At 41.8% G+C, this 72089-nt stretch overlaps 1 protein-coding gene across 1 annotated transcript; it reads left to right on the forward strand.

The window, feature by feature from the left end:
* The first annotated feature begins 311 nt into the window (after positions 1–311).
* CLVS2 (clavesin 2) lies at positions 312–55740 on the forward strand. Its single transcript, XM_065402133.1, has 5 exons — positions 312–700; positions 11672–11846; positions 45481–45591; positions 50157–50377; positions 55653–55740. Exons 1-5 carry the CDS (start codon positions 312–314, stop codon positions 55738–55740), a joined length of 984 nt encoding a protein of 327 aa, XP_065258205.1.
* Positions 55741–72089: the final 16349 nt, after the last annotated feature.

Raw genomic sequence — 72089 nt, forward strand, 5'->3', positions numbered from 1 at the left:
GTTTGTGGCATGTTGTTATTGTTATACTGGCTTTTCTCTCTACAGTGACTGCAGCATCAGGCAATTGGGGTTCTGGGGGAAAGGTGATTTGGGGGGTAGAAGAGGGGTATCATAAGGGACAGGAGCAACAGGGTGCTGGGATAGGGGATATATTCTAAAGGAAGAGGAGCAGCAGGTCGTGGGGAGATTTGGGCAGGGGGTACATGCTCTAAGGGTGAGGAACAACTGCATCAGGCTTTTGGGGTTGTGTGGGGGTGCATCCTATAAGGTAGAGGAGCACAGTTAGCAGCGACAGAGGAGGGAGCAGCACTATGACTCATTTGCAGGCAGGTCTGTCCCCGGAGACGCTGGAGAAAGCCCGGCTGGAGCTGAATGAGAACCCGGATACCCTGCACCAGGACATCCAGGAGGTGCGGGACATGGTGATCACTCGGCCGGACATTGGCTTCCTCCGCACAGATGATGCCTTCATTCTGCGCTTCCTGAGAGCCAGGAAATTTCAGCACTTCGAGGCGTTCCGTCTGCTGGCCCAGTACTTTGAGTACCGGCAGCAGAACCTGGACATGTTCAAGAGCTTCAAGGCCACTGACCCCGGCATCAAGCAGGCGCTGAAGGACGGCTTCCCCGGCGGGCTGGCCAACCTTGACCACTATGGAAGGAAGATCCTGGTCCTGTTCGCTGCCAACTGGGACCAGAGCAGGTAAATACTGAGCCCAGACTCTAACACATGCCCCTTCCCACCTGGCTGAGACCCACTCACTCATTAACCCACCCACCCCCATTGGACTGCATGTCTTATGGTCCTAAATGCTCATGTTTCAGAGTTTCAGTCGGCCACCTGTCAGAATCAGGAAGGGACTCTTCCTCCCAGTGTATTCTGGGTTTTTTTGGGGTGGTGGTGGTGGTATCGTCTTCCTTGGAAGCATCAGGAGTAGCCACAGCTAGAGATGAGACTTTGGACAGGGTGGGCCAGGGCTGTGAGGTGGCACCAAGCATTCTCTCTCTCTCAGGTGCTTGGCTGACTGGTTCTTGCTCATGTGCTCAGGGTCTAACTGATCACCATATGTGGAATTTGGAAGGAATTTTCCCCCAGGGCAGATTGGTAGTGACATTGGCGGGCTTTCACCTTCTTCTGCAGTGTGTGGGTGCAGATCATTTGCCAAGATCATCTGGGTGTATCTTCCTTAATCATTTCCCTGCTATTGCAGGGGCTTGGGCACTGGTGCACCTAAGTCCCTCCTGTGGCACAGAACAGTCTGGTTTCCTTTGGGCTATAAAACTTTTGGTCTGATTTTCAGTAGTTGAATTTAGTATGTAGGTGCTGGGTGTTGTTGGTGGCCTGTGATATATAGAGAAGGCAGAGATGATCTGGTGGTCCCTTCTGGCCTTAAACTCAATGACTATGATTGAACCCTCCCCCCCACCATTGATGAAATCCAGTAGGTTACAGGATGATGGGCAGGACAATAGGACACAGCCTGCTTTACACACAGCAGGACTGGACTGCCAGTTTTATTTTGCCCTTCTTGGGAAAGCTCTGTCCACTGCCCTGTATATTCAGGGTGGGGGATAGAGACTCCTTTTCCCCTTATTGATGGATTGAGCAAAGGGCATACTCCTTGATTTACATTTCTCTGCCTCTTCCCCAGCTGAAATAATGATGCATTTAAAAGAGGCAAAACAGATAATTTGTCCAACTGGCCTGACAAATATTTATTACATCTTGTCTCAGCTCCTTTTGCTTAAGCACACAATACATCTCAAGCAATGAAAGAGAGGGCAGCTTGGTAGTGCTCATTTGCATCTCAGTAATACCCACAATGCGCTTCCAACTCAGGGCTAATTCCCATTTCTAAAGAGGAACTGAAAAGTCTGGGTGCACATGAAGTTCAGGCTCTGAGTACTTTTCCTCAGCCAGAGAAGGCAAGATAAGTTACTGAACCATCTAATTATGCATGTGTCAGATTGATGTTAAACACCTCTTCCCCTCACCTCTCCTACTCTGCATCACAGGTGACAGTCTCCTTGGTGAAATTATCAGTGAGGCAGGAGGGGTCTTTATACACGTTTTTTTTGCAGCAAGATTTCAAAACTGAATGACGCTACAAGGGCCCTAAAGCTGATTGTGGTCCGTTCTGGAGTGAAGATGGCTTAGTGAGCTCATACAAGTGCTGTGTATTATTATCAAGGCCTGGTATGTGAGCAACAGGAAACGTGTTCTGTGGGGAAAACATTGGTTTAAAAATGCATCACTGGGGATGCTGTACATAATTTCCTTCTGTTATGCGGGGGGAGGGGGGAACCACCTATAGCCTTCAAATTACAGGCAGTTTAAACATTCTTTAACTTTCAATACAGATCTATTCATGGATCCATTAGGTGTGAACTATTTACGGCCCACTCCTGCAAACTATACTCATGTGAGTAATCTTATTAAAATCACTAAGGTTACCCAAGAGAGGAAGGGTTGTGTGCAAGGGTTGCAGGATTAGGCACTGCCACAAAAATAATAATAATAATTACATCATTATAGCTCCTTACCCTGTAAAGACAAACTCAAGCCTTTTCTTAAATAAATAAGCTGGTAATGTCCTAAAAGAGAGATCAAAATGACAGGAATAACTGCAAGGATGTGACAAGTTAGGCATCGTGTTAAAATTGTACTTCTGCTATGATGAAATTCTCTCACAAATCCAGTCTGGCCTGTCTCAAGTATGATCAATTTTCTTCTTCGTAATTGCACTATGGTAAAATAAGTCTTATGTGGAAATATGCAGAGCACTAGTTCTTAGTCAAAGTACAAAAAATAGCACTTGTTAATCACTTGTTTTTAATGTGGCAAGAGTGGGTTCATTCACCTGTATTAATAGTGAGATGTTCTTATTTGATTTAAATTACATGAGATCAGCTGGGAGAATATTAAAAAGACAAAACATAATTACAATGTTATGGAAGTTTAACTGAACACATTATTTATATTACAGTCGTAGTGTGACTGAGGTACCCCAAATAGCTAGGTACCCCAACTGAGATGGGAATCCCACTTTCCTTGCCCCAAAGAGAGAGTTATTTGTCCACAGGGACAAGACAGGCAAAGGGAGGAGAACAAAGGTACAGAAAGGGGAATTGACTTGCTGAAGATCACACAGCAGGTCAGTGGCAGATCTGGGAATAAAACGTAGATCTCCTGACTCCCAGGTGAGTACCCCATCCAAGGGACCACACTGCCTCCCCACGAATGCAGCTGACCTGATATTCAGTTAATGCCTGATACTGAGGGGTGCTGTGCACCCGTCTCTTATATTGATTAAGCCCTTACTGCTTTAGCAGTACACAAACCAATGTGCTTTTTACTTATAACAAAACTCTTCAAAAGCTTCTGTTCTATCAATGAATTCCCTGCATACTTTCTTGACTAAGTTAACAGTGCGCTGCAAGCCAATAAATATAATTAATCATAGGTGTACAATTTATTATAGCCAACATATTAACAATTCCAACTAAAAAGTGACAATTGTTTTTTTTAAATGAATAACAGCTACAGAACAGATGATTTATATAGCATCAACAGTCTATCATTTATATAGTTCTAATTACCATCAGACCTATCAAAGGACTTAGGAAAAGGATGAAACAAAAAATTCCTATGAAAAAACAAACCCATGTGCCAACCAAGACATTACATTCACTAAATTAAAGCAGGGCCTGAAAACTGTACCAGATGCCCTACAGTCTGAAAGTCTAAACCAGAAGCTTATAAAAGATGGGGGAGGTTCTAATGCAAGGGCTAAGGGGAATGTTTCAGTGAGCAGTCCAACACCTCTCTCAGCAGATGGGTAGGGAAAAAATGATGGGGGTCCTACCAGGGGCTGTGACTGGATCGTACATGGGGGCTCAATCTTTCATATTAACTTCTGATTTGGAGGTATATGATTACATTTGGATAGTAGGTGTATAATTTATCTTTCTTATGCCTCCAGCTGGTTGCTGGAAGGGAGATTCTCTTCTCTTCTGCTCCCCCCCCCCACCCCCCCGGCGCATAGTCTTTTGACATTTGGGGGCAAGGATCTCTATTACCTTACCCCTTCTAATCAATTTTCTGGCTATTGCAATGGATGAGGGCTTATTTATTTATTTATTTTTATTTTTATTTTTTGGATCCTCATCCTGCACTACCATTTGGGTTTTTTTGGGGGATATCTTCCCAGATAACTATCACTAATGTTTGCTTCAACTACCACTCAGAGCTTTCCCAAGAAGGGCAGAATAAAATTGGCAGGGTTCCTGTCAGTTTCACAGCTGTCTGCAGGGTTCTGAATATCAGCAGTGAAATTGACCAGATTTGTTAATTTTACTCTGCTGTTGAATGGGGAATCTATAAGCAGAGTCAAAGGCACTGGAGCTGTCTGTTGCAGACTTAGGAACAAGACACTGCACTGTTTCACATTCAAAAGGTTGTTTTCAAAACCATACGTGTTAGAAACTTTTTTTAAATGACAGGTTAAATTCTGCAAACACTAATCGCTCATCCCACTTTGCAACTCCCTAGTCACCACAGATGAGTTGGCAAGTGGATTTTTCAAGCCATGAATTGAACCAAATGACAAAAGATGCAAATAAATAGTAATGCTACTTGGATATTAACGTCACTCTGTGTGAAATAATATTCTTTCAAATATGAATTATAATTAATGAAAACACTATAATAGAAGTTTGTTACTTCAGTTATTAATGGCAAATCCAGAAGATCAAAACTGTAAAATCTTTGGGGCAAATGCTATACTTTCCTATGTTCTGTACAACATCTAACACAGTAGGCTTTTTTATCCTGATTGAGGCTTCTGGGTGCTAACACAATAGACATAAACCAAAAGATTTTTTATCTTTAGCTGATTTTTATGAGCTCTCCTCTTTTCTTAGTACCCACACCTGTACCTGGATTGTCAAGAGTCAAGGGGATCTGAGGCATCTCTTGTAGTTGAGTTGTCATGCCAAAACCTTCTAAAAATGTTAACCAAGAATGGTAGATTAGATTCTGGATGATAGAGACTGCCAGAATGAAGTGATTTTTTTTTTTTTTTTTTTTGAGCAGTGACTGTACTACAGCTTCTTTAATAGAAGCCTTCACCAGCCAGGATGGACATGGTTTGAAAAGGTTGTGGTATGATATATTCCCAACACATCTAGTGCCTTAGGAAGCTACACTGACCTAAACTCAAGCGGAGACCCAGATTCCACTTTGCGTCCACAGAAGCAGACTGAATCCACACAAAATTTCCTCATAATGGTAGGGACTCATGTCAGCCAGAGAGCTAATATGACCTCTCAGAGGAACCAGACTGTCTGCTATTCAAAACAAATGGGAACTAGCTGATGCAAGATTTAACAGATGCTATGGTAAAGGCAAAGAAACTCTACTTTGCTTCCCACATAACCGTGGCATGAGATGTTAAAAACAACTGCCATAGGTGATTTGATTTGACGTGAGATTTCTGCCACCAGTGAGCTAGCGGTCTTCTCTCTAGCCTCAATTGTTGTGTGAGGATGAAGCCAGGGCACAGGTTGTTTGCTCCTCTTCCTCCTCCTCTCCACCCCACGTCCCCACCCCTGGCTGCTTGCAAAAAAAATGCCACATGCACCTAATTCTAAGCAAGGATTCACAGCTGAGCATCCCAAGTTAAGAGAGCCGCTTCCTTCCAGCCTGAATTTAGGTGCTGAATTCTGTGAGGGGGGGTGGGGCTTAGGACACACCCCTTTCCTCAGCATCTCCCATTGGCTAGTTTAGGCAAGGAGCTGCCTAGCTTGCTGGCTTTTTTGAATCACATTCTTAGGCACCTGTCTCTCCCCATTCATTGTATAGTAAGCCTGGGTGCCTAACTCAGGCCTTGTGTATCCCACTGATTTCCTAGGTGCCTAAAAATTGGACATTGTGATGCTTTTCGTGAATCTAGCCCACAGTATTCATTCAGTATTTCCAGCTTTGTTACTGATATGTTTTTCTAGGCTAAAAATATTATATAAACAGCTGTATAAATCATGGTTGTATAAATAGGAGGCATTAAATACAGTTAATAGTAAATTCTAGATTATATAAAAGAATTAGTTACACACGACTAGCTACAATATGTCATGTGAGAGGCTATATGAAAAAGTGTGACTGAAGTCAGCCACTAATAAAACAGGATTTATTTCTCCAGTAGTGGGGTGCAGGTCAGCTCTAGGTTACTGTAAAGCCATACATTATAGCAAATCAGACACAATGCACTTCGCTTGCCTGAAACCACTGTAGCAATTGTTTGAAAACTGGGGTCAGAGGAAAATAAAGCACTCAGTGTCCCCTCAATAAACAAACATCCTAAAAGCTCAAAGGCCTGGAGGTCAAAATGACACAAACTGCTGGAGTCTTTGGGTCTTGCTGTGAAGAATGGGCACATGCTACTTAGCATACACACTGAGCTGGCCAATGGCTGTAACTTATGCAGATAGATGGAATAAAATGATGGCTTCTTTCTTTCACGCTGTACAATGGCAGTAGTTAAAAACCAGCAACTGCAACAAATCTCATCCAGGAGCAGCGCCAGGGTTTTTGCTGCCCTAGGCGGTAGCACTCCTTCTCAGAGCATTCGGCGGCGGGGGTCCTTCCGCTCCGTGTCTTCGGGGCACTTCGGCGGCGGGTCCCGGAGCGAGTGAAGGACCCGCCGCTGAAGCGCCCCGAAGATGCGGAAGGACCCCCGTCGCCGAATTGCCGCCGAGGACGGCAAAATGCCTCCCCCAAATCCTGCTGCCCTAGGCGACCGCCTAGGGTCGCCTAGTGGAAGCGCTGGCCCTGATCTCATCTCATTCTGGCTATATGTTGTGCTAGTGCTTGCAGTTAATGCTACTTTTCATTTTTGCTTTGTGACATTTCTCTGCACATGGATCTCAGCAGTACAACCCAGGGGGTAGGATGGGCACCTAGTGAGGCTTTTATAAATCCAAGGAAATCAAAGAAATTTTATATAAAAAAATTGTAAAATTGGGTGTCTGCAGAACACTAAAATATAAGCCAAGACTCAAAATTCCCATTAGTTAGCTTCCCTTTTGCATCTCTTTATATAACACTTTTGATGTCAAATTTTTATATAAATAGAGCTTAATCAATTTAGACTAGTGCACCTGTTTTTGAACAATGCTTGACCAGTGTGGCACCAAAGTCAGGTTTTTTTTCATAGGATCTGGCTAGGAGGAAGCATTGATTGGGGCAATGACAAGAAAAGGAGAGAGTAGGCAAGCAATAGGGAGGGAAGGGAGAAAGAAGAAGAGAGAATCAAGAAAGAAAAGGAGAGGTCAGGAAAAAGACAACAACTAATAAGGGGAAAACATAAAACAGGAACGGGGTGGGGCTGTAAGGAATGAACGTGTGTGTGTATTTATCAATCAATCTGCAATGGAAAGAGGAGACTGAAGAAAGATTGGAATAAGGAGAGAGGATAAAAAGATGGTAAATTAAATTAGAGAGAAAGAAGGTCAAAAGAAATGTAATCCCATGATTTGACTAACAACAACAAAATAGTTATCCAGCTCTACCTTCTGTTACATTTCCTAGTAAGTCCCTGGAAAATGTTCCACAACACTAGGAAATATGTAAAGACAGAATGTTGTTGCGTGGGACTTGGATTAGTTTGTTGGCTACTGGGTATGTAGCCCGGTATCCATTTTTTTTTAAAAAAATTGCATTTCTCAGTGGCAAGTAATTTTCTACCAACCATACTCAAGTTCAGATGAGAATGGAGCACGTGTTATGGTTCATTGTATAGCAGGACAAGACTGTCACAAGCCTGTGAAGGGACTTCAGTTTCTATAGGTCTCACATATTGTGCAGAGTGGACTAGAGATGAGTCTTTATGCAAATAACTCTGCGCTATGTATCAACTGTAATATAGCTCCATTATTCGTATTTCATTTTATAGAGCTTTTCTGCTTTGACTTTAATACACAACTTGCAATTTGCAACACCTAAGATTTCCTCTATCATGTTGGGTTTAGATTTCTGGGTAGCCTCAGCATTTGCTCAAAGTAAAAGCTGCATTAAATGGCTTATAATCAGTGCTTAATTTGTAATAAAAGAGGTGCCGGGGCTCAAGCTGGGTGGCCAGAGAGCGGTGGCCACTGGCTGGGCACCCAGCTCTGTAGGCAATACCACCGCCAGCAGCAGCACAGAAGTATGGCATGGTATGGTGTATTGCCACCCTTACTTCTGCACTGCTGCTGGCAGGGGTGCTGCCTTCAGAGCTGGGTGGCTAGAGAGTGGCAGCTGCTGGCTGGTATGCCAGGGGTGCTGGGACTATGAACTGCCAAGCCTAGAGGTACCAGGGCTCAGCCGAATTAAGCACTGCCTATAATGTATTTTTCTTTCTTTTGTGGTTTTCAGCAATGTAGCTCACTTAAGTAATATAGCAAAATCAAGAAAGAAAGCCCAGTATAGATAATCAAAATGCCAGCGTAAGATAGCTTATCTTCTATTTTCACGCAATTTCCTTTCAAGGGTGGTTTTTTTGTTGTTTTTAACATGGACAGGTCCCTGAATGGTTCTAACTTGATTTATTTTATTTCATGGATAAATTGGGTGTCTTCTTCTGATAGCAAATGAAAGCATTTTCTGGTAGTTTAATCATTATTCTTTTTGTCTTCTTCATTGGAGGGAGAAATCCTTGCCTTTTTCAGCTGAGAACCATGAAATTATAAGTTTATTATAGGCCAAATTCTGAGACCCATACCCACCTTGAGTACCTCCTTAATGGGACTTTTTATGGAATAAGGTACTATAGAATGTGAGTAAGGGTTTCAGAATCTAGCCCTATAAAATCACAGCTCCTTCAACACTATGGGTGAAATCCTGGCTCCATTAAAGTCAATGGGAATTTTGTCATTGACTTCAGCGGGGTCAGGATTTCACTCTTTATGTTATGATAGCTTAAGGGTCTGATCCAGCAAACAATATATATGTGGCATTCTGGATCCCCGACAGGCTCGCTTTGTAACGGACTAATGTGTTCAGAAGAAATGTTGTCTGTCCCCTCGAATGAAAACAAAAAATCTCCGCAAACCCAGCTCAGCCCACTGGGGACTTGGGCAGCATCTTGGCGTTTAATGTAAATGAGCTCCCCACATTCAGGTGGGATTCTGTAAACCAAAGGAGTGCCTACCATTTTAAGGATGGCATAATCCCAATACATGGCCCCAATGGAAGAGAGAGAGGCCCTAGCCATCTTTAAATACCTTATGTACTACAGCTAGTCAGATAACGTTTTTGGTGAACATTTTTATGGACTATTTTCTCTTTCATCAAAATTTTGACTTTTCTGATAATCTCTAATACAAGTTAGTGTGCCTGTGGAAGAGTATGCTTGTGTCTCTTCCATTCCCCACCACTGGAAAGGAGTGCAGGGCACTCTGTCAAAGTGATGGAGCTCACATGCTCCCAAACAAGAGAGCTGCAGCTGCTTCTACAGTAGAAAAAAAGTGGGGGTGCTTTTAGTGCTCGTGTTAGCAACAGTGCAATATAGACTGTACTGGGTGTTTTCAAGACCACTTTGATTTGGGTGTCCTGCACTCCTTTCCAGTGGTGGGGTTAGGAGAGGACTACATAGGAGGATGCATGGTGGGGTTAGGAGAGGACTACATAGGAGGATGCATGATGTCTCAGATTAACATATACATATATTTATCTATCTGTCTGTCTATCTGACACACAGGATTTGATGACATGGTGGTAAAAACTTGGTGCTTGGTCTACTCTGGTTTATACTGGAGCTGAAGAATGCTCACAGAGTTTCCTGTCCACACACCTTACGTGGGAGAGACCTCTTTGAGCTGATGAGTCTTTTTCCCTCCAGTTGAGCTTTGGGATAGAGCTGACAGCTCAGGTTCCTTTTTTATTTTTAAATGTTTCCTCTTTGACTGAATGTCATATATGAAGTTAGGCTGGATGGAGTCTATCACACTGCTTCTGGAAAGTGGCCAGTTATGGGTGGCTGTGGAATGCTGAAAGCAGTCCTGCAAAGGGATCTGCTGTAGTCAGCTCCTATGGTCATGTAGAGCCCCACTGACTCCAATAGGACACATAGGGGTGTAAGAGTTCGTGTACAGCTGGTTGAAATGGCTTTGACCATTTTGCATCAAAAATGGAGTTTCAAAGACTGACTTTTTTTTCCATGGAAAATTTCACTTTATGGAAACTTTAAATCAAAAATAAAGAAAATTTTTGACAAAAATTGAAAAAATTCATCCTTTTGCAATCTTTCATTTGTAAATTAAAAGGCAATTCCACCTTTCCCCTTTTTAAAGTTTCCATTGTAAGTAAAGAAGGAGAAAGTAACAAAGTGAGAGAGAGAGAGAGAGAAATTGGGTTTTTCCCCAAGTTTCTCTTACTACCATGCCCGCTTTTTACCAGCAGGGGAAAAAGGGGAAAAGTTTTAACATATAATAGAGAGTGGGATTTATCTTGACAAATCAATGGGAAAGATTTCAAAATGAAATTTTTTAAAATAAAAAAAAATCATGAAAATAATGGAATGAAATGAAAAATGTTTAATTTCTTTCAATTTTTTTCATGAAACATGCTTCCCATTTCCCCCAGTTTGTTTTTTGGTTTGCTAGCAGATCTCTTTGCAGACCTGGGGCCTTTACCAGTAGTGTTCAGCTGGCAGAATAATTACAAAGGAAGAACCTTTTAGCAACCTACTCTGGAAAGTCCACAGTTTTTATAGGCCATACTAGGCTATGGCCAAATTTAGGTAGTGAGACCAGCATGGAATTATAATTTCTATTACATGTTTATTTATATAAATAAAAATATAAATGTTATATTTATATATATAAATTTATATTATATATAAATGTGTAAAATACATCATTATGTACTATTTCTATTTTTAGATGCAGCATGCACACATTATGCAATCTCTCTGTACTAAAATTTAATGTGGAACGTAGCAGATGAAAATGATCATCAGATTCTAAATTGAGTATTGAAACTGCCTTGCTAGGGGGTAAAAAGTACTCAGAAGGCGATTAATTAAATCTTAGTAGGCTGACATTGCCTTTAACCAGAGAAGTTCCAAGCAGTGGTGTGTTTCTTTTTTTGTTTTCATGAAGAGACTCTTTTGTTGTGCTTTGAAAATTCTACAGTGTACTGTATGGATCTGAGAGTAAACAATAACGAGAGAGAGAGAGAGGTGTTGAAATTCCCTTTTGTTAGCAGTTGAAGACTGGGGAGTTGTAATCTCTATCTTTGGAAAGTTATGCCAGGGAAAATTGGGTGCATATTTCTAGTGTTGGACTGTAATAGTCGTCCATGCAACTATGATCTTAAAACAATAGAAGTTGCACAGATCTTACAGTATATACATTTGATAAATGGGAAAATAATTAGGCAGCTCAGAAGGTTCACTTTCTATGGGAAAATTTACATTTGCTTTGGCAGTTTATATTTTTGCTGCTTATATTTGACAGCTAATTTTATCCGAGGATACCTATATGGCAAATATAAAATCAAAATCCATCCTTTGGTTTACATGTTTGATAAATAACATGAAAGGAAATGGTTAGAAGTTTTCTAACTCATGTTTTTGCATGCCCTCATCATTCCCTTCTGGTTAGCCTAACCCAGTTCACCCTCTATTATTGACAGGTACACACTGGTGGATATTTTGCGTGCCATACTTCTTTCTTTAGAAGCCATGATTGAAGATCCTGAACTTCAAGTGAATGGATTTGTTTTGATTATAGACTGGAGCAACTTCACCTTCAAGCAGGCCTCCAAACTCACACCAAGCATGCTGAGATTAGCCATAGAGGGCCTTCAGGTAAGGTTCCCTTTTTCACTCCTTACTCTATTTCCTTGGCTCCAGGTTGAAAACCTGCATATTCAAAGCAAACAGAAAAGGCACATTTGTTTAAAATAGGGACATTTTCACCTTTTGAGATAATTGGGTTGCCTCATCATTTGGGACAGGGCTAATGAACTATGGGCCTGCCCTGGCTCCCACAACAGGAGTTTTGTCATTGACTTCAATGGCAGTAGAATCACGCCCTAGTACTTGATCCTGCAAGGTGCAGGGCGCTTTGGTTTCACATCTGACTTCACTGGGACTGTGCCCCGGCTTAAAGTTAAGTAGGTGCTTAAGTATTTTCTGAATCAGGATCCAAAGTGCTCGGCATGTTGGAGGATTGAGACCCTATATATTTACTGTAATTTACAGCTGCTATAGTTGCTGATAATTTTAGAGCATTCTACCCAGAGACGTTGTGAAGGACACTACACAACTGCCAGTTGTTTTCTGTGGTCTTTAATGATTGTTAAAATGAAAAACTGTAATCTGTGAAATAATTGCTCACTTGAACGCAAGCAGTAATCGTTATGGAAAAATACCTATGACTCACCCCTGTGGCAGTGTGCTTTGCTTTTATAAGGCCATATATTCCTTCTTTGTTTTCCCCCCGATTTTAATTATTTAAACATTTTCATTACTTGTATAAAACAAAAGAACAACCTTAGCTTTGCATTTTACTCACTTGGATATTGCTAGCTTTGCAGGAATTGTGTAGTGCTGGGTCAAGTTTTGATATAATTCTTGAAGTGCCTTAACCGGTGCTCAGTCTACTACCACATAAGCGAATGGTTAGAACTAACACTGTGATCCTGATTCTCCCCTCACTTACTCTGGTGGAGCTCCATGGACTTGACTGGAATTACTCTGGATTTGCATCAGTATAAGTGAGAGGACAAGCAAGCCCCATATGTGAAACAGTGAGCTAAAATAAACAGTCTGTGTGTAAGCTGGGCTGCGAGGACAAAGAGCAAAGATGCAGGTTGGGTTGTTATGCTTTGAACAGAAATGGCATAAAGTGACCCTGTGGCACAAGGTATATGAGAGACTAAGAGCACTGTGTGTGTTTTATTTGTGTGGGGTTTTTTCTCTTGTTTTTGGAAAGTTTGGATTTAGTGTGTGATTTTTATTTTGCAATATCAATCAGCATTTGACTAAGGGCAGGTCTACACTTAAAACGCTGCAGCTGCAGTGCTTCAGTGAAGACACTACTATGTCGACGGGAGAACTTCTCCTGTCAGCGTCGTTAATTCACCTCCATGAGAGGTGGTAGCTGTGTTGACAGAAGTCCTCTGGTCAATAGCGCTGTCTATACTGGGGGCTTAGATCAGTATAACAACATTGCTCAGGGGTGTGGATTTTTCACACCCCTGAGCAACGTAGTTATATCGATTAAGTTGATAGTGTAGACCTGGCCACACTCTCGCCACTTAATTTTTGTGTGTATAATATAGAAATATGTCAAGCACTCAAAAGTTAGGAAGTGCCAGATTGAAGATTGCCCATGCCACCTTAATTCAGTCCCCTTGTGCATATGCATTATGAGACAGTCTTTCATTACATGATCATATACTGGTTTTGCACAGGTCCACTGCCTTATTCCTTAAACAGGTGGATGTCGCTCTCTGAATGAGTGGTTATTCAATATTCTGTTTTCTTCTCATTCACTGTGAGGCCCCATGACTTCATAGAATCGTAGACTTTAAGGTCAGAAGGGACCATTATGATCATCTAGTCCAGTGGTTCCCAAACTGGGGTTCGTGAACCCCTGGGGGTTCATAAAATGTTACAGGGGGTTCTTGGGAAAAAATTCCCTAATGGTGGACAGAGCTGTCCTTAGGGATCCCTGGCAGCACGGGGCCAGCAGCCTGGAGCCCCTGAACTTCCAAGAGCTAAGAAGATCAAAGCAAGGCCTATCTATCACACTGAGGAGATTTAAACTTCAAGACTCCTTATAAGAAATGGAAAGGGAGGTGGATTTTTTTTTTGCTCTTTTTAAAATTAAATAGGCAGCTAGTATTGTTTTTAAAATTATTATGAAGAACAAGTTTAAGCTTTGTTGTAACGTGCGTTGTTTGCCTGGACTGCTCAAGACCTGAATGCTTGTGTAGGAGGAACTCTTTGAGTTGGCTTCTTAAATACCTTCATGCTGTTTTACATCTGATACTCCTTGATGAAACATAGGAGCCTTGTCTTATAACAGGCTTATTCAAAGTGATACAAGCTACAAAAGTGAGATCTTGGAAGAGTGTTGCCGTTTTCATAATGTAATAAAAATATTGTAATGATAAATAATAATTAATAATAGTGTATAATAAGCATGTCAAAAACAAATTTTATATTTCCAAGATCACTGCTTTTATAATTTATACTCAGGTAAAGGAGAAAATCCCTGGAAATATTCATTTTTAGGAGGGGGTTCATGAGAATTGACATTTTAGTGAAAGGGGTTCACAGATTGTTAAAGTTTGGGAACCACTGATCTAGTCTGACCTCCTGCACAACGCAGGCCACAGAATCTCACCCACCCACTCCTGTATCAAAGCCCTAACCTATGTCTGAGCTATTGAAGTCCTCAAATCGTGGTTTAAAGACTTCAAGGTGCAGGGAATCCTCCAGCAAGTGACCCGTGCCCCACACTGCAGAGGAAGGCAAAAAAAACCCCCAGGGCCTCTGGGGTTTTGCCCTGGAGGAAAATTCTTTGACTTATTTACTGCACACTATTCAAACTTAGGGGCTTTTCCATGGCACTTATCACTATAGCATGAGTGCTTCACAAATATTAATGAATTTATCTGCACAAATCTTCACAAAAGGGGAGGGGATGAGAGGCAGGCATCATCCCCATTTTGCAGATGGGAAACAAAGGCAAAGAGAGATTAAAGTCAAAAGTTCCCATTAATTTTGGGTGCCCCATATAACATGCCTACGACCTGATTTTTCAGACGACTTAACATTTTAACATTTAACTGAATTCTGAGATTTTGTAACTTCTGAATGCTTGACTTTGCAACATTAATAATGTTTTTTTTAACATTTTGGAGGGTGAAATTTCCTAGGTTTTAAAAAATCAAACTGAAAAAAACCCAGAAGGTCCATCACATAGCATTATAAGGACACCCTTATCGGTCATCAACAAGATTGGAACCTTTAGATCTACCACATAGCTTCTTCTTTAAACACCTCTTCACTTTCTACACTTATGCTGCCACAAAGTCTAACTGGATTGTAACAGGATGGCTTGTCCTTGGGCTGGAGAGCCTGGGGCTAAGCTAGCCCTGGTTAGCCCCATCTAAGATGAATCAGGTGATTCAAATTTAAAAGGCAGCAGGAAGCAGCAAGGGGGTTGTGTGGTTGGGAGAAGTAGCTGGGATGGCTGGAGGCCTGACAGTAATCTCAGGAAACGACTTTGTGTTTGTTTTGGGACTTTTTAGTTCCGTTTTTGACAAAGTGTTGCCAGCCTGGTGAAGGGTAAATTAGTGTATTTTGGGCTGAGAAGGTGACTGAGTGAGTTCTTAAAGGGGCCCTGCTGAAGGGGAAATAGAGGTGGTGGTGGTGGTGGCCAAGGTGCTACATGGATCTAATACTGTGGACTCAAAGAAATACAATTTGGCTTGTTATCTAGCACTTTGCTGACTCCTGGCACATGTATATTATGGTGTTAATTAATTGCCTTCTGTGCACGGCTCTCTTGCCTTATCAGTGCTGTTATGTTGTGGTCATACCAGTTATAGACACAGTTGTATGCTTTAATACTTTTCCAGTGAGACCACAAAATTACTGATCTGAATGTCAGGTGCTGCTTATAGCCTATGTAGGCAATGAGCTTAGAATATGTTGCAATTCAATATCTTTAGTCAGTCAGGAGAAGCCATACCTTCTCAGTAACAAACTTTCAGTCTTGGTTTCCCTTTCTCACAGTATGTGGCCTGCTTGACATTTTTATTGATATATATTTCTATTTGTATGATTTTTCTTTCCTGTTAGGAAAAAAAAATGAGTACTTTGCACAATTGTGACCAGATGACCCAGTGAAATCTAGGAAGTCTGTGTTACAAAAATAGGCCAGCTTTAGTGTACCAGGTCTCTAACAGCAAATGAAGCAGCTATGCTACCGATTTGGTGGTGATACCCAGGTAGTAAGTTCCATTTGTCACCAACTTTTCCCCATCTGACCTATCCTCTGTGCAGCAACTCATTCCTCTGGCCTATTACTAATGCCCTATTACTATTGCTTCAGATTTCTGAGAAGCTTTCAGAGTGCCACCATTTTTTTTAGAGACAAGGTGGGTGAGGTAATATTTCTTGCTAGTCCAACTTCTGTTGGTGAGAGCGATGATTTCAAGCAACATGGCTCTTCTTCCGGTCTGGGAAAGGTACTAAGTGTCACAGCTAAATACAAGATCAAACAATTTAGCATAAGTAGTTAGCACATATTGTAAGGGACTATTTAAGATGAAGTGGCCTGTTAATAACCCTGTTTATAAAATAAAAAGGGGGGTTAGTGCGTTACAGATTGTTATAATAAGCCAGAAATCCAGTGTTTTTATAAAGATCATAATTTTTAGTATTTAGCAAAGTTATGAATTTAAGCCCCCAGGCTCGTCTTTTGAAAGTGTTGTGTGGGTTTCCTTTGAGGACCAGGTCTGCGTGACCAGAGACCAGAATACACCATCCTAGCCACTATGGATGTAGAATGGGGTGGGCAAACTTTTTGGGCTGAGGGCCACATCAGGGTTGTGCAACTGTATGGAGGGCCGGGTAGGGAAGGCTGTGCCTCCCCAAACAGCCTGGCCCCCGCCCCCTATCTGCCCCCTCCCACTTCCTGCCCCCTGACTGCCCCCCTCAGAATCCCCAACCCATCCAACTCCCCCTGCTCCTTGTCCCCTGACCACCCCCTCCTGGGACTCCCACCCCTGACAGCCCCCCCGGGACTCCCACCCCCTATCCAACCGCCCTCTGCTCCTCGTCCCCTGACCACCCTCTCCTGGGACCCCCTGCCCCTAACTGCCCCCCGATATCCCACCCCCTTATCCAACCCTCCCTGCTCCCTGTCCCGACTGCCCTTCCAACCCCTATCCACATCCCTGCCCCCTGACAGGCCCCCTGGGACTCCCACTCCCAACCCTCCCTGTTCCCCATCCCCTGACTGCCCCCCCGAACCTCTGCCCCATCCAACCGCCCCCTAGGACCCTCTGCTCCCCTACCCCCAGCTCCCTTACCAGGAGCAGAAGCTCGCAGCTGCGACACCCGGCCAGAGCCAGCTGCGCTCCCCATGCTGCCCAGCGGGAGCGGTGGGCCAGAGTGCTGCCCGCGCGGCAGCGTGGCTGCAGGGGAGGGAGGACAGCGGGAGAGGGGCTGGGGACTAGGCTCCCCGGCCGGGAGCTCAGAGGCCGGGCAGGATGGTCCCGCAGGCCGTAGTTTGCCCACGTCTGATGTAGAAGCTCTCTATGCGAACATTCCACACAAAGATGTACTACAAGCTGTCAGGAATAGCATCCCCGACACTATCACAGCAAACCTGGTGGCTGAACTTTGACTTTGTCCTCACCCACAACTATTTCAGCTTTGGGGACAATTTATACCTTCAAGTCAGCGGGACTGCTATGGGTACCCGCATGGCTCCACAGCATAGCAACATTTTTATGGCTGACTTAGGGGACAAGAGCTGAGGAAGCGTTGTTCTAACACCCACATAATTATTGGTGCATTCAGTGCATTGGATGAGGGACAACACATGTTGTGATAGGCGTGCATAGGACCCATGGATCTTGAAAGGTGTGTTAATCATTTTAGCAGTGGAGATATGTCTGCAGGTTTTGCTTCTGTTGTTCTGGCAGGGTCTGGTGCTGCTTTGAGTTAGTGTGTCCTAGTCTGTGGGGAGCTGCTTCTGATGATGATGATGATCATCATCAAAGTAAGTTCAGCAGCAAGCATGTGGTGAAATAAACATATTTAAAGGTTTGATAATGTGTTATATAGACAATATAAGATTTATGATTATCTTACCTATTCATTTCCTTGCTTTTAAGTGTTTGAGTTTTGTAAATGATGTCACTCAGCAGCCTTAATGTTTTTGTCAAATGAAGGTTTTGGCTTCTTAATTTCCCAGAATTTTTTTAAAACCTTTCACTTTTTTTTCTTAAACCCCCCTCCCCCCAACAAAACCCAAGGGAATAGAATGGAATGTGTCCGATTTGATAAAGGGGTGAGCTGTGTTGGCTATGATAGAGATCCTCGGGAACAACCCTTATCTTAGTCAAAGCATATTGGTACATGATTGGCATGTTCACTGTGTAGCTACCCCCTCACCCCCTTAAGCCCCCACCAAAAAGTGGGTATGCCCAGTGCCACCCTACATTCATTCTAAGTGTCAATAAAATAGCGTAGTAAATTAAGAATCAGAGCCAAGGCTAGAACCCACATTAGTTAGCTGCACAGTCAGTGTGTAACCCACAGGGCCTCCCAGCCAAGCTGTTGAACCTTTCTGATCCTTAATTAAAACATCTAAAACTGTAGTAGCTAATAACACTTTTCCATCTGTAGCTCTCAAAGTACTTGGCAAAGGTGGGTGAACATTGTCACAGCTGGCCTAACGAAGTGCAGACACTTGAACCAATTTGTATGAGAGGCAATAAGCTGAGTCTGCAATACCAACTTGGAGCTGAGTTTCCTAAGTAACTTGTCACAGCTTATCTACTGCCGGTTCCTTCATTGCACCATCCAGAAAACCTACCTAAGCACACTTCGCCTTAGGCTCTGGTGGCATTTGGGAGATGGGGTGAGGGGAATTGAAGAGGAAGCAGCATTTTACCTGGAGTTTCTTTTTTACTTATGAAAAGTAGTCTTGGCTTGTTGGAAGCCAATGAAACTATTCTGTTGCCATGGCTCTTCATCAGCTGTACTTCCAGAGAACAATGTCCATTTTTCAAACAATACCAATATTGGAAACATTTCATACTTGCACTTGAAAACTACCTCTACATTAGCCAATGTTAAGCTCTAACCATGTTTCACTTCTCTGGTTGAACAAATTAAAGCAGAGATTGCCTAGGCTGAATAATGGTAGCAAACAAATGGCCCTGATTAGGCCATCAAGTTCACCTTTCATTGAGGTGGATGGGGTGCTGCTGGTATTGGAAGAAGTCATCCTTACGGTTCAGACTCAGGGCTGGGAAACAAGAGCAGTGGGAGTATTCCTGGCTGTGCCACTGAATTCCCAGGTAACCTCTGCCAATTGAGCAAAGCACTTTAGCATGAGCTTCTGTCCATCCACTTTTGGCAAAGCATTTAAACATATTAAGTGCTGTGTGAATTAGGGTCTTGCTGTCTCACAGAGATCAAAACAATGTTCTAGATCATCCGGTTAACCTTCCTGCCAATACAGAATTATTTCCTGCATTATAGTTTCTATTGTCTTGATTTTAGAAGGCCCAAGTAGAGCTGGGGGAAAAAATGGGAAAGTGTCTCCAGAATAGCCAATAGACTAGTGTTTTGGGTACTCACCTGGGATGTGGGAGAACCAGAGTCAAGCTCCTGCTCTTTCTTATTCAGGGATTTTAACTTGGGCCTTTCTTGTCTAAGGTGAGTGTCCTAACCACTGAGCTATTGGCAATTCTGGGGCTTGCTTTCTCCCTGGCCAGAAATTCCGCCTTGGACCTGAGAAACCTACCAAACACCAGTTTTGTTGAAACTGGCACATTCCCATTAAATACTCTGGTTCTGACACACTGACATTTTCCAGTGAAAAAATATTTTCATCTGAAAATTCCTGACCAGCTGTCATCCTCAGCAATGGGTTTTCCATGTCCCTTGAGACCATTCCATGACTTAAGACATCTTATTGTTTCAATTTTTTTTCTGATATTCATCCTAATTTTTTCTCTTCCATAACTTCATCCCATTACTTCAATTTATACCCCCAAGTATTGCAGCACAAGTGATAGGGCTCAATGCAGGATTTGCTGGGTGAATTTCTATGGCCTGTGTTATGCAGGGGATTAGAATAGATGATCACCATGGTCCCTTTTGACACTATCCATGAATCTGAGAACCACCCTAAATGGTTCTTTACCATCTGTGGTGTTTAATATCTTTCAGATATTTCTAGACTGTTATGAAACCTCCCTACCGCCGCCCCTATTATCTGCAAGCTACATTGTTAGCTCTTTAAATCTTTCCTCATATAAGTACAGCTGCCTGATCACTTTCTGGGGCTCTTCTCTGAAACTCAGTCTAGTTTATTAATCTTTCTGGTACTGTGATGCCCAGCATCCAATTGTGACCATATCAGAGGTGAACTTTTATTACCCTTTTCTGTGACATGCTCTATTTGCATATGTAATCCTGTAATACCCAGCTGTATATTTCCCCCCCCCCCACAATCACTACTATTTGTCTTCACTCCTTGTTTACAGTCTCTTAGCAAGTAGTCAGCTCACATGAGTGATCCCGTCTAAGCCAATTTAAATTTGGCTACGAGCTACTACCGTACAGTAAATACTGCAATGTCATTTAACTAATGTTTGCAAAGTGCACTTGGGATCCTCTGATGGAAAGCATTATACAAGCACAAGATTTTATTGTTTGTCTGGAGATAGTTTCCCATCTGTCAAGGTTGTATCTTTGGAAGGATATAGAGGATTCAATACAATGCTGTAATTGGTGTAGCCTCATTGAAGTCCTGGATTCCAAGGCTAGAAGGGACTGTTATGATCATGTGTTCTACAGGAGATCAGATTACTGGCCATAGAACTTCCCCAAAATAATTCCCAGAGCAGAGCTTTGAGAAAAACATCCAATCTTGATTTAAAAATTGTCAATGATGGAGAATCCACCATAACCCTTGGTAAATTGTTCCAGTGGTTAATTAACCTCACTGGCAAAAATTTACACCTTGTTTCCTGTCTGAATTTGTCTAGCTGCAACTTCCGGACATTGATTCATGTTATAACTTTCTCTGCCAGATTGAAGAGACCATTATTAAATATTTTCCCCATGTAGATACTTAGACTGTAATCATGTCATCCCTTAACCTTCTTTTTGTTAGACTCAATGAGCTCAATCTATTTAGCTTATCACTATAAGGCAGGTTTTCTAATCCTTTATGTTTTCTCATGGCTCTTCTCTGAACCCTCTCCAATTTATCATCCTTCTTGAATTGTGGGCACCAGAACTGAACACAGTCCGGCAGCAGTCACCCCAGTCAATGGATTCATGGTGACTTACAGCAGTTGAGGAACTGGACCATAATCTTTAAAATAGAACTGCAAGCCTCGCATTTGCAACATGTAATGAAAACTGTAGGGACCCTATTGTTGTGGGAAATATGGTCTCTTCCTAAAATGTTCACACTTTGACTTGTGACGTAATACACCACCTGAATGTCTGGAAACCAATTTCCTCTCACTTCCTGCATAGATCCAAATATTTAATTAACAAACAGCTGTGACTCAGTATGAATATTGTTGCTATGTAGGGTAGGAAAAGTACCTTTTAAATTTTTTTCTGATATCTCCCATAACTTAAATAAAGGCCAGTGAGGCTTTGCCCATATTTCCCACCTTACATGTTTCAGTCCCAAAGTTGAATGTTTTGGAAAGCAAGGAGCATGTGAAAACAGGCTGCCAACTAATGGAGATTACTTTGCAGTGTTAGCTAGAGTTAGTGCTATCCAGATGTCTACAAGCATGTGTGTACATATATCAAATGAGTCTGCACTTGAAGCCACAGCACGGTGCATGAGATAGTATCCAATCTCCAAATATCAAGCAAGACTCCAAAAGAGCACCGCTGACAAGGATCTGAGGATTAAACGGAGCTATGACATGCACAAAATCTGCCCTTCAGACACCTACATGTGCCTTCCGGTGAAGTCAGTGAGATCTGTGTGCGTAAATCCAAGGGTAGAATTTGCAGTGTACTTCAGTCGATAAAATTGAATGCATCTCCACCATCTGGAATTGAGAATGATATGCATACCAGCATCTCGCTCAGAACACTTTTGGCACTCCAGTGATGGAGTAGAGCTAGTCACTTCATTGTGGCATATGTCAGAGCTAGCTTTCCTGCTGTAGTGCCTCCGCAGGTAAGGTTGCGTTCCACTTCTAAAGAGGGGATGCTTCTAACGCAGGGGTTCAATCTCTTTGTTTTGTGGGAATAATTCAGTATGTCTTCATCAAATTTATAACATCACCTGTGACAGGATTTTCAGGTAAATAATTACTTTGCCAAGTTAAAATGATTTAAAAGTTAGCCTCTTTAAAAAAGCTTGAGTCATTTTGGGGCACCTGTAGCCGGCAATTTGATACTAATGTTTTAAACTTGCCACCTTGTTAAAACTCACTGAAAACTGTGTTATGCTCCTCAGTCTTGAAAGGGGGCTCTCTGAGGGTATGTCTGCACTGCAGCCTGCTTCCTAGCATGGGTGGATTAACGCTTGCTAGCTCTAATTGAGCTAGTGTGCTAAAAATAGCAGCCTAGCTGGGGAATGCACTGGTGGTGTCGTGAGCAGCTGCTGAAGTATGTAGCTGGGGAATCTGGGTAGGTTTGTACTCAGGCAGCTAACCCGAGCTGCTGCCCGCAGAGCTGTAACTAGGCATTTTAGCACCCAGGTGAGCAAGCATATTTGCACCCCCTACTGGTTTTTTGTCATTTTTCCACCCCATTCAGAGGTGACGCGTAACTGTTGATAATGCGGGGACACCGTTTAAAGGTTCAGAGGGACCACCCCACAGAGGTTTTCAAACTGTGGGGTGTGCCCCCAAGAGGAGCAAGGTCGGACTGGGACATGCCCCTAGGGGAGCTCTGAAAGGGAGTGTCACCTCCACCTCCTGACTCACCTCAACGGGCCAACAGCCTGTCTGGGGTGTGCCCCCAAGAGGAGCAAGGTCGGACTGGGACATGCCCCTAGGGGAGCTCTGAAAGGGAGTGTCACCTCCACCTCCTGACTCACCTCAACGGGCCAACAGCCTGTCTGGGTTGTAGGGTGTAATAAAAAAATCGCGGGGGGGGAGGGGGGAGGGCACATGACCCACCTACCCAACCCCCACGTGTTGCCTCTGGCCCCATTTTTCTGTCCCCGCGGCTTTGTGTTCTGGGTGGCTTTTCCACTCGCCCTGCCCTGTTTATAGCTCTTGCTACCCCCTCTCACTCTGTCTACACTGGTATTTTTAGTGTGCTAGGTCAAGCAAAGCTAGTGCATGTGTCTACCTGTGCTGGAAAGCATGCTCCTGGCAGTGGTGTAGATACCCTTAGGGATATGGTAGAGGGGTCAGGAGCCTGGTGGCACATGAAAGGGAAGAAGAGAGTGCAGGGAACTAGGGGCAGAGTGGATGGACATGAACAGAGGGGAGCAGGGGGATTGTGGGACACGGAGGTGAGGTGTAGTGGAGGCTTGAAGGGATGGGGAAACAAGTGTCTTATCCAGCCAGTTAAATTATAAATGCTTGTACAATTTCATTTCATAATCAAAGAATCTGTTTCCAGTATATAATCACATGCATTGTACTACAATGTTAGTGATGTACCGTTTTTGTTTTTAGAATGAGTAGATACAAAAAATCAAGACCCAGTCTTGTGAAACCACACACTTACATATACTGGCAATATGACTAAATCAACCCATTGCATACCACCAAACTACTCCAGTTTTATTCATAAAAATATTTTTCTCTTCCACCAGTGCATCACACTGTGGCTCTAGCAGTGGTTCTCAACCAGAGGTCCGGGGCCCCCTGGCGGGGCACAAGCAGGTTTCGGGGGGCCACCAAGCAGGGCCAGCACTCTCTGGGGCCCAGGGTAGAAAGCCAAAACCCCACCGCATGGGGCTGAAGCCCAGGCCCCTGATCCCCGCCACCTGGAGCTGAAGCTGAAGCCTGAGCAATGTAGCTTCGCCCCTTTTGGCATGGGTCTCGAGGCAATTGCCCTGCTTGCTACCCCCTAATGCCAACTCTGGCTTTTATATGCAGAAAACCAGTTATTGTGGCACAGGTGGGCCGTGGGGTTTTTAGAGCATGTTTGCGGGGGTGGGAGAGGCTCAGAAAGAAAAAGTTCTATAAGCCAGGGGATCTCAACCTAATGACCCTGGGACTAGAGTCCTTTCAGAAACTTTACTGCATATGTAAGCACGATATGAAGCCAACTGTGTACGTCTACAGCATATTTCCATTACAGAACAGAGACAAAGTTAAGTGACAGTGACTGATGGGAGTGGGGAGGAGAATTATCTGGCAATGAGGAACTGGCTGAATCCCTTAACTGTTCACTTCCTTAATATTTGGGCTTTTTAAGAGGTAGATTTTTTTGGAAACCATTTATTATTGATTTGGGGCATGAACTGGACTCTATTGAGGCCCACTTCCAACCTTAATTTTTTCTTGAAGCTTTTTGTTTGGGAATATTGAGCTATTGATTAAAACTTCCACATTTGCATTAGAAAATCTGAGGGCATCTTCATACCTTTGCTATTAATATACTCCACCTTATTGCTCACAACAAGGAACGTCAGGCAGTGAGTGCAGGTGCAATATAATGAAAACACTGAAGAGAAACTGACCAACCTATTTATAGCACATTAATTGATCATGGTAGCCATGGAAAGAGGAAACTTCAGAGAAAATCAATGCAGGATCAATTGAAGGTGACACTCAAGCCTCTGAAGAAACCAATATGGAAAGCCAATTAAAACAGAATCCATTTGATGACACATGGGAACAGCTAAGGCCATGTGTGCTCTTATTGTAAGTGGTAGAAATGAAGCCAAAATAATTGGACTGTCACTACCCTTCATATACACGTTCTTCTCCTGCCCAATTATTCTTTTTGATGAATCATGTTACCATTGTATGGTCTTGATGTTGCTTTTCCCCTCCTAAATGTCCTTAGCCACAGGCTTGACAGCCTGTTGCTTTTGTGCAGCAGACTCTGATGTCCCAGAGGTGACAGCAGCACCGGATAACTGAATGGTACAGTCTGTTGTCTCTGGCTTTGTGGAACTGCAGTGATGACTGAGGAATTCTGCCAAGGGCTGGGCACACTGCTGTGACTATCATAGATAAGCAAATGGAGATGATGTTTCTATTAACACTTTCATTTCTGTTCCCTTCAGCCAGGTACTTCCTACTATAATAGTAAAGGCTTGTGTACCTTCTAATATTCATTACTAGTGTCCGTCAGAGGTTGTGTGAGAGCATTTGTGTGTGCACACCTCCTCTCCCCGCAGTGCCTTCAGTGTATTGTTTGTATGCCTGGCTAGAAAAGGTTAGCAGAATCCGCAGAAAATGTGTGTGTGTGTGTATGTGTGTGTGGTGTTTTGTTTTCTGACACTTTAATGGATAGACAACTGGGACTCAAAAGGCCTTGGTTTTACTCCTGGGTCTGCCACTGGCCTGCTGGGTGATCTTAGGCTAGTCACTTTGCCTCTCTGCCTCAGTTTCCACATCTGTAAAATGGAGTTAATGATAGTAACCTCCTTTGTAAAATGCTTTGAGATTTACTGATGAAAAGTGCTATATAAGAGCTAAGTATTTTTTTTTTCACCAGACTTACTGGCTTGGTATGGGGCAGTCTGAATGTTTGTTACTGAGTATCCTATAGGAAGATGGAGCCAGTAACTCCTAACTGCTGTACGGTTATTGTAGTGATAATATCCTCCAAACATGAACACCCAGCTACACACATGCACTTAAGCTGCCTAAAGAGGTGCGTTTGCTTTTGTATTTGTAGCTATAGCAAACAGAACTGTATCTAGTCTAAAAAGAATGACGAGAAGTGAGTGGGGGAAAAAAATCAAATGTTTGTGCCTCATATGCATAGCTGTCTGAGCTAGAAACCTGTACCTCCTTTCCCTTGACACCTAAATGTGATTGCAATGAAATGGGTAAAAACTCAAAGTTGTTTCTATTCACTGAATTTTGTGAGATAAACTTAGGTACTGTATCTTTTGAGAGGCTTGCCATATGTTTGTCTTTTCTAAGTGACACCCACAGACATACTACTATCTATCAAACAGATACATAAATAATTCTCTCCTGTTTTTTCTCAGTGGTGTTGAATGGTAAGGGAGTTAATCAATTATGAACAATTTGTTCCTCTTGACTAAATTGATATTAAAACCATCTAGAAACTGTATTTAAAGGCATTTCACTTTCTATTCCGTCTTGGTTAACTAACTTTGTGCCTAGATAGCATTGAACAACCCCTTAGTTATACTGATGAATAATAGTGGAAATATTGTCAATTATCAACATCTCTTCAATTTTTCTGTAGTCCCACACAATTCCCAATGATGTTAACAGTTGCCATGGTGAGTCTTCATCAGACAGTCTCAATATTTCATTAAATCACAAAACAGGAAGGCCAATATAGGAATTACATTTTTAATTAAAACTGAGCTATTTTTTCAGCACTCTACGGTTTAAAGAAGGAAAAGATGGCAGGGATGTAGGAAGTCTCATTTCAGCATAACTGTTACCTGTACGTTCGTATCCCATTCAGTCTACGTGCTGGAACGATCTATGTCTTCATACAGTATATGGGGAAATGGGAACTAGTGCACTGCAGAGTAGGAGGTTAGGGGGGCATAGATTTTACTGCTCCCCCCTCCGCCCACCAGATTTGAGTGAGTGGTTTGTGCAGGGTTGCAGTGCCACTGAAGTTTGGCCCAGGAAAGAAGTGCTTAGACAATGGCCCGGGTAGCTTCCACACCAGATCTAATGGAGCAGTTCTGCTAGCTCATCAGCTAGGAGCGGCTGGCTCTGAAGGCAGCGCCGTCACCAGCAGCAGCACAGAAGTAAGGGTGGAAATACCATACCATGCCGCCCTTACTTCTGCGCTGCTGCTGCTGGTGGCGGCGCTGACTTCAGAGCTGGGCACCCAGTCAGCAGCTGCCACTCTCCAGCTGCCCAGCTCTGAAGGCAGTGCAGAAGTAAGGGTGGCAATACTGCGACCCCCCTACAATAGCCTAGCGACCCCCTTTTGAGTCAGAACCCCCAATTTGAGAAACGATGACTTAAGGGCTTTACATGTTTATATTTTGCCATTTTTAAATACATATTCATGCTTTGTTATAACACGTGAAATTTAAGATTTCAATATCTGAAACCATGAAATTCAAATAATTTATCGCTTTGGGTAGCACTAAGAAAATATTGCCAGGAACAGAAAAGATTCCTTCATCCCTTAGCATTTCTGTGCTCCTATATCAGAGGTGGGCAAACTATGGCCCATGGGCCACATCCGGCCCGCGGGACCCTCCTGCCCGGCCCCTGAGCTCCTGGCCCGGGAGGCAGACCCCAGCACCTCCCCCACTGTTTCCTCTCCCCCGCAGCCTCAGCTCACTGCACCGCTGGCACAATGCTCTGGGCGGCAGGGCTGCAGAGCCTGGCCTGACCCAGTGCTCTGTGCTGCGCGGTAGTGTGGCTGGCTCCCGCCGGGCAGCACAACTGCCTGTCCTGCTGCTCTGGGCGGCGCGGCTGTAGTGCCGCCAGCCACCGGTGCTCCAGGCAGCACGGTAAGGGAGCAGGGAGGGTTGGATAGAGGGCAGGGGAGTTCGGGGTGGTGGTGGTCAGGGGACGGGGGTGTGGATAGGGGGCAGGGCAGTCAGAGGGCAGGGAGCAGAGGAGTTGAATGGGGGTAGGGGTCCTGGGGGGGCAGTCAGGAAGGAGGGGGGGTTGGATGGGGTGATGGGGGGCAGTCAGGGGCAGGGGTTCCGGGAGAGGTCATGGGACAGGGAGAAGGAGTGGTTGGATGGGGCAAGGGTCCGGGGGTGGGGCAGTCAGGAATGAGAGGAGGGGTTGGATGGGGCGGTGGGGGGACAGTCAGAGGCGGGGGTCCAGGGGCAGTCAGGGGACAGGGAACGGGGGGAGGGAGTGGATGGGGCAGGGTTCCCGGGGGGAGCCGTCAGGAATGAGAGGAGGGGTTGGATGGGGCGGCGGGGGGACAGTCAGGGGCGGGGGTCCAGGGGCAGTCAGGGGACAGGGAACGGGGGGAGGGAGTGGATGGGGCAGGGTTCCCGGGGGGAGCCGTCAGGAAACAGGGGGCTTTGGATGGGGCAGGAGTCCCGGGGGGACTGTCGGGGGCAAGAAGCAAGGGGGGGTCAGATGGGGGGTGGGTGCCAGGCCACACCTGGCTGTTTGGGGAGGCACAGCCTCCCCTAACCAGCCCTCCATACAATTTCAGAAACCTGATGCGTCCCTCAGGCCAAAAAATTTGCCCGCCCCTGTCCTATATCCTTGAATGCAATACAGGTCTGTCGCATCTTACGTGCATTTAACATGCGCGATTTCAGCTTTATGCGGTCAGCAAAAACAAAAACAAAACAAAAATAAAGAGAAAAATAACAATTTTAATACTGTACATGTAGTGCGGGCGATTCCGCCCGCCATTGAACTCAGTGTAATTTTGACTATACGCGGTTTTCGCTTTACACGCTGACCGCAGAACGTAACCCCAGCGTAAGATGATACAGACCTGTATGTTGTAGTTAGGAGCAACACTGCCTAGGGACTGTGTCAGCCTTTGAACCATTAGAAAGTTCTGGGCCAGCTTGCTCCATGCATATAGCTCCTTTTCTTTCTGCTCTTTGTCCCTCTTTCTTTTTCCGCCTCTTTCCTTACTTCACAAAGTGAAGATAAAAATAAAATATCAGCGATTCTACACATCATGCTCTGGCCTATATTTTAATCAAATTAATTCAGTTATTTTTGTAAAAGAAACCCATCTTGGGGAGGTCTCCATGCTTAGATACCAGGCTATCTTAGACACACCTGAGAGAGTTTGTTTTTGCAGTGGGGCTCACAGGCAGCCTTTGCCCCTTATTGAGAGGACATCCATGAATGAAGAAAAAAGAAATGGGGTAAGTATTTAGCTATTGCTCCGTCTTCCCCACTTCCAACTGATACCAGCCTTTATTTTTTTTAGGTTTTGCAACAAGCATCTTTGCACTTTACCCCCCCATAATTCTCTCTTTGTGGGAGGAACTACCTGTAAGATATAAAATTCAAAGCCTACCCATTATCCTCCTTGTAATGTCTCCTTAACACCTCTGTCATGATGCCTGCAATACTCTGAACACTGGTTAGGCAGCTGGTGTGCCGTGGTCACTGCTTATTATATTAATTATGATTGGCTGTTACTTTGTATTTTTCTTATCTCATATCCACATGTTCTTGCTCATTGTATACTTGGATGGTAAGCTCATCTGGGTCAGGGACTCTCATTTAATTAAATGAGTATGTACAGTTCATAGTGTAATGGGACCTGAATCCTGATTGGGGCGTCTAGATGCTACTGTAATACAAATAATAAAGTTGTCTAATTCCTGTAGGATGTTTTGGGGCCTGGGTGTGGAGAAAAATATAAATGGGTAAGACACTAATTATTATAATGTGGTGGTTCTTCATACAGAATATCTTGTATTTTACAGTCATTTTCATTCTGCATTCCAATCCGGACTGATTGTTTAAATGTAAGTTTCCGCGGTAGACTGTAATGGCTTTTAATGAGATGAACATCTATGTGATATGCATATTACTTTTTTAATTATTCAATAGGGATTTATATGGTAGATGGGAACAGCTCCAAATCTCCATAAATATGTATTTAAACAATAGCCTCTAATAACTCCAGAATAGCCATTAAAGTCTATCTAATCAATAATACATATCACTAAAAGTACTAACGTAAAGACAAATTTAAGAACTTGTAAAAGTCCATATGTTTGCATTTTTATGCGCTATGTTTATTTTTTAATTGTATTTAATTTTTTTAAGTACTTTGGTTTGGTTGGGAGATTTTTGCTGTGCTGTAACTAACTTGCAGCTGTCACTGGGGAATACCTGTGAAAGATGCTGTACCTCAGAACAAGTTACTTGTTTCATCTGAATATTCTTTCCTATATACTTCTATGGGGCAAGTCCTGCTCCCTCATCGAAGAGTGTGCAGGGCTTTTGATGCAGTGGAACCAGTGCAACTCTGGACATGTGCAAGATTTGGGGAGTCTGACTCTTGGGGAACACAGCTTTGGGGGTGTTCTGTCCCTAAGCATACAGCCATATTGTGGGGGAGGAACAGAGAGACAAGATGGAAATGAGACCAGTGGATCTACCAACCATTCTCCTCCATGGATCTTCCCAGTCAATAGTGTTTATGGTGACAAGCCTACATTCTGTATAACTACAGGGGTCACATCCTCCATCAAAGTAGTACAGTCATCTCTTGGGTGGAATGCAGCATCTGTTTTACAGTGCATAACTACTCCTCAAGGCAGTTTGACTTAAAGTGAAGAATATTGTAGCACAGTGGAGACTATAGGAGGAATTTAGGTAGGCAGAATGTGATAACTCAAGTTGGAATTTGGCCAAGGCATTGAGGCTAATACCCTATATCTCATACAAAGGATACCATGGGATCTTTCCCAACCACAAGTGGTCAGGCCCTCAATATGACATCTCATCTGAAAGCCAGCAATTCCAGCAAGCCCAGTTCCCTTGTAACACTGATTTGGAGTGTTATCTAAGGGTAGGTCTATACTTACCTCCGGGTCCGGCGGTAAGCAATCGATCTTCTGGGATCGATTTATCACGTCTTGTCTAGACGCGATAAATCGATCCCGGATCGATCCCGGAAGTGCTCGCCGTCGACGCTGGTACTCCAGCTCGGCGAGAGGAGTACGCGGCATCGACGGGGGAGCCTGCCTGCCGTGTCTGGACCCACGGTAAGTTCGAACTAAGGTGCTTCGACTTCAGCTACGTTAATAACGTAGCTGAAGTTGCGTACCTTAGTTCGAAGTGGGGGCTTAGTGTGGACCAGGCCTAAGTTAGGTCAGAAGAAAGAGCGCCACTTACTGAACTGCCAACACCAATTCAACAGCACTAACTTTCCCACCAAAATATTAACTTAGTTTGGTCTTGTTTAGTTTGTGAGTTCTGACATGATCATAGCTCGAGGTGATACAGTTTCAGGCAATAACATTTTTTCAGAAAGCAAAGCAATCTGTTTGGCAGTTGAGGGTTTTGAGCAGTGAAGATATCTTGGGACATATATAACACTTGTAAGTAAATCGTTTGTTTCATCACATAACTGACTGAAATATAACTACCTGGTATCCAATTTCTGATCATGAGATTGTTAAAATGTTTTCCCCTGATGCATTTATGTTTACATTTTAAACAGAAACGTTACCACTTTTGAGACTGCAGGGGATCTTTAATTCTAAGCAGGTGTTGAAATACAGCTATACTGCCTTATAGGAGTTGTAGTTCAGTTGCCTCATGCCCCCATTTTCAACCATGGTCAGGGGCTCCCATGATGAACTGCCTCTTCTCTCCATAAGGAGACTCTGGTGGATCATTGGACATGTAGTCCAACCAGAGAGCCCGGCCTATGGAGGAGAATGGGAGATTGTCACCAAAACTGCAACTCCCATGAAGCATAGTAGCAGCATTTCCAAATTTAATATATTCCAGTTAAAATTTTTGGTATTCAAATTTCATCTGAAAATCAAAACTTTCCATGGGAAAAACCCAGTTTTGACCCATTTTAATTCTATGGTTGCCTTTGTCTTTTGCATATTGGCAGCTTTAGTCTGTGAAACTGACTGAGGAGGCAGTGATGTGGAGTAGGAAAATGGAAGTCCTTCTAACAATGCAGCTTGCTATAAGGATTTAAAAATCTGCCTCCAGCTTGATCCAAGTTAAATGGGATGTTTCTTTAAAATATATACTTTAATAAGCACAAATCCAATGACCCAGCAAGCTATGCCAGTGGGATTTTATCTCTTGGTAGAGCCATGCAAGCTGGACAAATCAAAGGATATGGACGAGTGAGAAGCAGTCCACAAGCATCCAGGTTGGGGATTGAGCTATCAGCTAACAACCTATCGTCGTTTAAAAAAGTTAACTCCTAGAAACACAAGAAGGTAGCCATTTTGGCAAACAACATGATTGAGATAGCAGGGTCTTGTTTGTACACGTGCAACACCCGTGGAAATGATTCAGAATAAACAGAAACCCAGGTCCTTATGTCTAACTTTATGCCTAGCATCTCCTATCAATAAACAAGCAAGAAATATTATTCATTTGGGATGAGAAACAGCATGCTAGGCCCATTATGCTAAAACATGCTGTATATGTCAGCAGGTTCCTCTGCATGAATAATCATTGAGGATAGTTAACAGTGCTGGATTTTAAAATGATTTGATGTACCTTTCAAAAGGAAGCTATTGTGTATCAGAAAGTCTAAATAAATAATCTGTGCCTTTCTTATTTCTCTGCATCCAGGTGGTAGGTAGCTTCCTTTCTCATGGCTGGTGTTCTGCTGACTAACTGCCCTTTTGCTTTGGCTATGTGTGCTGGGTTTTGGTTTTGGGTGGATTTTTTTTATTTGTCTTTTTGTTTTGTAAGCATGCTCTGGTCATTTCCCTTTTTACTGTGGTAACATCAAATTTGTCGTGTGTGTGTGTGTGAACTATGTAGACTAAAAGTTAAACAGCTACTTTGATACATTATTGATCTACCAGTAGAACGCTGAGGCCTGCCTGCTCAATCTGGTGTGTAGATAGGAAATTCTATCCTTATGTCTTATGCTGATAGTCTGACCTCTGAAATCTTTAATTAGTAGTAATCTATTAAGTGTTTTGTTTTATTTTATTTTATTTTTTTAAACAAATTCTTAGGGTTGCCAGGTATCTGGTTTTTGACCAGAAAGTCTGGTTGGAAAGGGGACCTGGCAGTAGTCAGCATTGCTGACCGGACACTAAAAGTCTGGTACCCAAAGTAACCGCGATCAACTCCCAGTTGAGAGGGCAGAAAGACTGCTAATGGAGAGCCTCAGGGGTAGCTAAAGGGGGCCTCTCGCCGCCCGTGGAGGTGGCTCCAGCTGAGGAGCAGGCTGGCTGGGGAAGGGGAGCACCTGTAGGTTTGCACCGATGCTGCAAGCAGAGTGGGCGAGAGGAGGGCAAGCTCCAAGCATGCTGGAGAGGCCATGGGAAGGAAGGGGGCAGCCCGCTACCTGCAGAGTGCAGATGTCTGGAGAGGGCCATTCGGAGAGCAACCCCTGGGGCTGTTTGGAGAGCAGCCCCAGCTCAGCTCTGCTAGGGTTGCCAATTTTGGTTGGACATATTCCTAGCGGTTTCATCACATGACATATTTAATTATAGATTAATCTTTAATTCCTGGAGACTCTAGGGCAATCCTGGAGGGTTGGCAACCCTACGCTCTGCTCACTCCCCACTGGCCACAGAGGGGCCCGGGCTCCGTGTGGGGCTGTTTCCCCGAAGGGCCGGGCTTTGAATCCCGGCTCCGTGCACGGCGCAATCACCATGCAGGTAGGAGCCCGGCTGCGCCTGGGTGCCACTCCCTGGGAACTCAGGAGCCCGCTCGCTCCAGGTGGCTGAAGTTGGCAGGCTCTGGCACTTTGCAGCCCGCCCACCCTAGCTGCAGACTAGGTAGCCCGGTAGCGGGGGCCCCAAGAGCCCCTCGCCGTGGGGTGTGGAGGAACCAGGAGTAGAGGCTCATTAAACCCCTCAGGAGAAGCAGAGAGACCCTGGAACGAATATTTCCATGTATGTTTTCTGGAGCCAGCCAGGTCGAGCAGGTTGCGGCTACAAACAACGGCAAGTTCCCACGATGGAAGCGAGCAGCCCTCTGCCCCCAGCTCCACATCCCCAGACGGGCAGGGGATGCCTGAGTATGTTTGGGACTGTCCCTTGCCTTAGTGTTGGAGGTCTATGGGAGCTGGGAATCAGGACTCCTTGGTTCTCTCTCTGATTCTGGGAGGGGAGTGGGGCTAATGGGTTAGAGCGGGGGGGCTGGAACTAAGGGCTCCTGAACTCTATTCCTGGCTCAGAGAGGAGAATGGTGTTTTGTGGTTAGAGCAGGGTGGGCCTGGGAGCCAGGACTCTTGGGTTCTATCCCTGGGCCTTGTCGCTGGGAGGGGAGTGGGGGCTAGTGGGTTAGAGTGGGGGCTGGAAGTCAGGCCTCTTGAATTCTATTCCCTGCTCCTCCACCGACCTGTTGTGTGACTTGTGTGAGTGGCTTGTGGAGGGAGCCTTCCCCTACCCCCACAGGTAACTGGTGGGATGGGGAGAGTCCGGCAGTCCCCGGGCTGGGTGTGGGGTGTGTTTGTGTGGGGGAGCAGAACCTTGAGGGAGTGGTGGAGCAGGTGGCAGGACCTCAGGGACAGGGGGTGTCCAGTTTTCAGAAATTGGAAAGCTGGCAACCCTATTTCTACATGGTCCATTATCTTGGATGTTTCAGTTTGATAACTGGAGGTATAATGACTTTTGCTGTCTATTTATTTCTTAAAATAAGATCTGGTAATACAATTCATGAATTTATACAGCTTAAAATTAGCACGTTGGACAGTTTTTTGGTCTCCTGTTGTGACCTTGCTGCTGTTATTGCCTGACTGAACCTCTTCCTTGCTTGGTGTGTTGTTTTTCCTCCTCCAGAGGTGTGAGAGTAACTCTGTGACATGGTCTCCAGATTGTCTTGCCACCTGCCTCCTCCGTCTGTGGACAGATTGAAACAGGCCATGTCTACTCACATCAAGGCAAAGTGGCTCTGATTTTGTTTCAGCTTGTCATATTGCTTCACTGATAGAGGGTGCAGCTGGTGAGAATAATTCTGTCTACTTAGTTACAAAGGGCTGGCTCTTGACTGATCAGTTAAAATATAATAAAACTCATTCAGGATTTAATGTTTACTATCATAGTTGCTGCAGGGAGGTCTTCTCTTCTGTCAGTCTTTGTTAATACTTGTACCATTCATAGAGCTTGGTACAAGAGTGCAGATGAGTCTTCTGTTACGTATGGTGCAAATCAGCACTACTGGTATAAAACTAATGCAAGTAGAAAATCCCAGGATTGAATAAACCATCTACATAAATATTATGTATGCATATTCTCTCCATCAAAAATATGTACATCTCTACTGTGTTATGTCCACATATATACCATTCTGCATATTGAATGCAGACCAAAAGTAGCTGCTTGTGAGTTTCAACCAAACGTATAACAAAACTTATAAAATTGTAGGGAAATATTTGGATCCAATTCTTATGGAAAATTGCTGAGATGATATGCAGAAACAATAAATGAAATCCCATATTTTTCCTGTGATTTACTTACACTGTGTTTGTCAACAAATTGTATATGCTGGGAATCTAGTTTGAGCTCTACAAATCCATTAAATGTTTAAAATTCATTCTGAAATCAATGGACTCTTCATGAAATACTACTTTTCCATTTTCTTCTTTCCTATCTCCCTGTGTGAAATTTTTGGAAAAGCCTGGTTGGAAGGGGCATGTTATATTGACCTGAATATTTTATATTGTCCTGCATGTAAGTAGGGGCATATCTTATGTATTTCTCCCCAAATTAATGGCTGTCTGGTCATTTCCATTCTCTTCTCCATTCCCCATTATTACTATATGTTTCTCCTATCCCCATTTCATTCTCTTTTCATTTTGCCATTATCTGAAACTCTTTGTTTCCTTCCTTGCTATAAAGTGGAAATTAGATGGCTCATGAGATTAGTATATGATAATGGGATATAGAGTCTTTCACCTTTAGGTAACTAACTCCGATTTTATACAGCTAAATTCTGGAACAATCACAGCACAAGGTAGAGACTATCTGTGGACTCTGTAAAATGCCCTTGGTCTCAATGGACTGGGAAAATGTCCGGATCACTAAAACTATCACAACAATTGGCTCCTTTTGAGTAGGCTCAAGCAGAGAGATCAAAGACTGCATGTTCATGGTGATAAAAATATTCCATCTTCCATAGAGGTGCGTCCCTTCAGATCAGAGTTGAGGCACAGAGGTGGTGTAATGAGAGAAGACTGAATTGCATTTCATCTGTCTATTTGATATGTATTTTGTGGAGAGAGACTTTTGTCTTTAGCAGTACCAATATGGCACCTTTCATGAGCAGTAATTTCACACGGTTTATTCAAAACGCTAGGAAAATATTGTTGCTATATTTATGCACAGTGCAATTTTCAGTAAAATCTGCCTGCCATATAATTTAACAAGATATTCACAACTAGAGCTGGGTGGAAAATGGAATTTTTTTCCCCATGAGAACTTTCCTAGGAGAAGTCCCCCATTGGAAAATATCCTATTGGTAAATAATGGTTTTCCCACTGGAAAGTTAGAAGAAATTTGTGTGTGGAGCAACCTGCTTTTCCCCATTTTCTTACCATTTTCCAAGTTGCAGAAGCGTGAAAAGTTGTGGTGGCGTTCTACACCATAAGTAACACTTTGAGAGTTTGAAATTCTGAGAAAATTGAAGTGAGTTTCTCACTTCTTTTAGTGATCTCTCTGAAAGTAAAATTTTCGATTTCTCTTAACTTTTCCCCTCACTTCTCTAGGAGAGGGGATAAAGTGGGCATTTTCCAAAAATTTCTAATTGAAAACATTTCAAAAAGACCAAACAAATTTCCCAGTCAACTATTTTTTGTGAAGAATAATAGAAATGTAGGACTGGAAGTAACCTTGAGAGGTCAAGTCAGTGAGGTTTTTTTTTCTTTCTTTCTTTCTTTATGAACAACTTGTTGAAATAATTTCAATCAGCTCTACTCATAGGTTATTGTGAATCTTAACTTGAGCTTTTTGCTCAAGACAAAGAAAGCATAAAATAGACTATATGTAAGATTTGCCTTTTATTGTGCATATACAAGTACGATGGTTCATCCTAATCATGCAAATGTTTACAATCAGGTGGGCCTTAGTAGTATATCCGAATCTATAATTTTTACAAGTGGCATACTGAAGTGAAAGATGGAAGGTTACTTGAAGTTAAAACAGATAATGCAGTGAAAAAAGAAGCAATGTTCTTATTGGAGAGATGCTATCTGTTTGCTGTTCTCATCTTATTTGATGGAAACATATTTCTATATGGCTTGTAAGATAAAATGAATGATAGAAATGAAAAGGATTGCCAAAAGTCAAATTGCCTCATCAGAATCTCTTCAGCTAGATGTCTACCTACAGTTGCAGATAATTAAAGCTTACTGTGTCAGAATGCCATGAATGATATTAATTTGCCTTTAGGTAATGCACATTTAGCTGACTGTGATAATAAAAATATATTTTTATATATTTTTTTAATTTGGTTTAAAAATGCTCTAAAATTCTTTCATAAAACTGAAGCTAAGAATATCAGGTAAAAAAACCACTTCTTCAAGTAAAGGTACATACCATATTCTTAAAGTTTGAAATCCTTGAGGCAGCCAGTTGTAGGATATTTGGATTTCCTGAGGTCTGGATAGGAGATTTCCTATTTAATATCAGTTTTTTAATTCTGCAGTTTTTGACCCACTTGTCTGGATTGAAAAGGTGCTCAGGGTACCAAATAAAGTCTCACTACTGTTTAAATCTTCCAGATGAAGCCTTTTTCTTCTACAGTAATTGTGGTTTTTGCTTCACCCTTGGATAGCTTTAGATGTGTATGTGTATACAGGATCAGGACCTTAGTGCAGATATTCAGGGACACTACAAATATCCTACAATACACAGCACACATTTCACTGCGATTTTTTTGGATATCTTCAATGAAGGTTTGTGTTTGGGAGCAGGTCTAAGATTTATCCATCTCTAATGTGGGCAATGGTGGCTCTCAGTTCCCAGATTAGTTCAAATTTTCTGCTACGGGGAAATAAAATTCCATGGCAGGGCATTAACATTTTGGACCAGTCCGAATTTTTCAATTGTTCCCCTGTTTTTTTCTTCAGTTTTTCCTGTTTAACATCCTAAAAATGAAGTTTGGAAACTCTGTGCCTTATATCAAGGAGAAACATTCTAGTGTCTTTATCAGGTTTCCAGTACAAAGATACAGCATATATACAGATATTGCATAAGAAGTATATTGTAGTGTGCTGTTAGACACTGCTTATAACTCTATTGAGGCTTGACTCTTCTGAATAGCTGTAGGAGATCTGAATTTATTGTCCGCAGGAAGAACTAGCAAACGAAGCACTGACAGTTAAGCTTTTAATAATGTAATATGGTAACTTTGGGCTTGTGTTTTATTTGAATTCAGTTGCCCCAGTTTTGGCTCTAAGTTCCACAGGGCTGGTCCAGCTTGTCTCCTTCAGATGCTAGAGCTCTGATTCATCATAGCACTTTAACACATGCTTAGCTGGAAAACACATGAATAGACCCATTGACTTCAAAGATGAATTGGGGCCTAATCCATCAAGTACTGCACTGTACTTCCCCGAGATGGTTGGCACCCAAGGAATTCAGAATGCAGGCTTTGGAAAGACCCTTTTTCTAATATGAAAGAAAGCTGAGTCTTCCTATAGATAAAGGTGCTGATGCAAAGGGTGGGATTTTCAAAAATTCCTAGAGTTCTAATTTCCTTAACTCCAACTGATTTTTAATGACAGGTGCGTACCTTACTGTGCTTTTGAATATAACTCATTATTATTACCTGGATTACACTAGTGCCTGCAAGCCCAGTCAAAATAAGGGGCCCTTGTCATAGGCCTTGTACAAACACACAGTAGGTGACAGTGTCTGCTTCCAAGAAATTACCATCAAATTTAAGGCCTGGTCTACACTTAAAAATTAAATCAACCTAGCTACATTGCTTGGGGCTGTGAAAAATTTCACTGAGTGCCATAGTTAGGTTGACGTAACCCCAGTGTAGATGCAGCTAGGTCAACAGAAGAATACTTTTATCAGCTTAACTACCTCTTCTTGGAGAGATGGATTACTTACATTGATGGCAAAACCCCTCCCATCAATGTAGGAAGCATCTATGTTATGGCATTACAGTGGCACAGCTGCAGCTGCTATAGTGTAGACACACACGAAGACAAGCTGCAAAGTGGTAACAAGTAACTAGGGGAAGGGAGGAAGGGTAGAAAGAGAATTAGAGTAACAGTTGTGGGAGCATGAGGTAACAGACTTGTGTGCACATCTTGATGGTGTTGAGACATTTTAAACTGAATAAGAATTAAATAAACAAATATCAGTAATACCTGAACACTGGAGGCATAAAGTTAGTTGAGCACATCCAAAGACGATGCTTACGTCCACACAGTTGTAGTGTAATGATCCCAGTTATTTGTCCATGGACCCAGGCAGTATGAGCTATGGGTAGCAGTCTTTGTTTCTTCTCTTTGATCCTATGCATATAGAGATAACAGCAAAATCGGAACAGAAGAGAGTACTGGCCTAGAACACTGTGCCAATGCAACTAGAGAGGAGAAACCTGGCTTCTTTGGCATGTGCCATGGACTAGAAGTTGAAAGCAGCAGGTTGCTGGAAAAGAAGCATGTAAAGACAGACCATACAAATTATTAGAAGTGGCAGCGGGTGGAAGAGGGAGGGGGAGCCACTGTGCTGTAAATTAGGGTTCCTTGGGCTTGGACCTGAAAATGCAGTAATAAGGCAGTTTGTTCAGGACCACTCGCATTGGTGACCTTGGAGAAGAGGGCAGTTTAACAGTCAATATCGGGCAACCTTACATGTAAACATATAGGGCTCTATCTTTTATCTGACTGCACACTATTAACCAGCATTTGTAAGCCGTGGCTCATTAGGGCTGTGAACAATACTAATTAGCTGTACTGCTCATCATACATGGAATGACTGTATTTAGAATTGATTATTTATCAGCTGTGTACTTACCTTGCACTGTTCCACACAGTCAGTGATGTTTCTCCGTGGTTAATATGAAAAAACCCACACAAACAAATGTAACACTGCTCTACAGCCAAAATGCTTCTGAAATAAATGTAGTCAAACTTTACTAATTCTGGGTCACTGAGAACGAAAATGATGCTTAAAATTGTTGATTGGCTCTAGTTTTCAAGATATGCTATTGGGTCAGTATATACGACCCTTGACTTGGGAATGGCGGAGGATAAGTGAGTTATAAAGGGAAGGGATCTCAATTTAAACCAGAAATGACTAAAATACATCTTTGACTGGATCTATGAATAAATCTATGACTGGGTTTGGACAGTACTTGCTTTTTAGGCAAAACAATGAATGATGCAATCTGAAGTTGGTATTGCGTCATACATGATATGAATTGCATCATGTTATTCCTAGAAGTCATGGATGATGCAATCATAACAAAGCTTACATCACTCTGCTCAACAAATTGCCCTATATCAGCTCTAGAAATCATAGTGTCGTGCTCTCTTATTTGTCAGTGTTTGATTTTGCAAAGGGACACATTTCTGTTTAGCCAAAGTGAGCAGAGATGCCTCGTACTTGTGTGAACAGTGCAGATAACTTCTGCTATGTTTGTGGTGAAGTGACTTTTGCATCACAAAAGCGCAGTATAACCACTATGGTTAAGAAAGCCTATCACCTTTATTTTGGCTGCAAAATTGGAGATCAAGACAAGAGGTGGGCCCCACACATATGCTGCAACACTTGTGCAACAAATCTTCGCCAGTGGTTGAACAGGAAAAGGAAATCTATGCCTTTTGCAGTGCCAATGATTTGGAGAGAGCCAACAGATCATACCAGCAATTGTTACTTCTGCATGGTGCCTCCAGTTGGGAAAGGTGTGTCAAAGAAGAAAAAGTGGACTGTGCATTATCCAAACATTCCATCAGCTATACGCCCAGTACCCCAGGGAGAAGGACTGCCGGTTCCTGATGCACCAGAATCATTCTCACTTGAGTCAGACGAGGAAGAGGATGAAACTTCTGGTCCTGAACCATCAATGTCACAGGACCCACATTTTCTCCCATCCTCCTCCTCTGAACCACACCTCATAACACAAGGTGAACTGAATGACCTTGTCAGGGATTTGGAACTACCCAAGAGTAAGGCAGTGCTGTTGGGCTCCAGACTACAGCAGTGGAATCTCCTGGCAGGTGATGTTAGGGTTTCCATGTTCCGTGACCGTCAAAAGGATCTTGTCCCATTCTTCTTCATGGAAGGTGATCTCGTAGCCTGCAACAACATCGATGGTGTGATGGCAGCCCTCAACATCGTTCACGATCCAGATGAGTGGAGACTGTTCATTGATTCATCGAAGATGAGTCTTAAAGCTGTTTTACTGCATAATGGCAATGTTTTGCCATCAATTCCAGTTGGTCATGCAGTCCATATGAAGGAAACCTAGGACAACATGAAACAACTTTTGAGGTGCATAAACTATGACCAACATCATTGGCAGCTTTGTGGCGATTTGAAGGTTGTTGCTCTCTTGCTTGGTCTGCAGACTGGATACACAAAGTACTGCTGTTTTCTCTGCAAATGGGATAGTCGTGCAAGAGATTCCCACTACATCAAGAAAGACTGGCCACTCCGACAGTTATTGGAGCCTGGGAGGAAAAGTGTTCAGCATCCACCACTTGTTGAATCAAGGAAGATTTTGTTACCACCCTTACACATCAAGCTGGGTCTGATGAAGAACTTTGTCAAGGCCATTGACAAAACACAAGCAGCTTTCAAGTACCTCCGTGGAAAATTTCCAAGGTTAAGTGAAGCTTTCCAAGGTTAAGTGAAGCTAAGATAAAGGAAGGTGTCTTTGTTGGTCCTCAGATTCGTGAACTTCTTCGAGATGATGCATTTGACCATGCACTGCGTGGCAAGGAAAAGACGGCATGGAAAGCCTTCCAGTTAGTGGCAATAAATTTTCTCGGAAACAACAAGGCAGACAACGACAGGTTGTTGGTGGAAAACCTCCTCAAGGCATACAAAAGCCTTGGTTGCAACATGTCACTAAAGATACATTTTTTGCACTCTCATCTAGATTTTTTTCCACCGAACTGCGGAGCAGTGAGCGACGAGCACGGCGAGCGATTTCACCAGGACATTGCAACAATGGAGAAACACTATCAGGGCAAATGGAGCCCATCAATGCTTGCAGACTATTGCTGGACAGTGACAAGAGATGCTCCATTTAATGAATACAAGAGACAAGCCAAGAAGCGCCGAGTAGACACTGAATAGGACTAAACTATGTACATAATAGTTTTTTGCCTTTTGTTTCATAATAAATTTTATTTATATAACCCTTTTGCTGATTTTTAAAGTGTTACATAAACAGGACAGGTGAAGTATTATCATGTAAAGCAACCATAAACACATGAAAAGACCTAGGTTTACAATTTATGATTAAAACTCTATTATCTACACAATATACATAGACATAAAATGTAAAAACTTAAATATCTTAGAAACAGTAGCCAATCAGTTGTTTTAATTGTCATATTTGAATTCAGCACATCAAAATACATAATAAATAGCACATTTTATCTCTGAAGCAGACGACTTCTCAAAAATTGTAGACCAGTGTAATTAGTTGCCTGTGTTGCAAATAAAGGAAGAGATTAAGTACACTCTTCTTAACCATTCAGTTATGCTCAATCAGCTGGCTAATCACTTCTCCAGTCAAGTGCATAGCTTGCTTCATGGCTCCTTCCTAGATACGTGTCTCTTGTCAGTTTTTAACGTGGGATTTCTTTTTCATAGAGTCCATGAAGAATGTGATTCCTGGGTTACAGGCTGCTCTGCTGCCATGCAATATGTCTCTAGGGGCACTTGCAACTGCCACCATGCCTGTGACTTAATCTAGATAAAAACACAGGAATCGTTGATTTGGAAGAATTTCTCACCTACTGATTTATAGGATGGCCATCTGCCTGATGCATCCCTGGTGTAAAAGTTAGTTATATGTGGGTAGTGCCAGAATGTCAGATACACTTCTAGCTCCAGAGCTACACTCCCTAATACACCTGTTCTTAGTGTTCCTCCGGCATCTGCTGCTACTTATTCTGCCTCTTTCTGCTCTTACAAGGCAGTATGTTCTACTGGATTGAGCATAGGGCCTGAATCCATGAGTTCTAGTCCCAGCCTTGCTAACCTGCTGTGTAACTTTGGTCTAGGCACTTGGGACTTAAAAATCGGAGTCTAAGTCACTTTGGAAAATGAGGCTTGGACTTCTAAATCAGTGGGGCATTGCAAGGCTGAGTGGAAAAACACCTAAGTCTTTATGGGTACCTCAAGTTGTGGGGGCCCAATTGGGGAGACATTACAGGTGCCTGATTTTTAGAAAGTACTGACCACCTGCTTTCTGAAAATAAGGCATCTCAAGTTGGGCACCCAAAACTTGAGGTATCCAAAATCACAAGTCTCACTTTTTTTTTTTTTTTTTTTTTTTTTTTTAAAAGCCCTTTAAAAATTGTTGAAACACTTTGAAGACATATTCAGTAGCTCTAGGGTACGTTCACTTGCACAGTGAGATAGCAGCTACCATCTCGTATCCAATCACATTGATTATGTCAGTGTTACTCCACACATAGCCAGGGCCTTCAGCATAACCAGATTCAAAAGGAAGAGGAGGTGGTAACTGCACTGCCCTAAGTTGCACCTTCTCCAGATACTCTTTTTATCTGCAGGGAATATGGTGACTTGACAGTTACCCGAAGGATCAGGATGTGATCCATTTTGAGCTAATGCTGGATTACAAATACCTTTCATACTGAACCAGAGCATGTGCATACCTTTTCATTTAGGAACTCCTCTGCCCACTACCTGGGGCATTTTCTAAGCAATAAACCAGAAATATTTCATATACTTCATGGTGTGTGTGTGTGGGGGGGGGGGGCATCATCCTTATTCACTAGTATAAGTGTTTCTGAGTTTGTTTTGGTGAATGTAACTGTAAATGGGGGCGGGGGGAAACAGGAATAGTTATTCATACACTGAAGTCCTGTGTGACTAGCTTAGTTCAATGTCTTAATAAAACTGGAACTTTTCAGCTTGGAAAAGAGACGGCTAAGGGGAGATATGATTGAGGTCTATAAAATCATGACTGGTGTAAAGAAAGTAGATAAGGAAGTGTTGTTTACTACTTCTCATAACACAAGAACTAGGGGTCACCAAATGAAATTAATAGGCAGCAGGTTTAAAACAAATAAATGGAAGTATTTCTTCACACAACGCACAGTCAACCTGTGGAACTCCTTGCCAGAGGATGTTGTGAAGGCCAAGACCATAACAGGGTTCAAAAAAGAACTAGATAAATTCATGGAGGATAGGTCCATCAATGGCTATTAGCCAGGATAGGCAGGGATGGTGTCCCTAGCCTCTGTTTGCCAGAAGCTGGGAATGAGTGACAGGGGATGGATCACTTCATGATTACCTGTTCTGTTGATTTCCTCTGGGGCACCTGGCACTGGTCACTGTCGGAAGATAGGTCTGGGCTAGATGGACCTTTGGTCTGACCCAGTAGGGTCATTCTTATGTTCTTCCATATCTCCTGCATAAGGATAAATGCTTGATCTTCTGAAATGTTCTGGAAGATAATGGAAACAATATAGAGACCATAGGTAGTATTTCCTACCTCTTCCTTGTTCCACTCCACCCTTTGTACCTCCATCCCCCACATTACACATACCTGCTTTGTCTGAAGACCTGTTCAGTAGCTCTACGGTACGTTCACTTGCACAGTGGGACCCAGCATGCTGCCCTTTGGTTCTATGCTGGAATGGCAAACTGGATTAACTAAGTGTAAAGAAACTGGTACTCATCCTGCAATGTTATATATATACATATAGCTGAAACCGGGAGGCACTTGAAATTATTGCATATTTAAACCTCTTGCAGCTATGCCTAATGCAAGGGGTCTAGCCTAGACATCAGAGGGAAGTAGACTATCCCAGTAGCTGGGAATATGCTCACATATGGATATAATGAATTTGGTGGCAATATTCCAGAACACAGATAGTGAAATCACTAGCCTCTTCAAGTTTTCTTCCTGGCAGTGAAAGGAAGGGTGTCTGTTGCCTGCTATATCAACTTTCAAAAATAAAATGCATACTTGATCATACAATAGTATTGCAGTTTTTGGCCCCGAGAACCGAATTACTGCATGCAAATAGCCATACAAATGAATTCTTCACCCTCTTGTGTTTCTTTAGTAGAGGTGTCTGGCGAAACAGCCAAAACCAATTTAGAAAGAAATGGTTGGTTCAGTACAGAAGTTTGCTCCAGAAACTTCAGCTCACAGCCTCTGAATATGTGATGAGAACAAGGCTCATAAATATTGTATGATCATGTTTAATGCATTTTAATCTTGCAAAATTTAAACAATATTGTATACATTTTGACTTGAAACTTAGGTTTACATTTGATTTTAAGATTGGAACAAGGAAATAGGAACATTTCTAATGTATTTCAGCAATACTGGCAGAGATGGGAATGTGGTGCACTACTATTAAGATTAAAGATAAATGAAATTGAATGGAGATAGGCAGGAGAAAGCATGTTGCATTTGTGGATTCTGGGCAGATCATAAATGTGTAAAGTATACCTAGGGGACAAAAATACCTTCTTTATTAGAATGCTGTTCATAGAATCATAGGAATGCAGGGCTGGAGGGGACATCAAGAGGTCATCCCAGTGCTGTGAAGCCCTTTGTAATCATTCTGTCAGGAAATTGTGTGCCTAAAAGTATTGCTACTCTGGAATGGAATATTGGACCATCACTGAGTGGACACCATTTTTAAGGTTAAGGTTAAGTAAGCAAATGCATTTCAGCCTAAAAAAATTGAGTTGACGCACACCATATGTCTTCTCTTAAGAATCTACTTTACTCATGATGTATGTTTGTTTTATGTTCTATAGGACAGTTTTCCAGCTCGGTTTGGAGGAATTCATTTTGTCAATCAACCATGGTATATCCATGCCCTCTACACAGTTATACGGCCCTTTTTAAAGGAGAAGACGCGGAAAAGGGTATTCTGCTTGTTTTTCATATTGTTAAACATTATAGTCTGCAGATCTATCACAGTGTATTGTAAATAGACATGCTCAAAATCTCCAATTGGTATTTGTGTAATGTATTTCAATATAACTTTTAAAGATTTCTGTTATGAAGGGCGTCTCTCCTGCCTCAAAAATATACATGGCTTTCTCCTGTAATACTCCAATTCAACAAAGCTTTTAAAACATGTTTTATTTTAAGTATGTGAGTCCCACTAGATTGAGTGATAGGCAGGCACATGTTTTAAATAGTGCTCTTTCATAAGAAATAAGTACATAATGATTTTAAAAAACTACTTCCGTTTTTTTCCCCTTAACGATGTAGTGCCATATTCTTCCCTGGTGCAACTGCATTGACATCATTGGAGTTACTCCAAAGATACGATTGCCCCCAAATGCACATACTGTATTAAATGTTCAGTATAAATGCCTGTGGAAAAGGATTTGTGTATGTGCATACCACAGTAACTTCTGAGATGTAGTTTTAATTTGCATCATGTACATCATTTGTAATTAAATCAGAGTTAGATTGTCTGGTTTCACCCACATAGCTGTCCTGGTCTGTGAGGAGCTTGCTTCTGACGTTGAGCTGTGGGGGGTGGGGGGTAGTGTTTGAAGGCCAGAGGAGGGTTGGGGGACAAATAGGGGTGTGCAATCAGTGGGGTTCTTTTTTCCTGTGTGGAAGTAGGCTCTCTTGGGGTATCATTAAACAATTATGACCATATCCTGAAAAATCTTTCCCAACCCTCCTCTTCTGGACTTCAAAAAACAAACAAACAAAAAAAAACAGCCAGCTGGGCTCATCAGAAGCAAGCTCCTACAGATCACAGAATGCCAACTCAAAGTGGAATCAGACCCTGCCATAACCTACAGACATATATTTCCACCGCTATGATGACCAATACCCCCCACAACACACCTTTCAAGATCCATGGCTATCACATGTGGTGTACCTCATCCAGTGCATCAAATGCCCCAACAACAATTATGTCAGTGAAATCAGACAATCACTATGCTCTGAAATGAACTCATATAGGATGTTTTTGTCTCATCATTTTTCTACCACATGTGGACAAACACCTTTCACCAAGCGGTAACTCCACATCTGACCTATCAGTCCTTGTCCTCCAACGGAACCTGCACAACACCTTCAAAATATGAACGTGGGACCTGAAATTCTTAGAAAGTCAGAGCAGTAGAACTGGAAAGGACCTTGATAGGTCATCGAGTCCAATTCCCTGCACTTAAGCAAGATTAAGTAGTATTCTAGATCATCCCTGACAGGAGTTTGTCTAACCTGTTGTTAAAAGTCTCCAGTGACGGAGATTCTACAACCTGCCTAGGTAACTTGTTCCAGCGCTTAACTGCGCTTACGGTTAGGAAGTTTTTCCTAATGTCTAACCTAAATCTTTTGCTGCAACTTGAGTCCATTACTTCTTGTTGTGTCCTTGGTGGTTAAGTAGAAAAATTTATCACTCTCCTCTTTATAACAACCTTTTACTCACTTGAAGATGGTTATCATACTTCTCTTCCCCCCCCCCCAGTCTTCTCTTTTCCAGACTAAACAACCCCCCACTTTTTTTTTTTCAATCTTTCCTTGTAAGTCATATTTTCTAGACCTTTTAATCATTGTTGTTGCTTTCCTCTGGACTTTCTCCAATTTGTCCACATTTGTTCTGAAGCGTGGCATCCAGAACTGGACACACTACTCCACCTGATTCCTTATCAGTACTGAATAGACTGGAAGAATTACTTGTGTCTTGCTTACAACATTCCTGCTAATACATCCCAGAATGTTGGTCGCTTTTCCCCCCAACAGTATAACGTTTTTGACTTATCTTTATTTTGTTACCCACTATAACCCCACTGATCCTTTTCTGCAGTACTCCTTCCTAGGCAGTCATTTCCCATCTTGTAGTTGTGTAACTGATTATTCCTTCCTGAGTGTAGTACTTTGCACTTGTCCTTCTTGAATTTCATCCTGTTTAATTCAGACCCTTTCTCCTGTTTGTCAAGATCACTTTGAATTCTAATCCTATCCTCCAAAGCCCTTGCAACCTTCCCAGCTTGGTATCATCCACAAACTTTATAAGTGTACTCTCTCTGCCATTATCCAAGTCACTTATGAAGATATTAAATAGAACTGGATCCAGGACCTCCAGGGATCTCTCTATGGGACCCCACTCAACATGCCTTTCCAGTTTGACTATTATCCATTGATAACGGCTCTCTGAGTACACTTTTCCAACCAGTTTTGCACCCACCTTATAGTAGGTTCATCTAGGCTATATTTCCCTAGTTTGTTTGAGAAGTTCATATGAGACAATATCAGAAGCCTTACTAAAGTTGAGATCATATCTACTGCTCCCCCCGCCCCCATCGACAAGCCTTATTACTCTGTCAGAGAAGAAAACTAGGTTGGTTTGACATGACATGTTTTTGACAAATCCGTATTGACTGTTACTTATCACCTTATTATCTTTTAGGTGCTTACAAATTGATTGTTTTGATTATTTGGTCCATTATCTTCCCTGGCGCTGAAGTTAAATTGACTGGTCTATAATTCTCTGTGTTGTTCTTTTATTCCCTTTTTCCAGTCCTCTGGGGATCACTCCCATCGTCCACAAGTTCTCAAAGATAATCGCTAATAGCTCTGAGATCTCTTCAGCCAGTGTCTTAACTATTCTATGATGTATTTACTCAGGCTCTGCTGACTTCAAGACGCCTAACTTGTCTAAGTAATTCTTAACATGCATTTAGCCTCAGATCCTACCCCATTTATACTGATGTTCACCGTTAGTCATCAGATAACTGTTAATCTTGTTGGTGAAAACTGAAACAAAAAAAGACATTCAACCCTTCAGCCATTGGTGTATTATCTGTTATTGTCTTTCCCTCCTCATTAAGTAATGGGCCTGCCCTGTCCTTGGTCTTCCTCTTACTTCTAGGGTATCTGTAAAATGTTTTCTTGTTACTCTTTTTGTCTCTAGGTAGTTTAATCTCATTTTGTGCCTTGAGCTTTCTAATTTTCTCCCTACATGTTTATGTTGGCTTTTTTTTAATATTCACTCTTCATAATTTGATCTAGTTTCTAGTTTTTGTATGACTTTTTGAGTTGCAGGTCATCTAAGATCTCCTGGTTAAGGCAATGTGGTCTCTTACCATATTTCCTATCTTTCCTGTGCGTTAGGGTAGTTTGTTCTTGTGTCTTTAATAATGTATCTTTATAAAACAGAAAACTCTCTTGAATAATTGTTTCCCTTAGACTTGCTTCCCATGGGACCTTACCTACTAATTCTCCGAGTTTGCTAAAGACTGCCTTCTTGAAGTTCATTCCCTTTTACTCTTCTGTTTTCCCTCCTACAATTCCTTAGGAGCATGAACACCTCATTTCATGATCACTTTCACCCAAGCTGCCTTCCACCCTCAAATTCTCAACCAGTTTCTCAACCTCCTTATTTGTCAGAATCAACTGTAGAACAGCCCTCTCCCTTAGTCGCTTTTTCCACCTTCTGCAATAAAAGTTGTTTCCAATGTGTTCTGAGAACTTGTGAATAATTTTGTGCCCCGCAGTATTATTTTTCCAACAAATGTCTGGGTAGTTGAAGTCCCCGATCACTACCAAGTCCTGTGCTTTGGATGTGTGGGTTTTTTTGTTTGTTTGTTTTTTAAAAACCTTCATCTACATCTTCCTGGTTAGGCAGTCTATGGCAATGGTTCTCAGCCCGCAGTCCATGGTCCCCAGCAGGTTTCAGGGGTTGGCCAAAATAAAATGGGCTTCAGCCCTGGGTGGGGGCACTTGGGTTCGGGCTTCAGCCCCAGGCGCCAGCGCTCGGGAAGAGAGCACCACCTCCACCCCCTGACTCACCTCAGCAAGCCACCCAGCCTGCTGGGGGTGCACAACCAAAAATTGCAGAGTCAGTGCAAAAGAGAGCTCTTCCCCTGTCATCAGAAGCCATTTGCCTCACAGCAATTGACTCCACAAGGAGGCAGCAGCTCTCCAAGGAGACACACCACTGCTCTGTCCTGCTACATCAGCACTTGTAATTGTGACCCCCGTGCATTGCCTCTGGTTGGGGGCCTGCAGGTTTGCCTGTTTAGGTTTAGGGGGGTACCTGGGTAAAGAAGGGTTGAGAACCACTATCCTAAACCACTTTTGTTTCTGATAGAACTCCGAGAATGTTTAAAGGCTAGTTGGTAAAACTCAATATTCATTTCTTATGGAATTACAAAACTTAAAGAAAAAGTATGTATTGGATTGTGTCTTCTCATTTTTTGTTTGCTTGTCTTCTTATGCACTTGATCTTGCAAACTCTTTAGGTGGAACTGTTCATATGCTTAAAGTGATTCACTTGTGTATTTGTAGGCTCATAGACACAAAATGATAGCTCAAGGCAGGGATTCTGTCTGCCTCTGTTGGTACATCACCTAGCCCAACGGGGCCCCAGTATAAATATTTATTACCAATCATAATCATGATATTACTTTGTGCTGTGTTGATTTGTGTGACTTTTTTGGTTTTATCCTGATATGTACAGATATTTCTGCATGGTAATAATCTCAACAGTCTGCATCAGCTAATTCATCCTGAGATCCTACCTTCTGAGTTTGGAGGGATGCTGCCACCCTATGATATGGGCACATGGGCGAGAACTCTGCTAGACCATGAGTATGATGATGACAGTGAATACAGTGTGGACTCCTACAGCACTCCTGCAAAAGAACTAGAAAAGGATCTCTCTCCCAAATCCATGAAGAGGTATGTTAAATCGGCTTCTGAGGCATCCTGGTACTATTGATGTGTTAATGCTTCCCTAATTCCTTATAATAGTTGTTCTTGATGCCACAGATTTCCCCAAACAATTTATAACCTGGGAAACCATTTTAAAGAAGTCTGCTACATTGATTTTCATAACAATAATTCTACATTAGATGTACATGGCACTTTATGGACAAGAAACGGAGGTCCGTCACCAAGGTGCTTATAATAGGTTAGACTACATATGGACCAAGTAATGGGGAGAAAGAGAGCGAACAGGAACTGGAAAATCTCTTGGTATGCTGGGATTTCTTTGTATATATGGTGTAATTTGTTATCTTACAGTTATTTAGCACGAGGACAGGATTGGCTAGTTATTGGTGAAAGGCTAACTGAAACAAGTAAGTTTTTTAGGAAAGAACTGAAGGAGACCAAGATGGCTTGGTACATTAGCGGAATAATGCTGTTTCAGGCTTGGGAGATAGTATGAAAAAAAGGTGCAAGACTGCAAATGGAATGATAGGAAGGCAGAATTGTCAGAGTGCAGGGCATAGGTGGGTAGGAGTAGCAAGAAATGAGAGCAGAAATATAGGCAGGGAAGAACAATGTAGAGCCTTGAAAGTGAGGATGAGGGGGCAAAATCTGCTCTCAGCAACACTGGTTCAAATTCAGACTTGAAGATCCAGTTCAAAGAGATTGAGTTTGGTGCAGAAAGAGAGAGGAAGCCAGGGGAGGAATTCTAGCAGGGGGAAGTGTTTTCAGAGTTGTGGGCAAGGAAGATAATTTTGACTGTAGAACATTGTGTGCATTGGAAATGGGAGGGATGAGAGCAGTAGAAATAGAGAAAAGGGGAACATGTTAGTTTATTATTTGTATATTGGGAGAAGTGATAATCCTCACTCACTTTGCAAGTTTTATGGGAGTAGAGAAGAATGACCCTGAACCTAAGTGACGGAGACGATGATGGAGTTATCAAAAGAGATGGGGAAAAAATGGGGCTATAGAGGGCTTGGGCGGGTGAAGATGAGAAATTCAGTTTTAAACATGTTTAACTTGCACATGATTTATGAGGAGTTATGAGACATGGATAGTTATGCAATCTTGGACAGAGGGTGAGAGCAGAGGTAGAGATGTAGCTCTGCAGGACTCATCGTTGTAAAGATGGTAACTGACGCCATGACAGCAAATAACTCACCTAAGGGGGTGAGCATAACAGGAGAAAGTCAGAGGGCCAAGGGCAGACCCCTGGAGGCAAATCTCTAGTCTAGACTAGAGAAGCACAGCAATGAATTGACTGACTTCCTCATTCTGTTTTTCTAATGTAGAATACTCATCTATTTTCTGTATTCTTTCCACCTGGGTAAGTGTTGTAGACACGTGAGAACAGGAGAGGGTATTCAACAACAACAACAAAAACCTTTTTGTTTCTGTGTGCATGTAACTTAACTGAATGTTTTGCATCTGAAATGCATGCCTTCAGATTTCTGCATAGTGCATCTGCAGTGTAAACTGGAATTCTTCTTCCCAACTGTTGAATACAGAAAGCCCTAAGTGCAACTTCTGCAGAAGAGAGAAGCAGTTAGGATGCTGGACAGAAAGCCCCAGAGCTTTGGTGTATTAAATATTAAAGTGTTAATATGACATTGAGGTTAAGATAGAGAATGACAGAAGTAAGTAAAATTCAGAGTTAAGGCTGAGGCTCTCTCCTTGACTGACTTGTTTTGCCTAGGTATTACACTGGTATGGTATCCAATAGCACACATGACTGATTTGTTTTGCCTTGGTATTACACTGCATTCAGCATGGTATGCAGCAGCACACACTGTTTTCTGACATCTATAGTAACAAGAGAGCAAACAAAGAGTGGAGTGACAGCCGTATCTGAATTTCCTGGCTTTTGTATGTATCTCAAAGCCAACTATTTTCTTGTTTAACTCTTTTTGCTATTTCAGTAACTATTGCCCTCACAAACTAAAATCCGGCCAAGAATATCATTACTCTGTCATTCAGCTTGCTCCCATACACCTTCTTTAAATCCATAATGTATACTTCAGAAATGCCTCAGAGCTCATTCAAGTTCTCTGGGATTGGGTGAACCAAATTTGAGAAGAAGGATGATCTGTTGGTTAAGGGCTTGTACTCAGAAATCTGAGTTCTAGTCTCTACTAAACTTCCTGTGTCAAATTCTCGTTTGTACTAAGGCTCCTTTGCGACTCAACTTTGTGCTTCAATTCACCATCACTATTTCACAGGGGGGATAGAAGATTTTTTTAAAATATTTAAAATACTTCCATCTAAGGAAGAATGATTATAGAAATGCAAAAGTGCTGTTATTTTTACCTTGATGTGTCACTGAAGTACCACAGCATGGAGAGAGAGAGGTGCTTGAAAGAAGCAATAAACATTGAGAGATGAGTACAGCAAAAGCAGCCACCGATTTTTAAAGCTAACGTCAATGATCTAGATATTAAGGGGAGATGTTACATTTTACTGGAACATGTCTTTCCCTTTGAAGGCTTATCCAGGTTTTTTGGGGGGGTTGGGTGGGAAGCTCTCTCAATGCCCATACATGGCTTGACTGAAGTCAGTACATATATGCCCTCAGTATCCTTATCCTCTCTCTCACCTGGATCGATTGGTCTTCAGCTGTCATTAAGACACTGCTGATCACAACACGTTCACCATTCTCATATTCTTGCCTTTCTGCTCTACGTTCGTCTGAAATGTTTAACAATGTCATCTTCCCATCTTCTTGGAGGCCGACCAGTGGTCTTTTCTGTTCTCGCGGGTACCACTGCAAAATCCTACCTCAGTGCCTCATCGTGGTGCAGCGGTGACCCTGGCCGTCTGACAGCTATGGTAGCGGGGCATATGCCCTGTGTAGGTCTAACCACGCTACAAAGGTGTCAGACTATCCAATCCAAGGAGGGGGATTGCTCTGTCAGAGGAAAGAGTGTTTTTCCTTCTCCTTAGAGGTTGAAGGCTAGCTAAGCTTGAGGAGGTACATATGCCTGCCCGCCTAGCCAGTGGGATGGCTTAAAGTTAACGGCTAAAACAACACAAGTAAATGGGTCTTAGTTCCCTACGTGTCATCCTCTCTCTCATTTTATAATTATTTGGTGACAGTTGTGGTGCCTTTCCCTGCCACCTCAGGGCCCAGCAAATTTCAATGGCCAGCTTGAAAGGGATGCTGCTGTTGGATCCTTGGCCCCACCAACTCCATTGCCACCTTGCCCACTTGCTTACAGTGGGAAATATGGGGTGTACAGCTGGTTGCGGGGAGTGGGATGGAGGGAATGTACACCCTTGCAAGGCCACTAGAGTCATGACACCATTAAACCCTTAAACAGCATAGCAAGAAACTAGTGAAGGGTGACTTGTCATCACTATATTCTCTTCCAGATCGTAAGCATGTCAGCTCTGTGTCATACTTGATTGTTTACTAACTTCATGAGCAAAAGTATGATTTCACTGAAATTCAGTATGGTTCCTTAGAAATGACAATCGCAATGTCTCCTGTGTCAGAGGGTTTTTTTTAATCACCAGTTGAGGAAGAGTGAAATATAACAGAGAAATTAGCCTTGCACTTGAGCACATCAACTTATTAACACTACTGAAGGGTTCTCCTCCTGAACCTGGGGACAAGTGCCAAGTTCCAGTATGTACTTGGGAACAAGTGCATTATTTTATTCTTACTATTATTATTAGTTCAAAAAGGAATATTAATGTAAGAATAGAAAGATAAACAAAGGGTCTCCAGAAGATACTGTAGTCAAACATTTTTATACTTTCCCATTACTTTTGAGCTATTTTGCCTACACCACTTTTCCCCTTCTTGTTCCTACCTTGTATATGAGTGCATGCACATATATGGTTATGTGTGTGCCACCAGAATGTTTCCTTCTTCCATCCCACAATGTGAGATGTGTCTCTGAAAAGTACAGGAAGTTGTGACCAAGGACAGGCAATATTTCAGTGCCATGCCATTGATAGGTTTAAGGGATGAAGGTAGAAAAAGGGGTTTTATACCATTGGAAAAGGAAAATTTCAATTTTTTCATTGGGAAGAATTATTATTTATTTACGTGTATTGCAGTGATAGCTAAAGACTTGAACAGGATCAGAATCCCATTGTGATGGGAGCTATACAAAACAGACAGAATTCCTGTCCTGAAAAGCTCACATTATTATTCTTTATTTTTATTTATTGTCTGTACTTGATGAGCAGGATGGACCAAATTCTCTCCTGGTGTAAACTCATAACTCCGTTGACTTCCTTGGAGCAGTGCCTGTTTACACTAGTAAAGCATTTGGCCCAGTATGTTTATTTTTTACCATGCAAGAAGTGCAGGATTCGTAGTGTTCTTAGCTTTTCGTTAGGTGCTTGAGTTCTGTAAATGGTATAATATGGAACTAGACTGCTGACACTTCACAACCTTTACTGGCTTTTGAAATGAAGTATTTTGGTTTTGGAATGAACATGTAAGGCTGGAAGCCAGACCTCTTCTGGAAGTGACACTGTCCAGTCTCCAAAGCCGAGCAGGGTGAAGCCTTGTCAGTACATGGATGGAAGGTTTCCATGGAAAACCCAGGGAGCTGCAGAAAGTAGTGTTAGAAAGTGCCATCTACCAAGCTGCCCACTTAATCAAGGCTGCAGCAGGGTATTATAACACCAGCTTTGCACTTTTATATTGCCTTCCATCTAAAGATCTCAAAGAGCTTTACAATTATCAGTGACTTTAGCCTTACAATCCTTCTCTGGTTAGCCCTGTAAAGCTGATAATGGAAGTTGAGGGATGTGTTTTCTGCTCTGGGAGTCCTACTGGCCATGTCAGGATTCAATGGGACTGGCTTAGTAGAATACACTGCCGGGTGCACTTTCCCCTTCTGAACAGTAGTAGAAACGTGTGCCTCTAACTAAAATGTGCTACCACCTGCAATGTTCCATTAGCCAACTGGGCTGCAGGAAGCAGCCCTTTACCAGCAGACTAACACCCTTTGGTGGAGTAGGTCAGTACATGAGCTGTCAGAGTAGACAGTTGCACTATGTTGTGTGCTAGGGAGAGATCCCGCCTTGCTGCTCTGTTCTCTACTCCTACATCAGCAAACCAGCACTGGTCCTTCCCTGCATTTGTTTCATGTGGGTATTTCTGATCACTTGCTGTGATAAGATAGTTATGCTGCCTGTACCATTATTACTGAGCCCTTTAAAAAAAACGAGATTTACTTTTGTTTGTCTTGATCAAGAAAAGTCAAAACATGTTTTCCTTTTGCAGATCTCAGTCAGTTGTGGATCCTGGGGTGCAAAAACGCCTGGATAAAAATGAGGAGGAAAACATGCAACCTCTGCTTTCACTGGACTAACAGTTTCTGAGCATCAGATGTGAATCGGGGTGGAAGGTGCTGCTTTTCAGCAGCAAGCAAACCGTTGGAAAGGCATGTACCAGCTGAAATTCTATTTATTCATGTTAATGTAGCATAATGTAATCAGGCAGCAGGTTATGCTAGTCTGCCTGAAACATGGGTGCCCTGGGTTTAAAAAAAAAAAAATCAATTTATTCTGTAAGTGCCAACTTGTTTGTAAATATAATGTAATCTTCCACTTTGAATTTGTAAGTTATGGTAGACAAGTAATATGGAAAAGTGATTATTAAAATTTGTCTGTGAAAAGCACTGTAAAAAGGGAACACGCACACACACATTTGTTAATTAAGTTTTGTCCTTTCTATAGGAAGCCGTCTTGCAGCTATCATATTGACTGCTTTTTTCCCCCTGTCATGCTCATGCAGCATTCAAAGATAGAGAGAATATAAGAACTTGGAGATAAGGAAAACCACACTGGTTACAACACTATCTACAGGAATTAATTTCACCAATAACCTTGTGGTTTTGGGTGGTGACTTGGGATAAGTCATGCATTATAGGGGAAAAGAGGTAACAGATGAGCAGGGAACAAATGCCTCTCCTGCCTCATTGTTTGGCTGTATGGATTTGTGAGCTTTTGTTCTGTTTAGTTTCAAGAGAAGTTTGGGGGTTTGGAAGCTGCTTGGCTCATTCGCCTAATTTGGGCCTTTCAGTGTGTGCCATATTAATCACTTCTGTTGCATATTGTGTTCACTTCAAGAATTTTTCCAGAACATTCTCCTCTTTGGAGTGAAAAAATATTCATCCCAATGCAGTGTAATAACTAGTATTTTGAACTGCAGCTGTAGGCTCAGGGTTAATTATGAAATCCTGTGCACTCGGTGACTGAATACATATATATTTTTACCAATCTCTAACAAACATATAAAGTGGCATTGTTAGACAAGTATATTTAATCAAGGGTTTATAAAAATAAATCATACCTATTCAATGTACTTAGAGATATTATAGATTGTATATTGAGACAATGTGACATTAACATAGTAGAACTTTATGTACAGCATCCCACTTCAAGCACGCACTAATATGAATGAGGCATAGTCAAGCTACTCAGCATAGACATTAAAGACATTTTTGTTTCGGTTGTGGTGTAATTGTATATATTAAACATGTGCCATATTACAGAAATACTCTTACCTCATAAGAGCAACCGGTTTCACTATGGACTGAACCGAGTCACCTGAAATTTGGGGGCTGTACGTTCATGTCTATTGTGCTGATATTTATATACATCAAGATAAAAATGTGCCCCTGAAATTGAAATTGACCAGACATCTTCATCGGGATTAAAACTGCACTCAGACGAGGATGGGAAGACACAGGAAAGCCAAGACAATACTGCTGAGTAGTAGAAGTACTGTAGGAACATATCAGAATCAGTTAAGGTGTTCTTACTTGATCCCAAACAGCTGGGAAAACCTTGGGATCCCCTAGAAACACCAATATTTAGGTCTGTGATTCAAGGAAGATCTTCCCTACAGCAATGATGACTTTTCTTATTTAAAACGCAAATATATTATTCACAGGTCACTAATCCTTTCCAGTGGTGGCTTTAGAGTGAAGAATTAATATAGAATTTCAAGTAAGAAATCCCACAGGAGAACTGTATCTTTCAGCATTAAGCTATAAAGATACATGAATGTTGGTATGGTCAGAAGTTCGTCCTGCCCCTTCCAAAATGGTATCCTCTCTTTTTACCCAGAAACCACCATAAGTCACCTGACTAGTACAAGCAAAACAGAGATACAGCTTTAGTACGCACTTATTGATTGATTAGTAAGATTGGTAAGAGGTATATGTCTGCACTTAATGCCTCAACATATGATTATATTCCAGTATCAGGGGGTAGCCGTGTTAGTCTGTATCTACAAAAACAACAAGGAGTCTGGTGACACCTTAAAGACTAACAGATTTATTTGGGCATAAGCTTTCGTGGGTAAAAACCTCACTGATGCATCTGAAGAAGTGAGGTTTTTACCCACGAAAGCTTATGCCCAAATAAATCTGTTAGTCTTTAAGGTGCCACCAGACTCCTTGTTGTTGTTATATTCCAGGAATCTCTTTGAACAAATCATTGTATTTCTACGCACAAACTATACCCTGAAAATATAGTTATGAAATGAACAATATACAGGACCTGAATTTAAAAAATGTTGAGCCCTGATAGTTCCAACAGAAGTTTGAAATCCACCATCTCCCAGATTTTAAAGAACTTCCTTTTCAATGGTAGAAACAACTGTATCTATTACTATTGTTACCCTTTTAACAGACTATAGAACCGAGTTATGAATTCTGTGCAATTACCCTATCACAACCAGAGTAACACCATGCTATATATCCAGCTTACACCCCGAGGGCTCATAAAGATGCCATATTTGGATGTATGCTGTACTTACCTGGCATTCAGATGGATAGCAAGATCGTATGTTCACATAAATTCTGATCTTGAAATCCTCACTCAGGCAAAATTCTCACAATAGAAGTTTTTCCTGCACATGGGTTTCAAGGTTTTGCCCAGAGTTAATGTTCCTTGTCTAGGCATAACTAAAGATAGGGATGGTCCAAATCTTGGTCGAAGCTTTGTGGAGACCAGGCCAGATCCTGGTGTAAATCAGCATAAATCTATTGATTTTAAACTACACCAGCTGAAGTGCAGGCCCACTAGATTCTGTTAAATCTCGAAATGAGATCAGTTGCCTCTTAAATCTTTATGAAACTTCATGGTAGAAAAATATGTAAGTTTATGAAACTTCTATATACCAGCTGGCTAATTTGTTTTTGTTTTTAAATTCTTTACAGGATGCACTTAACTGCAATTTATGTAATGTGTTCTGATGCCTAATCTAGTCCTTACTTTAGTGAGCATTTATAGATTCTTTCCAAAAAGTGAAACTAGGATACAGTAGAATGTTTACATACTGGAGAACTCATCCTTTTACCAAGACCAAAGCTAACTTTTCCATGAAAGAGTCTCATTACTGAAGAATTGAGCTTCAGTGCATTTTGTTTGGTGTTTATGTCTAGCAGAAGCAGTTTCATGTTGCAGCAGCAATTCCTGACACTGGATAAGAATCTGAGAGTGAATAAGAAAAAAAACCAATTGTTGCACAAAGCTTTTCACTTAACTTGTCAGCATCTACAGGGAAGGAGTTTCTAGCTTCTGCTTCTTGTAGAAAATATTCTTTAGCAAAAGGAAAGCCAATTTTGTCTAAAAATAGCAATAATTTGCAGTCCATTTTGCAGTCCAAATTTCAGTTACCTTCATTATTATGGAAGATGGACGATTCGTTTTTGTACTGTACCATTAATGCTTGAGTTGTATAACTTCAGACATAGGTTGGAATCTTGTGTTCCTGTTTTTGTTTGTTTGGGCAGTATTAACCCTTTAGTATTCAAGTTCTGTGTTATTTTACTTAAATGTCAGAAAAAAAAATCTTTCACGGAAAAGGAATAGATAGCAGTATTAAATGCAGCTGACCAGGTGGTTAAGTGAAGAAGACATATGGTTTAAAAATTATAGTTACAGGTCTTAAGCAGGCTCTAATAATTCCCTTTAAACTATGTCTCTGTGTGTAAAACTGATGCTTGTAAAGTATTGAGAATTCATGGAACCTTTTGTGCTCAAAAGGCCTAAGCCAGTACCCAAGGAAGTCAATGGGGATCTTTTTGTTCATTGAGCATTGGATCAGGTCACAGTAATCTCTTATAAATACCAAAATTTACGTGGCCTCTCCGATCCAAAACTGATTACATGTAACCTGTTTTTTATCTCAGTTACGTCCCAGAAGGAGTGTAAGTTCCTTGTACAATATAAAAAAGAACTGTTTTAGACTCCAGTGAGTATATTATGCCTCTTCACAAAAATAAACCATTGTTTTAGTTTAATCAAGTCTATACGCTGAGGGAAATATATACTTTTGTAGTGTACATCTAAAAGCATTGCTTTATCTCAGTGCTTTACATGGAGAAATGTCCTCTGTGCTGTTTAATCACAAAAAAGTCTAAGTACAGCACTAGATAAAATTATACTTTTCCTTTTTTGTTAGTCTTCTTACTTAGGCCTATGCTATAATGGTGCCTAAAAAGATTTCCAAACCTTCTGAGAACCATCATGTAAAATAGTTGGGAACACTTAACAAAAAGGAAGACCATCTGACTGCATGTCATCTTCTGTTTTAAAAAGCAACAGAGGGTCCTGTGGCACCTTTAAGACTAACAGAAGTATTGGAGCATAAGCTTTCGTGGGTGAATGCCCACTTCATCAGACGCAAGACGTCTGATGAAGTGGGCATTCACCCACGAAAGCTTATGCTCCAATACTTCTGTTAGTCTTAAAGGTGCCACAGGACCCTCTGTTGCTTTTTACAGATTCAGACTAACACGGCTACCCCTCTGTTACTATCTTCTGTTTTGTTGGTTTTGGCATCACCTCAGGATTTCAGGAAAGGTTAGGGGAAGCAGGAGAAGAAATGCCTTCAATCAGACATCAGAGATGGATGTGATTTTCCTTTTTGAAAACAGAGAAACCCTTCAGTTGCTTTTTTGGGGATGATTTGCTGGGATATCACCAGTGCCTTCATTTCAGAGCTTCTAGTATGATATCATAGGAATGTAATCTCATGATGATATGAAAGTATTCACATCATCCTGCTTATCATATTGTGCTGGCAGCTTAGCCTGCATTTTTGTGGTACTGAGAATAGTGGGTTTCATCCATAGATCTCAAAGAGCATTACAAAGGCAGGTAGATAATTATACCCCTTTTTTCAGATAGGGAGGTAGTGGTAAAGAGAGTTAGACATATGAGGTTCCTAAGAGAAGGCATACATATGGTTCTGATATCTGGTAGGAATGACATTTTTGGAGTGTTTAGCTCACTTGCATTAATATCTCAGCAATTTAAACTGCCCCTATTTTCTTTTGGTTGAGAAAATTATCAGATGATTAAATCACAAATTTCCTTAGAAATTCCCTAAACATTCTAGCTTGAATGACCTGCAGAAATGACCTGCATTCCAAAATTCCTTTGTGAATTAGGGGCATAAATATATATATATTAGCTGCTGCAGAAATGAAAAAGAAAATGTTTCCCACCAACCGTTGTGGCCCTGACCCTTGATTACCTTGAGAACCTGTAACAGGATGGTACCTGGGATTTAAATTTCGCATACATATTAACATTGAGATGTCTTTCAGCCAGGTTTTCATATCTTAATTCTCCGAGGACATGTCCGTATCAGTTTCTGAGATCCTGACCAATTTTTCCACAGAGGGGTTTAAAATCCCAAAATGATATTGGTCCCTGTTGGATGATTATCACACAGCCCAGCATACAGTTTTGTCATTTTTATCTTTTCCATGGTATGGCAGCTGTTGATATATGGTTGAAACACAGCTCACAAACTCTCACTACTTTTTCTTTCATTCCTCAGTGCTACTTGTTCCTTGTGAATAAATTGGTTAAATTTATACCAAATGATGTTTGGGAAGATAATAGAATAAAGTTTCTACACCAACATTCAGAATCATTTTATATTGTGGTGGATGTCCACTCTTTTGAATGAGTTGCCATCTGAGTTGTTAATGATGACTTTGAAAGGGATGGAACAATTACAAACAAGCAAGGAAATTCTGAAAAATGAGTTCATGGAGCAGTGGGGGGAATTTGACTTTAGTTTTTAATAATACAGCACAACAAACTGGTTTAAAATGAGGCCAAAGTATTTTGCTTATGAGAGTCCTTCTACCAAGCCAACTACTTGCTTGACCCAATGACTGGGAGGGCCTATAACTGCTGTATTGCTTTGGTGCCAAAACGGATCAAAAAAGCACATGAATCAGAAAGATTCAGTACCATTTATTCACAAAAAGACTTCTCCAAAAAGTTGTGACAAACTATGTGCTGTTAACACAGAAGTAGATGATAGCGAAGGGACACATTTGAACAGAAAACAAATGACAGGTTAATTAGCATTTCCACACCAAAATAGGCATCCTGTTACATGAACAACGCTCGGTATTGGCCAAATGCAAGGATTTCAAATCGGGTCCATTGGTTAAAAATAAAAAAATATTAAAGAGGAAAAAGCAGGAGAAAAGATAATACAAAAAGATAAAATAAATGTATTCAAATTAAAATAGCAGCAGTCCCAAACTTACAGCAAGATGGATGTCAAAATGCTGTAAAGAAACTTTTTGTCTGAAGGATTATTGCTTCCAGTAAATGGAATATAGCTTTTCTTGTGCCCTTTGCCCATGTTTCTGGACAAGCAGAGTTCCACTTTTGCTCTGTGTGGTACTGATGGAGTTTCCTGAAGCTTCACAAGATGGCTTTAATCACAGTACAAAATATGAAACTGTGTTGCAATGACTGATGGCCCATGGATGCTATGTAATGGTTATAGGGTCTACAACTGCAAAGGGTCTTATATTCCTTCTCTCAAGGGACAAATTCCCACATTGTAGAGGCCCTAGGAACCTGGAACCCAATTCAACAGCCATTCCTTTCTCAAGCATTTAGGCTTGGTGACTCTTCCCATCTCAGTCGCTATATAGAGTAAATGAGCTGTTCAGTATGACTTTAGGTGTCAGTGTGTCTCATGAAGTAGACCGGTCCCTGACCGACTAAACATCAGAGACCTGGGGGAGTAAGTATTGAGCCCTCCTTGGTTGACCGCTCCATTTCAGAGGTCATGAGGTGAAGAGGAGGCAAGGAGACAAAAGTGCCATTAAATAAATAAATTAATTAAATAAGAAAAGCCAGGTGGCCTGCAAAAAGAATGGCAAATGAGGAGATGGAAGGGCCCCAACAACCCTAGTGTGATGGTGAAAGAGGCCTTCCTTTCACTTATTATGCTGCACAGCAGTGGTCAGGAGGGAGGGGAAATGTTTTCTCCTCACTCCAACACAATATCTTATTTTTAACCTTGACCCATATGCCAGTCTGAGTCTTTTCTTATCTCGTCTCTTCTCTCTATTTCTGCTGGAATATTTCCCAGCTGCATATGCAGTCATTTGTAGCAGGGCAAACAACCAGGCCTGAGATTTACTTGTAATAGAACAAGAGAGCTGGAGATTTCTTTTGCACGAGTTCTTCCAGGCAGGAGAAGAAGGGATGTGTTTTGCAACTCCTTGCCACAGTGCTTATTTTGTAAGGGTTGGTTGTTCTGCAGTACCAGATGATAGTTCAGCCTGTTCTGAAATCAGTACCTGGGCCTTCACTGTTTAAAAGGCTGCAAATATATATTGTGTGGGAATTATCATTAAACACTTAGAAAGATTCTCAAGCTCTTAGGAAGCTATAGTTGATCTATCTCCAGTATTAAGCAGTTTTGCAAGTGATGTTAACTAGGCTTGGAAGGATTAGATTTTTATCAGTAAATGTCAGTAAACGTTGATTTCACTGTGTACACACAAAGATGAAAAATTTTTCAATTGATGATAATTGAAATCTACAAATAGGCAAAATAAGAAAAATGTTGCTTGAGAACTTATTTAGGAACAAAATCTAGTGATTTTTAGATGCTTGATATTGGCTTGTTACAAATGGATTAGTGAATGAATAGTACAAAAGTTACTATTTGTTGTATATTTTGATATTTGATGTTGACAATTTGTGTTTTAATGGGTTGTAAAGCTTTAAATTGTTGAATCTCAACATTTATTGTCATTAAATAATTGCCCCCCCATGTCCCACAATTATGAAAATTTTATTTGATAAAAATGCTTAAAAATAAATATCAATATTATCTATCGAAATTATTTTTAAAAATGAGTTCTGCCAGGCTTAATGATGATGATAGACATTAGTCACTCAGATTCCAGATGACTTAAAGGAACACTAACAACTTTGAACATCACACTTTTGTCTGTAAAAGTATTATCTATTACTGTTGCAAATAACAAGATTACTGTAATTAAAAACAGGGCTTTCCCTCTTCTTGTCAGCTTCAGAATTCATTTGCTTTATACCTTTGACAACTCTTCTTATATAATCACCTTCACTGTTTTCCCCTATATGTGGTTTGCCATGAGATTTCTTTGGGTCTGTCACACAGCAACAGGGGAAAAATATATATTTTAAATAGGAAAGCATTTGCAAAACCACAAACATTGGCAAGGGGATTCAGAGACAGCTGTAGTACCTGAAACTGCTTCTCTTTTTGCAGCTGACTAGATTTCAAGTTGATAGTGCTTCTTTTAAATTGGTTCTCCTCCAGTTTTCTCAGTCTGTAGACCATATTGCAAAAGAGATCCTGCAATCCTTTCCCAGGACTGCAATTTTTCTCCTTCCTGCCCCCTTCCATCCCTATACCATCTTGGGTTCTCAAAATATTTCATTGGGTGAATCACTGAGGAACAGGGCTCCATAGTCCACTGGTGATGTGCAGACAATAGTTTGAGAACAACTATTTTAAATGTTTCCCTTATATAAATCTATGGTAACAGGGTGAACTGGTAAATTATAACAGCAGCTAATCTCATCCACAGAGGAATACAGGTAAGGTTTTGGCTAAGGGTCACTAAGGCTCTCGTGTTCTGTACAGCTCAAGTAGCAGTAACCACTAAATACATTTATCTCATGCAACAATCTACTTTAGAGATGTATAGAAAATATGCATCAGCATCATCTCAAATAAACAAATTACAGGACTAATTTACCAATAGTGCTTGTATCCTCGGGATAACTTTGTTTTTTATTTCATAGTCTAGAACTATGAGGACTCAGGGGGGTCTGAGGTTTGTAATGCCAAGACAAAACTATTGATCATGTTCTCTCTATAAATATTTTCAGTAAAAATTCTTTTCACAAGTAGTCCTCCAGTTTGAATTTCATTCCTGGGCAGTAATAACATAGGTTTTGTTTTGTTTTGTTTTTTGATCTGCTGTGTTCCTTCCTATAATCTGCAGATTTAACAACTTTGTGAAACATTGTCACTGTTTATATTGTATATTTAAATATCATCAGTTCTTTGTGATCAGTGGGCTACTTTGGAAAGCAAACTCCTTTAAATCATTGTTGGTTACTGAGGAAGAATGACATTCTGTTAAATAAAATATGACCAAATGAAAATTAAAATACATATATTTTTGTTTGTACACAAGTGTGTTTGTCAGCCAGCTTGTGTTAAAATGTGTGTGGAGGAAATACTTTGCTTGAATGGGTTGTAACTGACATGTTACAAGGAGAAATAATTGAGTGGAAATATCAACATTTGTGTTAACTCTGGTGATATTGGATGACACTTTAACAATTCAGTAGTAGGTGTTAGAGAGGTGGCACATTTTCACAATACTGTTATGTGCTGACACTTATTGGAAAAGCATGAAATCTGGTCATCAATATATTCACAGATGAAAAACACCAGGAAATGTATCCCAGGAAAAGGTCATTCTTGTCAATAGAACTAGCTCCTTCATCTCTCAACCTGCTCTTTCCTACTTCGCTGCTGTGTACCGTATCTTATCTTCCTCTCACATTTATTGGCATTACATCTGGGTAGGAGAGCCAGGAAGGGCAGAGTCTGATGTTACACCACTTTAAAGCTAGAATAACTCCACTGAAGTCAGCTTCTCCAAGACACTGATATTGTTCCTATGAAAAGTTTCAGAGTGGTAGCCGTGTTAGTCTGTATCAGCAAAAACAATGAGGAGTCCTTGTGGCACCTTAGAGACTACACATTTATTTGGGCATAAGCTTTCGTGGGCTAGAACCCACTTCATCAGATGCATGGAGCGGAAAATACAGGAGCAGGTATATATACATGAAAGGATGGGAGTTGCCTTACCCATTGTGAGGTCAGTCTAACAAGACAGCAGGATACCAAGGGAGGAAAAATAACTTTTGAAGTGGTAATGAGAGTGGCCCATTTCAGACAGTTGACAAGAAGGGTGAGTAACAGTAGGGGGAAATTAGTATTGGGAAAATTAGGTTTAGGTTTTGTAATGACCTAACCTCTCCCAGTCTTTATTCAGGCCTAATCTGATGGTGTCCGGTTTGCAAATTAATTCCAGTTCTGCAGTTTCACGTTGGAGTCTGTTTTTGAAGTTTTTGTTGTTGAAGAATTGCCACTTTTAGGTCTGTTATTGAGTGATCAAAGAGATTGAAGTGTTCTGCTACTGGTTTTTGAATGTTATGATTCCTGATGTCAGATTTGTGTCCATTTATTCTTTTGCGTAGAGACCGTCTGGTTTAGCCAATGTACATGGCAGAGGGGCATTGCTTACACATGATGGCATATATCACATTAGTAGATGTGCAGGTGAACGAGCCCCTGATGGTGTGGCTGATGTGGTTAGGTCCTATGATGGTGTCCCTTGAATAGATATGTGGACAGAGTTGGCACCAGGGTTTGTTGCAGGGTTTGGTTCCTGGGTTGGTGTTTTTGTTGTGTGGTGTGTAGTTGCTGATGAGTATTTGCTTCAGGTTGGGGGGCTGTTTGAAAGCGAGGACTGGCCTGTCTTCCAAGGTCTGTGAAAGTGAGAGATCTGCCTTCAGAATAGGTTGTAGATCCTTGATGATGCGCTGGAGAGGTTTTAGTTGGGGGGGTGTAGGTGACGGCTAGTGGCGTTCTGTTGCTTTCTTTGTTGGGCCTGTCTTGTAGTAGGTGACTTCTGGGTACCCTTCTGACTCTGTCAATCTGTTTCTTCACTTCATCAGGTGGGTATTGTAGTTTTAAGAACGCGTGATAGAGATCCTGTAGGTGTTTGTCTCTGTCTGAGGGATTGGAGCAAATGCGGTTGTATCTTAGAGCTTGGCTGTAGACAATGGATTGTATGATGTGGTCTGGATGAAAGCTGGAGGCATGTAGGTAAGTATAGCGATCAGTAGGTTTCTGGTATAGGGTGGTGTTTATGTGACCATCGCTTATTAGCACTGTAATGTCTAGGAAGTGGACCTCTTGTGTGGACTGGTCCAGGCTGAGGTTGATGGTGGGGTGGAAATTATTGAAATCTTGGTGGAATTCCTCAAAGGCCTCCTTCCCATGGGTCCAGATGATGAAGATGTCATCAATGTAGCGCAAGTAGAGTAGGGGCATAAGGGGACCAAAGCTGAGGAAGCGTTGTTCTAAGTCAGCCATAAAAATGTTGGCATACTGTGGGGGCCATGCGGGTACCCATAGCAGTCCCGCTGGCTTGAAGGTATAAATTGTCCCCAAATCTGAAATAGTTGTGGGTGAGGACAAAATCACAAAGTTCAGCCACCAGGTTTGCCGTGATGGTATTGGGGATGCTATTCCTGATGGCTTGTAGTCCATCTTTGTGTGGAATGTTCATGTAGAGAGCTTCTACATCCATAGTGACTAGGATGGTGTTTTCTGGAAGATCACCAAAGGATTTTAGTTTCCTCAGGAAGTCAGTGGTGTCTCGAAGATAGCTGGGAATGCTGGTAGCTTAGGCCCTGAGGAGAGAGTCTACATAGCCAGACAATCCTGCTGTCAGGGTGCCAGTGCCTGAGATGATGGGGGTGTCCAGGATTCCCAGGTTTATGGATTTTGGGTAGCAGATAGAATACCCCTGGTCAGGGCTCTAGGGGTGTGTCAGTGTAGATGTGTTCCTGTGCTTCTTTAGGGAGTTTCTTGAGCAGATGGTGTAGTTTCTTTTGGTAACCCTCAGTGGGATCGGAGGGTAATGGCTTGTAGAATGTGGTGTCAGAGAGTTGTCTAGCAGCCTCTTGTTCATATTCCGACCTATTCATGATGACTACAGCACCTCCTTTGTCAGCCTTTTTTATTATGATGTCAGAGTTGTTTCTGAGGCTGTGGATGGCGTTGTGTTCTGCACAGCTGAGGTTATGGGGCAAGTGATATTGCTTTTCTATGAAAAGCAACATAGCAGTGGTGAAGAGGTTGAAACAGTGTTTGCACAACAGCATCATCACTTCCTATCCTAAATAAAATAAATAAATTAATAAATAAATCCTCTTGATTCATCCCAGATTCCAGTGTGCTAGTGATGGCTGATTTTTTAAGATGTAGTCATGTGTTTGGCTGATGACTTCAAACATTTATCTCATGTCACTTTTGCAATCCTTTTCCCTTTAGGCTTATGGATATCTAATCAATTTTTTTTTTTACAGTTTCTTTTATCTAGGTTTTTAGCATGCAGAGATCAAAAAGCTACTCTTTGCAATTTTACATTGTGACTGTAAGCTCAACCATATCCTAAATTTAATGATGAGCTTCAGCAGCATTCCTTGTTTAAAAGTTGGTAAGGTCCAATCTCCAAGGTCAGTTCTGATTGCCTGGCTACTTTTTAAAAAAATATTTATAACATCCTCACTACCCTTCCAGGGAAATATATTTTTACAATTTCCACAAGCTCAGTCATTGTTCTATATGCAATGCATATACAATCACTGCTCCAGTAATTCACTGTATCACTAGACATATGGATGGAATTTTCAAAAAGGCTCAGAGTTGGCCTAATTCTGCTTCCATTAACTTCAGTGGTAGCAGAATTAGACCAACACTGAGGTTTTTTGCCTATAATAGAGAATTACACTGCTACAAATTACAACCATTTTAGGTTGTAATGGTATGTACCTTGTGTTCACACCACCCATCCTGGCTCTTGGAGACCTGGTCAACACATCCCCACAACACTCCATTCTCTGTCTGAGTCCCAGTGCATTGTGGGTACTTATGCCATAGTGCCCACTTTGTAAAACTAGCAAACCACATCTGGGAGAGATGCTGAGGCATTTTTTAATAAAATGAGAACAATATAAATTACTGTAGCTTTTTTAAATGTATAAAATAACATGTTTTGTAAAGAATTAAATGACAGAGAGATTCTTTGGTTTTACACACAAGAAAAACCTCATTCTGCTTGTACTGCACCTTATAAAAGTGAAGACTCAAACTGCACTAGCATGCAGGAGTACAGAAGCCATAGTGGTCATTGAAGGGGTTGCTGGAACATTGTGGTCTAGACTGGGAGGAATAACTACCAATGGTGCAACTGCCACACCAGTGTTTCCTGCCTACATTAGAAAGGCAACAGTCCAGGATACTATAGTGGAGAACCTTGTTTTGAACAAATGCAATTGCAATGGTAATGGCAAGCACCCCTGTGTGAGGTCATCAATCGTGATACAAGCAAGGCAGACGTGTGCACTGCCACAATTCTCTAATATAGGCAAGGCTTTACTTTAGTCTTATAAGCTGCATGGGTAACCTGATGATGCTGGTTCCATTATCAGTGAAGTTCCTACATGCTGGGCTATGGAGAAAAATAAATGTAACACATCAATACTTCTTCAACATACTTGTACATGGTTGGTGGTTTAAGAGCATTTTTAGTAGCTGAACCTTGACTAACACAGTGTCACCACCTTCCCTCTGGATAGGTAACAGACGGGTTTTTTCCCTTCATCCATCATCTTAAACAGCTGATGCTAGTCAGCCAGCTCGACAGCTGAAAGAATATCCATCTGATAATATTATCATGAGGGCCAAGGTGGGAGATCTTTTAAGGACATCAGTGCTGAGTTAATGGGACAAGTTGTTGTCCCTCCTCCCATATCCACATAATCATCTGCTCTATTTACTCGTGCACTTTTCTGATTAATTTTAATGATGCTTCTCCCACCCCAAGCTTGTAGAAGAGAAGTCAGATTATTTCCTAGTAATGAAAGTTTGCTTGTGTGCTATTAAAAAAAAAAAGTGTCCCAAATTTTCACCAGAGCTTCATTGGATTTAGTAATTTTATGTGCTATGAGCAGTCATTTGATTGGATAGTAACATTATTTTAACCTCATATTCTCTATCAGATTTTTTTTTCCTGTGGTTGATAATAAGCCCTACACTAATTTTTCAAAAAAATTGAAATATAAAAGCAAATTTACTGTATCTGTGTTTGCACCTGTTTTGTGCTTGTTATTCTCAAACATTCTGGGCAATTGAGTGTTGCTTGCATGAATGTTTATAGAACTCACATTCTAAGCTTGCATGCTTGAGGATTTGTACAAATTAGTTCATTTTTATATGGGATGGGACACTGCTTGACAGAGCAGGGAACCAAGTTCTCAAAACTCCTCTCCAGAGCTCTGGTACAGAGATGAAACAAGAACATAATAATGGCCATTCTGGGTCAGATCAAAGGTCCATCTAGTACAGTATCCTGTCTTCCAACAGTGGCCAATGCCAGGTGCCCAAGAGGGAATGAACAGAACAGGTGATCATCTAGTGATCCATCCCCTATCACCCATTCCTAGCTTCTGACAGACAGAGGCTAGGGACCCCATCCCTGCCCATCCTGGCTAATAGCCATTGATGGACCAATCCTCTATTAACTTATCTAGTTCTTTTTTTGAATGGTGTTATAGTCTTGGCCTTCAGAACATCTCCTGGCAAGAAGTTCCACAGGTCGACTGTGCACTGTGTGAAAAAATACTTCCTTTTGTTTGTTTTAAACCTGCTGCCTATTAATTTCATTTGGTGACCCCTAGTTCTTGTGTTCTGAGAAGGAGTAAATAACACTTCCTTATTTACTTTCTCCACACCAGTCATGATTTTATAGACCTCTGTCATATCCCCCCTTAGTCGTTTCTTTTCCAAGCTGAAAAGTCCCAGTCTTATTAATCTCTCCTCATATGGCAGCCGATCCATACCCCTAATCATTTTTGTTGCCCTTTTCTGAACCATTTCCAATTCCAATACATCTTTTTTGAGATGGGTCGACTACATCTGCACCATGGATTTATATAGAGGCAGTATGATATTTTCTGTCTTATTTTCTATCCCTTTCTTAATGATTCCCAACCCAGACTTCACCCATGGCTGTGAAGAAGGCAGTTTACTAATTTATCTGGGGAGGTGCAACTTTCCTACTACCTTTTACGACAACCTTCAGGAATGCTGAGTGACCACCACCTTCATCTCATTCTGTCAGGGCACTGCCAGTCACTGGCCTATTGCCCCCGATTTACAAAAAGTTCTCAGAGTGGGAAGCTCCTTCTCCTTTTCCCTCTCCCTTCTTCTGAACCAGTGAGGTGGGGAGCAGTTCACTCTTTCTGAGCTCTGGTCCTGAGAACCATCCCAGAAACCCTTGCATGGTTAACCCACTCAACCAATATAAGTGTCAACATTTTTTATTTCCATTGTTAGTGGATAGTCACATATAAGACAAAGCATTTTAAAAAGTTTTAAAATTATGCCAGATGAAAATGTTGGTGATACCAGGGCATTGTGTTTCCCTTGGGGTTTTTTTGTATGTTACATCACACTTTTGCTGCTGATGCCATGCTTACTAGAAATAGCAAGAACAGTTTGACAGCTTGAAGTAATCTAGATAACAGCAGAGATACTCTCCTATGTATTGGTCTATCAGCTGGAAATTTTTTGCTCACGAGGGTTTTACATTATTATTAGGTCCACTTAATGGTCATATTACAAAGGCCTAAAGAAGAAAAAGAGTGAGCAGCCTGTTTACACAAAGAATCGGGGGGGAAGCTAAGAACACAATTTGTGTTTACTTTTTCCTGCCTCCACTCTGCATTTCTTGGAGATGTTGCTTTCTTTTCTTATTGTTTAAAAATCATAGCCTTTGTACATGCCCTATTCAGTAATATAAAGATGATTTTACTTTTAACTATACAAATTCCAGGTGCATAGTCACTCTCAAACCTAATAGCAGCTTATGTTCATGTAGTGCTTTTCCTTCTAAAGAACCCCACAGCATTTATTGATTAAACTTAACCTTAGAGTAACCCTACAGGAGGGGTGAAAGTGTTTGGAAAAACTTTGCAAGGAGACTCTTGTGGGATTTCCAATGCATTCTCACTTCAAGAAATGAGGTTTGCAGCCTCCCTCAAGCGTCATGATCTTCAAATCCCAGAAGCCAGGATAGTAGAAGACATGGAGGGGTAGTAAAAGCTGCTAGGAGTTTATGTAAGTTAGTTAAGCTTGGAATCAGTATGCTGTGGGAAAGGGATAGCAGCCTGTTCTCAAATCTGTAGACACCCAACCATGTTCATTTCTTGTGGACGGTATCCTGTGGACTTGCAGGGAAAGGGGGAATATGCTGCAGAGCCACTGCTCCTTCTCTTCTCCTGGTTTGATGGCCAATCTGCCCTTTAATTAGTCCTCATTGGCCCCCTTTGTGCTGCAGTATGGAAGGAAATAATTGGCGCTGAGGATAATATAATAGGAATTGCTTCACTCTCCACTGAAATCAAGCTGCCTCCCTGTGATTTTGGTTTTTTGTTTGTTTTCTTGTTTTATTTGGGGGTGGATGGGGTGAAGAAGGTGGGTCCCTTCCTCCACTCCTGCGTAACTCCTGGAATG

This window comes from Emys orbicularis, chromosome 3 (genome assembly GCF_028017835.1).
Source record: "Emys orbicularis isolate rEmyOrb1 chromosome 3, rEmyOrb1.hap1, whole genome shotgun sequence".
Taxonomy (NCBI): Eukaryota; Metazoa; Chordata; order Testudines; family Emydidae; genus Emys; species Emys orbicularis.

What these genes read in the sequence shown, in the direction of transcription:
- CLVS2 (XM_065402133.1), top strand. Translation starts at nt 312, where the DNA reads ATGACTCATTTGCAGGCAGGTCTGTCCCCGGAGACGCTGGAGAAAGCC. An exon ending in GCCAACTGGGACCAGAGCAG is followed by an intron (nt 701 to 11,671) that starts GTAAATACTGAG and finishes TATTATTGACAG; the next exon opens with GTACACACTGGTGGATATTT. An exon ending in TAGCCATAGAGGGCCTTCAG is followed by an intron (nt 11,847 to 45,480) that starts GTAAGGTTCCCT and finishes TATGTTCTATAG; the next exon opens with GACAGTTTTCCAGCTCGGTT.